This window comes from Panthera onca, chromosome A1 (genome assembly GCF_046562875.1).
Source record: "Panthera onca isolate mPanOnc1 chromosome A1, mPanOnc1 haplotype 2, whole genome shotgun sequence".
NCBI classification, from domain to species: Eukaryota; Metazoa; Chordata; class Mammalia; order Carnivora; family Felidae; genus Panthera; species Panthera onca.
Window position 1 is genome coordinate 152,418,698 of NC_138339.1, and position 72,089 is coordinate 152,490,786.

Consider the following 72,089-nt stretch of genomic DNA (forward strand, 5'->3'; position numbering starts at 1 on the left):
TCACGCATTTAGCTCATCTCCCATCTGCTTGTCCTCCAGCAACCCTCGGTTTGTTCTTTATAGTTAAAAGTCTCTTTTATGATTTATCTTGCTCTCTCCTTTTTCTTCTTTCTGCCATATTCATCTGTTTTCTTTCTTAAATTCCACATATAATTGAAATCATATAGTATTTGTCTTTCTCTAACTGACTTATTTTTCTTAGCATAATAAGTCTAGCACCATACAAGTCATTCATTGCAAATGGCAAGATTTCGTTCTTCCTAATGGCTGAGTAATATTCCTATTTGTGCGTGTATGTATATATATTATATATCTGTGTGTATATACAGCTTGAAGTCCAGAATCTTGATGCCTCCATCTTTGCTTTTCTTTTTCAAGTTTGCTTTGACTATTCAGGGTCTTTTGTGGTACCATAGGTCTGTCCTAGCTCTGTGAAAAATTCTATTGGTATTTTGTAGGGATTGCATTAAATGTGTAGATTGCTTTGGGTAGTATGAACTTAAAAAAATATATTTGTACATCCATTCAAGATATATTACAAAGCTGTAATCATGAAAAAAAATATGGTAGAGGCACAAAAACAGACACTCAGATCCATGGAACAGAATAGAGAGCCCAGAAATGCACCCACAAATGTATGGCCAACTAATCTTTGACAAATCAGGAAAGAATATCTAATGGAATAAAGACAGTCTCTTCAGCAAATGGTGCTGGGAGAACTGAACAGCAACATGCAGAAAAATGAACCTAGACCATTTTCTTATACCATACACAAAAATAAACTCAAAAATGGATGAAAGACCTAAATGTAAGACAGGAAGCCATCAAAATCCTAGAAGAGAAAGCAGGCAAAAACCTCTTTGACCTCGGCCCAGCATTCTTACTCAATACGTCTCTGGAGACAAGGAAAACAAAAGCAAAACTGAGCTATTGGGACCTCATCAAAAAAAAAAAAAAAAAAAAAAAAAAAGATTTTGCACAGTGAAGGAAATAATCAACAAAACTAAAAGGCAACCTATGGAATGGGAGAAGATATTTGCAAACGACATGTCAGATAAAGTGTTAGTATCCAAAATCTATAAAGAACTTATCAAACTCAACACCCAAGAAACAAATAATCCAGTGAAGAAATGGGCAAAAGACATGAATAGGCACTTCCAAAGAAGATATCCAGATGGCCAACATGAAAAAATGCTCAACATCACTCATCATCAGGGAAATACAAATTAAAACCACAATGAGATAACACTTACTCCAGTCAGAATGGCTAAAGTTAACAACTCAGGCAATGACAGATGTTGGCAAGGATGTGGAGAAAGAGGATTTCCTTTGCACTGCTGGTGGGAATGCAAACTGGGGGCAGCCACTCTGGAAAAACAGTATGGAGTTTCCAAAAAAAAAAACAACAAAAAAAAAACCCAACAACAATACAAAACTACCCTATGACCCAGCAATTGCACTACTAGGTATTTATCGAAGGGATACAGGTGTGCTGTTTTGAAGGGGCACATGTACCCCAATGTTTATAGCAGCGCTATCGACAATAGCCAAAGTATGGAAAGAGCCCAAATGTTCACTGATGGATGAATGGATAAAGAAGATGTGGTGTATATATACAATGGAGTATTACTCAGCAATAAAAAAGAATGAAATCATGCCATTTGCAACTACGTGGATGGAACTAGAGGGCATATGTTAAGCAAAATTAGTCAGAGAAAGACAAATATCATATGACTTCACTCATATGAGGACTTTAAGATACAAAACAGATGAACATAAAGGAAGGGAAGCAAAAATAATTTAAAAACAGGGAGAGGGTAAAACATAAAATACTTACATATGGAGAACAGAGGATTGATGGAAGGATTGTGGGAGGGGGGATGGTCTAAATGGGTAAGGGGCATTAAGGAATCTACTGAAATCATTGTTGCACTATATGCTAATGAACTTGTATGTAAATTACAAAAAACACCCTTATTTAGTATGAATATGTAAATCATAATGTAATTACCTATAATTAAAAAAATGAAAGTATATAAAAAATGTTTGTACTTCCAGTCCATGAGCATGAAATGTTTTCCATTTCTTTATTTCTTTTAACTCAAATTTATTTTATAAGTGTTTATAGATTTTAGAATACAGATCTTTTACTTCTCTGGTTAAGGTTTATTCCTAGGTATCTTACGGTTTTTGGTTGTGTGTGTGTTTCTTTGTGTTGAGAAATTCAACTGTGTCTTGTGCTCTTGACAGTAGTGACTTTATGAAGAGGAGGTCCTGTCATGCCCTGCAGTGCATTATCACCTGTTCACCAGAACCTGGCTCTTCAGGAGAGTGTCCTATCTGTGCTGCTTACACTCTGATGTTGTGTCTGAGTCACCTTTCTTTTGAGTGTGGTTTTCTGCACCGACTCTCTGCCTGTTGTGGGTCTTGCTAGCTCTTTGTTGTATTATAAAACCCTGCCAGATGAGTTCTAAGGAACCATGTCTGCCAGGGAACTTGGGAGTAGCGTGTGGTATTAGCAGAATTTGTGTTTAGCCACTAGTCTTATGTTGGATCCCCTGAAGCACTGTAGCAGCTGGGGGATTTCACGGGGGGCAGTGGGTGTGTGTGAGGCTGAGCACAGTGCGCCATGGCATGGCTGGGCATGGCTGGGCCTGGTTTGTGATGGTGGGTAGGCCCATTCGGAGATTTAACAAAATGTGACATGAGACCTGGATTTAGGCTACAAATGTCTGTGCAACCTGACTTCCCTCAGGTGGCTCTGTGTTTATGCTGGTGGGCAGGGGAGGAAAATGGCATCTGCCATCTCCCTACTTTTTAAAGAAGTCCCCCAACATGCTCTGGAAACAGTATGAACAGATCTGTCTCTCATTAGTGCCCAGCACTGAGTAAACTGCCAGTTTTTATACTGCCTCTCTGCACAGGTTGCTGTATCTTAGATTTGTGACTCAGGTATCACTTGCTTTCCTGACTTGTCTAGTGCTGAGTCAGTTGACTTTTAATGTTCCAGGCTCCATGTCCCACTGGTTAAAAAAAAAAAAACAACTCATGAAATTCAGCCCCTTTGGATGCTAAAGACAAATATTGTGAAGATTAGTCTTCCTGATTGGGCTCCCTGGTGAAGGCCTATTTCTGTGCCCTCTCTGAAGGCAGAGCTCCTGCTCTCTCTCCTACAAGCAACCTCCCTTTGGCTATCTGACTTTCCTAACCTTTCAATAATTATTTTTTTAAGATTTTATTTTTTTTAAGTTTATTTATTTTGAGGGAGAGAGAGAGCACAAGGTGGGAAGGGCAGAGAGAGAGAGAGAAGAAAAGAGATTCCCAAGTAGGCTCTGCACTATGCAGAACCCTACATGGGACTTGATCTCAGGGACCATGAGAATACTTACCAACTAACTCACCCAGGAGCCCCCCTTTCTTAATCTTTCAGATTCAATGTCTCTGTATTTAGTTGTGGAGTTTGTTCTGTCAGTCTTGGGATCCCTCTCTGGCTTATTAACTTGAATGTGGATGATATCTAGTTGAAAATATAGGATATGCTGAGGTCAGGGTCCTCCTACTCTGCCATCTTCCTGAGATCTCCCCCATCATGTTGTATACTTTAAATAAATACAGTTTTTTTAAAAAAGCAATTCTAACTAACTAACTAAATTTTTTTAGAAAGTAAGAATGCTGATCTCTGGTCCAGGAAGATGGGGTATGGGGTATTCCACATCCTAAAGCCAGCTCTGTGTCATTCTTACTGAGAACCTTTTCACCAACATATATTCTAACAAAGCGCAGCCCATGAGCTGTGCACCATGAGCACCACAGACATGATATGCTTCAAGAATGCAGACCCTTTACTGTCAGGGATTCTGGATCCACTATCCAGAGTAAAAGTTTGAATCAGTAGCTTTAATAACTCTCTATGGGCTTGTTTCATTTCCAGGATAAGGCAGGGCTCAGCTCCCCAACTGAATGAGCTCCATTTTCTGTGGCTTATTATAATGTATCTAGGGACCCATAGAGAGGGCAATTTTGATAATAATCTATTCAATTAGGTATTTTCATATTGTTTCTTTTCTTTTTCTTTTTTTAATTGAAGTATAATTGACATACAATATCCAATCAATTTTAGCTATACATCATAGTTATTAGATATTTTTATGTTATGAAACAATCCCCACGAGTCCAGGTACCATCTGTCACCATACAAAGTTATTAAATTATTATTGACTTTATTCCCTATGATGTACTTTACATCCTTAAGATTTATTAGTTTTATAGCTGAAAATTTATACTTCTTAACCCCTTCACGTATTTTACCCATTCCCAACACCTCCCATCTCTGATAACCAACAGATATTTTTCCCTGTTTCTAGGAGTCTGTTTCTGTTTTGTTTGCTTATTTCTTTTTCAGATTACACATATAACTTAAATCATATTTGTCTTTTTCTGACTTATTCCATTTAGCATAATACCCTCAAGGTCCATCCAAGTTATATATATATATATATATATATATATATATATATATATATATATGTGTGTGTGTGTGTGTGTGTGTGTGTGTGTGTGTGTATCACATCTTTACCCATTCATCTGTCAATGGGCACTTAGTTGCTTCCATATATTGGATATTATAAATAATAATGCAATGAACATATGAGTTCAAATAGGTGTTTTCACTTTCTTTGGGTAAAAACCTAGAACTGGAATTGTTGGATCATATGGTAGTTCTGTTTTTAATTTTTTGAGAAACCTCTATACTACACCAATTTATACTTTTACCAACAGTGTATGAATGTTCCCTTTTCTCCACATCCTCACCAATTCTTTTTATTTTTGTCTTATAATAATAGTCAAACTGACAGATGTGAGGTGATATCTCATTGTGGTTTTGATTTGGTTTTCCTGATACTAGTGATGTTGAGTATAGTCTCATGAGCCTGCTGGCCATTGGTATATCTGCTTAGAAGAATGTCTATTCAAGTCTGCTCATTTTTAAAAATTGGGTTTTTTGTTTTTTGACATTAAATTATGTAAGTTCTTAATATGTTTTGGATTTAGCCCCTTATCAAGTGTATGATTTGCAAATAGCTTCTCCCATCCAATAGGTTGCCTTTTCATTTTATTTAATGATTTTCTTCACTGTGCAAAAGCTTTTTATTTTAATGTAGTCCCAATGGTTTAATTTTGCTTTTGTTTCCCTTGCCTCAGGAGATATATCTAGAAAAATGTTGCATTTGCCTATTTCAAAGAAATTACTGCCTGTGCCTTCTCCTAGGATTTTTATAGTTTCAGGTATCACATTTAGATCTTTAATCCATTCTAAATTTGTTTTTGTGTATGCTGTCAAAAAGTGATCCAGTTTTGTTCTTTTTGCATGTAGCTGTTGTTTTCCTACCACCATTTGTTGAAAAGACTGTCTTTTATTCATCGTATATTCTTTCCTCCTTTGTCATAAATTAATTGACCATCTTTTATTCATCGTATATTCTTTCCTCCTTTGTCATAAATTAATTGACCATATAATTGTAGGTTTATTTCTGGGCCCTCTATTCTTTCACATTGATTTTTGTGTCTAGTTTAAGTGGAATATTAGTCATACAGAGGAAGAGATTGTGCCATTTAAGACAACATGGATAGACCTAGTGGGTATTCTGCTAAGTGAAAAAAATCAAACTGATAAAGACAAATACCATATGATTTCACTCATATGTGGCATCTTAAAAACCCCAATGAACAAAATATAAAATTAGAATCAGACCTACAAGTACAAAGAAAAAACTGATTGTTCCCAGGGGGAATAGAGTGGGGGGTGTTGGGTAAAATGGGCTAAGGGGAGTGGAAGGTACAGGCTTCCAGTTATGTAATGAAGAAGTCATGGGTATAAAAGGGACAGCATAAGGAATGTAGTAAATTATACTATAATAGTTTGTAATGGGGAGGATGGTAGCTACAGTTGTGGTGAGTATAGTGTAATGTACAAAATTGTTGAATCACTATGTTGTACACCTGAATGTAATTTAACTTTTCATGTCAACTATATCAATTAAAAATGGTTTTGAAGTGAAAAAAATCATAGTGATAGGATAGAGCTGGTAGCTAATTGACAATGCAGGTGGTAATCATTTTGTGCCATATGAATGTATCAAATCAACACATTATCTTATACGTCTTATACTTCTACAATATTATATGTCAAGTATATCTTAGTAAAAAATTAAAGGTGTTGGAATACTTAAAATTTTTAACGTATATTTAATATTGAAAGACAGAGAGAGACACAGCATAAGCATGGGAGGGGAAGAGAGAGGAGTAACACAGAATCCAAAGGAGGCTCCAGGCTCTGAGCTGTCATCACAGAGACCTACCTGGGGCTGTAACTCACAAACCACGAGATCATGACCTGAGCCGAAGTCGGAGGCTTAACCAACTGAGCCACCCAGGCTCATACTTTAAAAAAAGAAAGAAATGGACATAATTTAAAAAAGAAAGAAAATAGGAGAAGGAAATGCCCATGCATATGTAATTTAACCATAAAACCTGATTAATTGTCCTCAGTATGATGTGTCTTTCTACCGGAAAAGAAAACGGAATGTTCAAATTTTATTTTGAGGAATATGTGAAAATATTTTTATTGACTTCCTCCTTCTCCTCCTCCTCCTCCTCCTCTTCTTCTTGTTCTTCTTCTTCTCCTATTAATTATTGAGGACATAGCAGAATGACAAAAGAGCTTGTTCTAAGAACATTTTGAATAATAGAGATTTTTATACAAAATTAAGATTACTAAATTATATATAATTTTAACTTTATACTTACAACAAATCTAAAACCACCTGCTTTTCTATCAGTGATAAGTGTATAATAACATCAATTTCTACAGCTTTACCTCTAATATTGTTAGAACATAAGCACTAGAAACCTTAAAATTTGCTAATTCCTAGTGTCAAAGAAAACAACAGAGTATCAGAGCACTAAAGGCAGCTGAGGTAGTCCAGACAAGAGACAATATGCCTGGGGAAAAGTGCACCATGAAATCTGCTGAGAGGAAAGTTCCCAGGAAGTTACAGGAAGAATGTTCATAACAGGTGTGCTAATGAAAGGTTAAATACTTGCATTCCGGACACATGCAGTAAGGCCACAAATCTGTGCAATTTGTCAAACCAAACTGAAACATTCATCATTCAGGCAAATGTTTTCAACTAGGTTCTGATCCTAAAAAGGATGGTGGATAGGACCTCCTCAAATCCTCCAACACTTTGACTTTTGTAGCCTTCAAATTTCTGGTCATTTTTGGGCAACAACACTGGAGGAAACACAACACTTCATTGTGACATATTCAGGCAAGTGGCATCATAATAGGAAATTTTTCTTCTACATTTGCAAATATTTTGTGACCACCAAGGTAGGTACATTCCCAACAAATTCCTGATGAGTACCAATTAGGCCGATTATATAATTCTTAAGCACAAAGCAATCATGATCATGATAGAGATCATCAGCCAAGAAATTATAAGGGAAGAAAACTTTAGATAAAACTTAGTAAAAGCTTCAGTAAAAACATGGTTCCTGGGGTCTTGTGAATTAAACTAACAACAGACAGATTAACTGAGACAAAGCTTACAAATTTATTAATTTTTAGTTTTACATTCATGGAGTTTCACAGCAAGGAAGTGAATTTCTAATGGAGCAATAAAACATGAGAGCTTATATACCACCTTATCAAGGTAAAGTAAAGGGACAAAAGCACACTTAAAAACTTAAAAATTTGTTAGAAGAATATAACTCATGTTAAGTATTTTTAACACACACACACAGCCCAAAAGGACATAAGGAAACTACTTTTGGAGGTGATATATACCCTTATAACTTTGATTGTGATGATGGTATTATCATGACTGTGTATATACAGCCAAATTCACCAGAGTGTAACTATATTCAGTAACAACACTCGGAGGATTGGTGGCCTAGTGTCTAGCTACTCAAAGGAACTGCTGGAGTGGCATGACCAGCAGCTTGTTAGAATGGCAGAATGTTGAGCTGAGTTTGACAGAATCACAATTTGCATTTAACAGAGTCCTCTGATGATTGGTAAGATGTGAAAGTCTGGGAAACAGGGTTTGGTGCATAAGTTCTCAAATATGAATTTGGTAAAGCATAACCCCAGCATGCGGTGTGTGACAGTCCTGCTTCAAATACAGTTTTCCCATGCTCTGATTGAAACAAAAAAGAGTAATACAATATTTAGAAATGATTGCAAAGCATTTGAAACCCTTGAGCTCTGCTGATGGGGAGCAGTAACAAACTTCCTCAGTCTTGGTGTCATCGTACAGTTGAAAAAAACACTTTGGGATAGATGAGCATGTAATTCTGAAGTTAGCAAATCAATTCCTTGTTGGATAAAAACTGAAGTTTTTATCTGTTCTACACTCTGTTGGGTGAGAGACATTGTGAATAAGCTACTTCATTCCCCCAACAGCAACAACTCAGGGTCAGCAGTCAGCTAATCGCCTGTCTGGAAATTATCACTGAGGCCAGCTTGTACTCTGTGGCTCTGCTGGGTGGTGTAGGGGAGGAAGTGGGAGACCAGATGGTAGAGATGGGTCTGCCAGGCTCTTCTCTTTCCCCATTGCAACACTAGCCTTGGAACAACAGGAAGAAGCACATTTGCTTCTTTACCTAGCTTGAATAACATCAGTACTCTTCTATTTTCATACTTTTTCTCTCTTTTTTACACCTTATTTTTTTGAAGTATTAGACCTCTTAGGAAAAACATTTATGTTTGATTTAATTTTTACAACCCCAGGGACAAGCAAATTTCACTTTTTTTTACACATTCCCTACAAGAAGCTTTCTTTTTGTGTGTTTGGAAGAGGACAAAATATTGGTATTTTGGAGATCTCAGATTTCTGAAGAATAGTTAAGCCCCTACCCCTTCTGAGTCTCCAATCTGGAATTTCCTTGAAAGCAAAGTGAACACAGAACGTTAGGTTTAATCTCTGATGTTTCAGCTTGATATTTCTTTACACACAAGCACACACACATGTCTTCCTTTCCCCCTCCCCTTCAGAGCAGTTCCTGCCTTCTCTACCATGCCCAGCCCTTAGCAGCTCATGGTTGTGACCACACAAGCCAGTGGTCAGATGCAACGTCCTGCTCATAACTGTGCCCATTGTTGCCGAAAGTGGAGTGAAACTCAGGAGCTGAAAAACAGGGTCACAGTGAGAGAATGGGGAATTCTCTACTGAGAGAACTCAAGTAAGTCTGGCTCTGGGCAAGGCTGTTTCTTGGAAGAAGAGGGAAAAGGAGACTGGGTGTATGCATTTTGAATGATGAGACAGTTTGCTTTAAGAGGTGTGTACCTGAAGACAGCATTCTTTTAGAACTCACAGTGACCTCTCGCTGCCTCAGTTTACTCACTCCTTCTTTTGCCTTACTTTGGAAAGGTTGTAAGGTTACCATATTTAGAAAATAAAAACACAGGATGCCAATTCAAGTTTGAATTCAGATAAACATTTTTTTTAGTGTATATATGCCTTATGTAATATTTGGAGCATTATTGCTTGGTCATACTTATACTAAACAAATTATTTGTTCTTTATCTGAAATTCAAATTTAACTGTGCATTTTGCATTTTATTCAGGAAACTTGGTCTGTAGTCACTTGAATCTTTCTGCATCTTTCTATTCTCATCTGGGTATGGGATTTATCTTCCCACTCTTCAACTTCATGGGGTCTCTCTGTATGAGAATAAACAGTCAGGTTCTTGAAAGTCATGGATACAAAATAATGTACACCAATCCTTTTGATCTAAGTAGTGCCTTTTTGTGGTGACTTTATCCTTCCTTATCTTCTTTGAGTGCTTTTGAAGTTGTAGAATATATATGGATAATAGGCATCACTCTGCTTAATCTTAGAGGATTGTTTTTCAGCACCTCACTCTCCCATCCACTTACCCTAACTCCTCCCACACAATCTTATTATCTTGTGTTATATAGCATGAGTAGATCTTTAAAATTAAGACATAGGGACGCCTAGGTGGCTCAGTCGGTTGAGCGACCGACTTTGGCTCAGGTCATGATCTCACGGTTTGTGAGTTCAAGCCCCGCGTTGGGCTCTGTGCTGACAGCTCAGAGCCTGGAGCCTGCTTCCGATTCTGTGTCTCCTTCTCTCTCTCTGCCCCTCCCCCACTCATGCTCTGTCTCTCTCTGTCTCAGAAATAAAGAAACATTAAAAAAAATTTAAAAAAGTAAAAATAAAATTAAGATATAATTTACATGTAACATTGTACACATTTAAAGTGCACCACTTGCTACTTTGATACGTATATATGTTGTACTGTGTTACTGCCATAGTGTTAACAAACACCTCTATCACAACACATAAATTATCATTTCTTTTTTTTTTTTTGTGATTGGAACAATTAAGATCTAGTCCCTTAGCAAGTTTGAAATTTACGATATAATCTTATTGATTATAATCACTATACTATTAGTTACATCTCCAGGACATATTTATGTATTCATTGCAAGTTTGGGCCCTTAAATAATATCTCCCTAATTCCCCACCCCCGGCCCTGGTAACCACCATTCTACTCTTGGTTTCTACTAATTTAGCTTTTTAAAATTGCACATATACGGGATATTTGTCTTTCTCTGTCTGGCTTATTTCACTTAGCATAATGCCCTCAAGGTCATGCCTTATATTATATAATACATAACATATATTATCTATCTATCTATCTATCTATCTATCCATCCATCCATCATCTGTCACATCTTCTCTATATACTTGTCTATTGATAGTCACTTAGATTGTTTCCACATCCTGAGTAGTGTAAGTCATTTTGCAATAAACATTGCAGTGCAGATATCTCTTTGATACCCTGTTTTCATTTCCTTTGGCTGTATATACAGAAGCGGGATTGTTGAATTATATGGTAGTTCAATTTTTAATTCAAAAATTGCTTTCCATAGTGGCTAGGTCAACTTACATTTCTACCAACAGTGTAAAAGGGTTCCGTTTTCTCTACATCCTTGCCAACACTTGATTTCTTCTTCTTGATGGTAGCTATTCTAACAGGTGTGAGGTGATATCTCATTGTGGTTTTGATTTGCATTCCCCCACTAATTAGTGACATGGGACATATTTTCATGGACCTATTGGCCATTTGTATGTCTTATTTGGAACAATGTCTATTTAGATCCTCTGCCCACTTTTTTTTGTTTATTTATTTTGAGGGAGAAATATTGGTTTTGAGAAAGTGGTTTTGATATGTGTTTCCCTAGTGATTAGTAATGTTGAGCATTATTTAATGTAACTTGGCCACTTGGTTGTGTTCTTTGACACAACTGCGTTAATCTGCCCATGGCAAAACTCTAATCACCTTACTCCTGTGTTTCAGTGGGCACATCCATTTCCCACTACCTAACATGTAAATTATATACCACTTGTTTTGCAATTTGAGGTCTTATATATTCTGTTTTACTAAGTCCCTCCTTCTTGTTCTCTTATCACTTTGGGCATTGCCTCCATCACTTGACTTAGCAACCAAACTCTAATCAACTTTTTTCTATTTACTAGGGAATCTCTCAAGGGTAATTGTTGCCTTGTCTCTGTGTCTCTCTAGAACTTAGCACAAAGCAAGGATTTAAAGAAAGTATAATTAATTTTGTTAAATATACTTTTCTGCCCTTTCTACCATAAATATGTTTTATGGACCTTATATCCTTATCAATCTGACCACTGGTTACTCTTTTAATTTTAAGCTTGTGTGCACTGGCTATCAGAACTCTTAGTCAAAAGCACATTTTCAACCATCTTTCCTTATCAAAATATTCATTCTTCAATGCCCTGGCCAAATGCTACATCTTACTTATCTCTGCCAGAAATTATCCTTTCACGTTTTTGTGACTTGTAAATGGTTTATGTGCATTTATGACGCTAACCACATTCTACCTAGTGTCATGATTATACATATACAAGTCTTTTAGATTATGGATCCTCTGATTACAATGACAGTGCCTTTAAAACCTGAAAAATCCCTGAAACTTGTGCTTATGCTCTATGGAAAGTAGGCTTTCTATATATTTTTTTTTCTTTTGGCTGTTATGAAGAAGCATGTATAATTCTCATTCCAGAAAGATGATCTGCTTCAGAATACTGAGATTAAAAGGAGTTTTCCATTTTTAGTCGTGTCCCTTTTTGCATTGATTTTTAAATTTTATTTTTTAATGTTTATTTATTTTGAGAGAAAGAGTGGGGGAGGGAGATAAAGAGCAGTGGGGAGCAGAGAAAAAGGGAGAGAGTATTCCAAGCAGGCTCCATGCTGTCAGAACAGAGCCCAGTGTGGGGCTCAGTGTCACAAACCATGAGATCATGACCTGAACCAAAATCAAGAGTTGGACACTTAATTGACTGAGCCATGCAGGCACTCTGATAATAACACTGTTTGAAACACGGGCACTTAACTCCACACCAGCTGTCTGGTCATAATGCAACTAAATTTGAAACTAAAGGGAAAATAATTCTAAAGAAGTTCTAAACTTGGGGAAGAAAACACACATGCAGATATTTGGCTCTTAGAGAGTTTGTGACTGCATAGATAAAATAATCTGCAGTCAGTGATTACTTCCAGGAGTCAGAGGATAAATGTTCATTGAATGATGTTCCTTGTGAACTACATAATTCCTGTGAGTGATTCACTGAGACAAAATATACACTATATAGCACAAGAACCTGAAAACAAGTAGTTAAAAAACAGCTATCACTGATTAATCACCTACCATGTTCTTTCTAGCTTATATGAATTGTTTCATTTTATCTTCACTACTAAATCTAGGATCTGGCAATATTCATACCCCTACTTTGAATACGGGGATATGGAATCAAAGAAACCAAGGAATGTATCCAGTACTATAGGAAAAGCAAGAAGGGATTTCCAAGGTGAAATTTATTGGGAACTATCTATTCCCTTTTTATCTAATTGTATGACCTCCAAGCAATGATGCTAATGTGCTTTCCAAATCTCACCAATAATTTACCCAAATAATACAGGAACACAAATTCAAAGGGATACATGCACCCCTTTGTTTATAGCAACATTGTTTACAATAGCCAAGATATAGAGGCAACCCCAGTATCCATGGATTGATGAATGGATAAAGATGTGGTATGTATATACAATGGAATATTATTTAGCCACAAAAGAGAATGAAATCTTGCCATTTACAATGACATGGATGGAGCTAGAGAGTATTATGTTAAGCAAAATAAGTCAGAGAAAGACAAATACTATATGATTTCACTCATATATGGAATTTAAGAAACAAAACAAATGAGCCAATGGAAAAAAATAAGAGAGAGACAAATCAAGAAATGACCTCTTAATTATAGAGAGAAAAACTAATGGCTACCAGAGGGGAGGCAGGTGGGGGGATGGGTTACATCATTGTTGGGGATTAAGGAGTACACTTGTTTTGATGAGCACCAGGTAATATATGGAAGCATTGAATTAGTATATTGAAAATTTGAAATTAATATAATACTGTATATTAGGTAACTGAAATTAAAATAAAAACTTAAAAAAATCCAAATACTACTCATATATTCCACTTAAGTAATAGCTGTCTAAAGTTCCTTTGAACTGTTAGGGTTTTTTCCACTCTTGTTTATCCCTCTTGGAATTTATCTGTTGAAGAAATGATCTGGATTTTATTGGTTACATTTGTATGCTGTTGTTTCAAATATGTCTCTTATAAGTTGTAATTATAAACTGATGTTTATATCTAGCTTCTTGATCAAATCCAAGGTTGAAGTTGGCGGAGAGGGATACTCCATAGGCAGTTTGTAGACTTTCCTTGGGAGGTACATATTTTTTCCCTAACTTTACTAAGATATAATTGACAAAATTGTTTTGTAATGTAAAAAAAAAATATTCTGGATAAATAAAAAAAATCACCAGTGAAAGGGGTGCTCTAGACAGAAATTACCTTATTTTACTTACTGGAATAAAATATCTCCCATTACCAATTAATCAATATGTCCAACCGTGCAACCCACATTTATTTGCCTGTTTAGTTATTTCATGATCATAGTATATAAGGGTAATAATAACAACCACATCATACAGTAATTATAGAAAATAATGAGATAATCTTGTGAAATTCTTAAAGACTTAAAAAAAATGTTTATTTTTGAGAGAGAGAGAGAGAGAGAGAGACTATGAACCAGGGAGGGGCAGACAGAGAGGGAGACAGAGCATCCCAAGCAGGCTCTGTGCTGTCAGAGCAGAGCCTGACTCAGGGCTTGAACTCACAAGTTCTGAGATCATGACCTGAGCCAAAATCAAGAGTTGGACGCTCAGCCAACTGAGCCACCCAGGTGTCCCTTGCACTTTGTTTTTCTGAGATATCTATTTTAAGTCATCATGTTTATTATGTGATAGTTCATACTATTTGTTTTTATCTCTGTAGCACTTATTCTATTTACCTATTTATTTATTTATTTATTTAAAGTGCGAGAGAGCAAGCAGAGGAGGGGCAGAGAGAGAGGGGAAGAGAGAGAATCCCAAGCAGGTTCCATGTTGTCAGCACAGAATGTGGGGCCCAATCTCACGACCCTGTGATCATGACCTGAACTGAAAGCGAGTCGGATACTTAACTGACTGAGCCACTCAGGCAACTCTCTGAAATGTGTTTTCATGTTTGTTTAATTCCCCTTTTCTTTTTACTTAATCGACTTTGCCAGATTTTTGCTCATCCTGCCAATTTTATCCTTTTCTAATATTTAGTTCTCTACCACATTTCTTTCCATAACTTTCCTTATTTCTTCTTTCTTTTTTCCAACTTCTTGAGATATCTGCTTACGTTGTCATTTTCAATCATTTGTTTCCTCTTATGAATGTATTTTAACAGCTCATTTTCTTCACATTTCCCTTTATTTATATCCTGAAAATTGTCTTCTATGGCTTTCATATCATTTTAAGAGTATTTCAGGAAATTTTCTTTATTGTTTCCTTCTTTAAAATAAGGATTAGTTATTACATTACAGTGCCTGACATATGTACATTTTTAGATATTTAATTTTTGATTTTCGATTTACTTCATAAAGAAATCAGGTGAAGGGGCACCTGGGTGGCTCAGTCGGTTAAGCATCCGACTTCAACTCAGGTCACGATCTTGCAGTCTGTGAGTTCGAGCCCTGCGTCGGGCTCTGGGCTGATGGCTCAGAGCCTGGATCCTGCTTCGGATTCTGTGTCTCCCTCTCTCTCTGCCCTTCCCCTGTTCATGCTCTGTCTCTCTCTGTCTCAAAAATAAATAAACGTTAAAAAAATAAAAAAAAAAGAAATCAAGTGAAAATTGTTGATTTTTTGGTATTTAGATTTCCTTTATGAAGTTATAATGTTTGAAACTTATGCCAAATATTTGGGAAGTAAAAAAAAAAAATTAATTGTCAAAAAACACAGAAAGTATGGAAAAATCACGTTTGATCTCAACACTTTGACCAAGATACATTTTAAGGTTAATTTAATGTCTATTGTTTTAATTATTAGTTTTAATGATTCCTTAATTCAGCCAACAAATGTTTATGGCCTGACATTATCTAAATTTTGCTTGATTAAAGAAATACTTAGTGTACAGCAGAATTTAGTGTTCATTTATGTTCAGTAATAATGACATGGAATTTCAATTAGGTTCCTGCTAATGTTAAGGATTTTATGTTTTTTTTTTTAACTTTAAAATGCAAACATGTCTTAGAAGGACAAGTCAGTGAACTATTAATAATCTCAAGGAGAATTGTTTTATAAGATTCTTCATTGGCCCATTTAGAAAAATGGAATTATGAGAAAACCAGGCTCTAGGGAAAAAGAACAGAGCACATAGGACACTAAAATTAAATGTTGTCTGATTTGCAGTCTATGCTATTTGGTAATCATTACATCCAAATTTAACCGTTAGTGAATATTATCCAGAAATCTTTTTGTCAGAACTTATCTCCACAAAGGACTCTTCTTCCAAAAATCTGATTTACTTTGTATTTAACAAATACATATGTATTCTATTCTTTGCTTACTGGTCAAATATGCCCATATATGATGATGATATTGAGCTTTTAAACATGAACACTGAGGAAAAGTCTTCTGTAAATATTGATGGCAAGCAAGAGTGGGGATCTTGCTATCATAGTCTGGGATATTTTGCATACAATCTTCTATATAGAAGCAGGAGAACAGACACATGTTTGGGATGTGATAATATAGGAAAAGAAAACATTCAAAGAAATACGATTTGGACAACTGGTGTAGAAGAAAATTTGATTCACTGAATCACAAGCTTGGGTCTGTATCTCACTTTTATATAAGCAAGAAAGCCACTGATTTCTCTCACCTCAATTCCATCACTGAGTGCTTGCTTGATTCTTATAAGGATGATGATAGTTGGTGGGAAAACATCAAGAGTAATATGCACAACAAACTTCTCTGAAGGTGGGTGAGGATCATAATGTTCTGTATGTATATGTATGGCCAAACAGCAAGGCTTGAAGAATCTTGCTCTGGATCACATGGCCAAGGTTGATAGTGCTAGTATTCCACAGGGATGGATGCACCTGAGAAGCTGGTCTCCTCTGGTCATCCTAGAGAAGTCAAGCCTTTCTGTGGTTAGGATCTTTCTCTATTCTTGGCCCCTCCCACCACCTTCTGACAGGTCAGACTGTAGCCATTTCATCCTATTGTAGGCTTGGCCTCTTGTGGTTAATTTCTGAACTGCATTCTATATCTGTGACTGCCTGCCCTTTCTAAAGGACAAAGAAGTTTGTCAAAAAGAAAAGGCAGACTTTGTTTTAACGGTAAGGAAAGCAAGAAAAGGGGGTGAAGACATTTATTTGAAGGGAGATAAGAATCTCTTCTTTTCTATGTGTTTCCATCTAGTTGCCTGAGAAACAATCAAAAGAAGCACAAGAAAGTAAACCAACATGTGGAACGAAAATGGTAAGAACACAGCATATCAGAGTATTTTTCTCTGAGATTTATCTCTGTCTCACAAGAGACTGAGAATCTCTGTCTCACAAAAGTTAACATCTTATTTGAGACCTCTTAGAGCTGGACAGAATGATAGAATTCTTTGGTCTTTGCCTCTAAGACTTGGCAGAAGTTTATTTGGAGACCCTAAAAATAATGGGCTATTGGTGCACATGTTTCATTTCTTCATGGTTATACAAAGTACATGCACAAACAAAACTGAAATAAAGGATGGTTATTTCAGGTTGGCTATTTACAATGGACACACTTCCAACTTATTCTTCACACTTAGAATAATTTTTGGGAAATATAAGTCTCATCATGCTTTTTCCTCGAGACCCTTCAATTGTTCTACACTGTATTCAGAATAAAATACAAACTCTTCACCAGGGACTACAATCCTATAAGGATTGACCCCTGCATGCCTCTCTACTCTCATTCCCCACTCCCCATCCTCAGCCATTATCTTCCAGGAATTCTGCTGTCATTTAATGTTCTTTAAGCCACCAAGCTCAGCCTGAAGTCAATGCCCTACTGTGCACTAGTACTGCTCTTTTAGCACTCATGGTTTTTATTTTCTGTTCTTATGCCTGAAAGTATCTCTTCCTGGAAATTTTGACTCTCACACTGTTCTCCCAAAAATGTCCTTAAGTACATGATGTGAGAACATTGCGTCCACACCCCATGGATTTCCTGTACTGCATTAAACCTTTCTATCAACTGGTAATCTTATATTTGTTAGTTTAGCTTTTTATAGTCCATGTGCTCTTTGAATCTCTGACCACTGCTTGACTTGCCATTGTCTCTCTGTTGCCCAACATTTACAAGATACTCAAAGTAAAAAAAAAAAAAAAAAAAAAAAAAAAAAAAAAAAAAAAAAAAAGAGTGGAAAAACAACAGCTATCTCACACTGATAACTTGCCCCAGCTTATATAGAAAGAAACACCCTCCCTTCTTTGCTGACCATGGGATTTTCATATCTTTGTATTCAACCTCTTTCCTAATCATTGCGTCTCATCATCTGGGTTTTTATCTATGAGATGGTTTCTTTTTCTCTAAGTGTGAAAGAATGAGGGATTGAGGGGAAGGCCCATATTTGTTGGTGATATGAAATGATGTTTGGAGTAATTAGCCATTCCCTAAGTATTTAATTTACGCTTTCTTTTCACAGAGGAAAAGGTAGAGACAGTAGGGTGGCTATGCCGCCATTGTAATGAACTCCCCTTTATAGTGTGTAGCTGAAGAGGTGATGTTATTGAACCAAGATCTTTTTCTCAGGCTGCCACAAATACATTCTATACAACGCAAAGTCATTTAAATTTGGTTTTTGCTTTATCATGTCTGAAATGAGATCTATGCTACTGTTCTTTTCTAATTTTCCCTTTTAAAGGAATTGAAGTGTTGACATTTTCAAATACATGCAAGTTTTTATTATAAACAGACAATAACTAAATTAAGAAAAATGAAATGTTCTACGGTGTTCCCATCCAAACGATTTTTTTGAAGTTTTATTTTAATTCCAGTTAGTTAACATAGAGTGTTATATTAGTTTCAGGCATACAATATATTGATTCAATATTCTATAGATTACTCAGTGCTTATGCTAAGGGGGGACTTAATCCCCTTCATCTATTTCATTCATCCCCCACCCACCTCCCCTCTGGTAGCCATCAGTTTGCTGTCTATAGTTAATAGTCTGCTTCTTGGTTTGCCTTTCTTTCTCTCTCTCTTTACCCTTTACTCATCTATTTTGTTTCTTAAAGTCCACATATGAGTGAGATCATGTGACATTTGTCTGATCAACTTATTTCACTTAGCATAATACTCTCTAGCTCCATCCATGTCATTGCAGACGAAAAGATTTCATTCTTTTTTTATGCCTGAGTAATATTCCATGGATATTTGGGCTTCCATATCTTGGCTATTGTAGATAATGCTGCTATAAACATCAGGGTGCATATATCCATTTGAATTTGTGTTTTTGTATCCTTTGGGTAAATACCTAGTAGTGTGATTGCTGGATCATCAGTGTAGTTCTATTTTGAACTTTTAGAGGAACCTCCAAACCATTTTCCAGAGTGACTGCAAATTTTATGAATAGGATTCAGAACTTTAACCAGTCAGCTTGGTGAGGAAGATTTCAATTGTTTTGACTACCCAAGTCAATTGTAATCATATATATAACATAAGACTTAAGTGGGCTAGAATTAAATTCAGTTTCATTTTTGGCTAGTTTGATAGGATGATGTTCTTTGAATGATGTTATGTTCTGTGCATCTTCCTGAGTCAGTTTTGGTTATCTTATTTTCACTAGAATATTATCATTTAATTCATTATTTTAAACATATGTTTAAGGATAGTATGAGCTCTTTCAAGTCACTTAGTTTTTTAAAATATAGTTTTATAGAGCTATAGTACCATAAAGTTCACACTGTTAGGTAAATTGTGTGATAAGTTTAGAAAAACATACATTCATGTCATCTCAATTAAGATATGGAATATTTTTATCACTTTTCCCCTCACCAGCAACCCCTGGCAACCACTGATCTGATTTCTGTTTTGCTTTTTTTCTCAAGATGTCACAGTATCATTGTTTTTATCATTATGAGGTTTTTATTTTTGCTTTCCTTATTTTTTCACTGTTGCTCGTCTAATTGCTTAGAATTCAAAACTTAAATTTTGTGTTTTCTATTTTTTTTTCTTATTTAAAAATTGGACATGCATGAATATAAATTTTTCTCTAAATAATATTTTATCTATATGTATCCCATGTGTTGCTAAAGGAAATATTATTTTCCAACATTTTGTTACTTTGCTTTTTATGTTTTCTTGAATATGAGTTGTTTTTAATTCCAAATTTGTTTTCTATTTTTTTTTTTGTTATTTTTATTTATTTATTTATTTATTTTTATTTTTTAATATATGAAATTTACTGTCAAATTGGTTTCCATACAACACCCAGTGCTCATCCCAAAAGGTGCCCTCCTCAATACCCATCACCCACCCTGCCCTCCCTCCCACCCTGCCCTCCCTCCCACCCCCCATCAACCCTCAGTTTGTTCTCAGTTTTTAACAGTCTCTTATGCTTTGGCTCTCTCCCACTCTAACCTCCTTTTTTTTCCTTTCCCTCCCCCATGGGTTTCTGTTAAGTTTCTCAGAATCCACATAAGAGTGAAAACATATGGTATCTGTCTTTCTCTGTATGGCTTATTTCACTTAGCATCACACTCTCCAGTTCCATCCATGTTGCTACAAAAGGCCATATTTCATTTTTTCTCATTGCCACGTAGTATTCCATTGTGTATATAAACCACAATTTCTTTATCCATTCATCAGTTGATGGACATTTAGGCTCTTTCCATAATTTGGCTATTGTTGAGAGTGCCGCTATAAACATTGGGGTACAGGTGCCCCTATGCATCAGTACTCCTGTATCCCTTGGATAAATTCCTAGCAGTGCTATTGCTGGGTCATAGGGTAGGTCTATTTTTAATTTTCTGAGGAACCTCCACACTGCTTTCCAGAGCGGCTGCACCAATTTGCATTCCCACCAACAGTGCAAGAGGGTTCCTGTTTCTCCACATCCTCTCCAGCATCTATAGTCTCCTGATTTCTTCATTTTGGCCACTCTGACTGGCATGAGGTGGTATCTGAGTGTGGTTTTGATTTGTATTTCCCTGATAAGGAGCGACGTTGAACATCTTTTCATGTGCCTGTTGGCCATCCGGATGTCTTCTTTAGAGAAGTGTCTATTCATGTTTTCTGCCCATTTCTTCACTAGGTTATTTGTTTTTCGGGTGTGGAGTTTGATGAGCTCTTTATAGATTTTGGATACTAGCCCTTTGTCTGATGTGTCATTTGCAAATATCTTTTCCCATTCCGTTGGTTGCCTTTTAGTTTTGTTGGTTGTTTCCTTTGCTGTGCAGAAGCTTTTTATCTTCATAAGGTCCCAGTAATTCACTTTTGCTTTTAATTCCCTTGCCTTTGGGGATGTGCCGAGTAAGAGATTGCTACGGCTGAGGTCAGAGAGGTCTTTTCCTGCTTTCTCCTCTAAGGTTTTGATGGTTTCCTGTCTCACATTCAGGTCCTTTATCCATTTTGAGTTTATTTTTGTGAATGGTGTGAGAAAGTGGTCTAGTTTCAACCTTCTGCATGTTGCTGTCCAGTTCTCCCAGCACCATTTGTTAAAGAGACTGTCTTTTTTCCATTGGATGTTCTTTCCTGCTTTGTCAAAGATGAGTTGGCCATACGTTTGTGGGTCTAGTTCTGGGGTTTCTATTCTATTCCATTGGTCTATGTGTCTGTTTTTATGCCAATACCATGCTGTCTTGATGATGACAGCTTGGTAGTAGAGGCTAAAGTCTGGGATTGTGATGCCTCCTGCTTTGGTCTTCTTCTTCAAAATTACTTTGGCTATTCGGGGCCTTTTGTGGTTCCATATGAATTTTAGGATTGCTTGTTCTAGTTTCGAGAAGAATGCTGGTGCAATTTTGATTGGGATTGCATTGAATGTGTAGATAGCTTTGGGTAGTATTGACATTTTGACAATATTTATTCTTCCAATCCATGAGCAGGGAATGTCTTTCCATCTCTTTATATCTTCTTCAATTACCTGCATAAGCTTTCTATAGTTTTCAGCATACAGATCTTTTACATCTTTGGTTAGATTTATTCCTAGGTATTTTATGCTACTTGGTGCAATTGTGAATGGGATCAGTTTCTTCATTTGTCTTTCTGTTGCTTCATTGTTAGTGTATAAGAATGCAACTGATTTCTGCACATTGATTTTGTATCCTGCAACTTTGCTGAATTCATGTATCAGTTCTAGCAGACTTTTGGTGGAGTCTATCGGATTTTCCATGTATAATATCATGTCATCTGCAAAAAGCGAAAGCTTGACTTCATCTTTGCCAATTTTGATGCCTTTGATTTCCTTTTGTTGTCTGATTGCTGATGCTAGAACTTCCAGCACTATGTTAAACAGCAGCGGTGACAGTGGGCATCCCTGTCGTGTTCCTGATCTCAGGGAAAAAGCTCTCAGTTTTTCCCCGTTGAGGATGATGTTAGCTGTGGGCTTTTCATAAATGGCCTTTATGATCTTTAAGTATGTTCCTTCTATCCCGACTTTCTCAAGGGTTTTTATTAAGAAAGGGTGCTGGATTTTGTCAAAGGCCTTTTCTGCATCGATTGACAGGATCATATGGTTCTTCTCTTTTTTTTTGTTAATGTGATGTATCACGTTGATCGATTTGCGAATGTTGAACCAGCCCTGCATCCCAGGAATGAATCCCACTTGATCATGGTGAATAATTCTTTGTATATGCTGTTGAATTCGATTTGGTAGTATCTTATTAAGAATTTTTGCATCCATATTCATCAGGGATATTGGCCTGTAGTTCTCTTTTTTTACTGGGTCTCTGTCTGGTTTAGGAATCAAAGTAATACTGGCTTCATAGAATGAGTCTGGAAGTTTTCCTTCCCTTTCTATTTCTTGGAATAGCTTGAGAAGGATAGGTATTATCTCTGCTTTAAATGTCTGGTAGAACTCCCCTGGGAAGCCATCTGGCCCTGGACTCTTCTTTGTTGGGAGATTTTTGATAACCGATTCAATTTCTTCACTGGTTATGGGTCTGTTCAAGCTTTCTATTTCCTCCTGATTGAGTTTTGGAAGAGTGTGGGTGTTTAGAAATTTGTCCATTTCTTCCAGGTTGTCCAATTTGCTGGCATATAATTTTTCATAGTATTCCCTGATAATTGTTTGTATCTCTGAGGGATTGGTTGTAATCATTCCATTTTCATTCATGATTTTATCTATTTGGGTCATCTCCCTTTTCTTTTTGAGAAGCCTGGCTAGAGGTTTGTCAATTTTGTTTATTTTTTCAAAAAACCAACTCTTGGTTTCGTTGATCTGCTCTACAGTTTTTTTAGATTCTATATTGTTTATTTCTGCTCTGATCTTTCTTATTTCTCTTCTTCTGCTGGGTTTAGGCTGCCTTTGCTGTTCTGCTTCTATTTCCTTTAGGTGTGCTGTTAGATTTTGTATTTGGGATTTTTCTTGTTTCTTGAGATAGGCCTGGATTGCAATGTATTTTCCTCTCAGGACTGCCTTCGCTGCATCCCAAAGCGTTTGGATTGTTGTATTTTCATTTTCGTTTGTTTCCATGTATATTTTAATTTCTTCTCTAATTGCCTGGTTGACCCACTCATTCGTTAGTAGGGTGTTCTTTAACCTCCATGCTTTTGGAGGTTTTCCAGACTTTTTCCTGTGGTTGATTTCAAGCTTCATAGCATTGTGGTCTGAAAGTATGCATGGTATAATTTCAATTCTTGTAAACTTATGAAGGGCTGTTTTGTGACCCAGTATATGATCTATCTTGGAGAATGTTCCATGTGCACTCGAGAAGAAAGTATATTCTGTTGCTTTGGGATGCAGAGTTCTAAATATATCTGTCAAGTCCATCTGATCCAATGTATCATTCAGGGCCCTTGTTTCTTTATTGACTGTGTGTCTAGATGATCTATCCATTTCTGTAAGTGGGGTGTTAAAGTCCCCTGCAATGACCACATTCTTATCAATAAGGTTGCTTATGTTTATGAGTAATTGTTTTATATATCTGGGGGCTCGGGTATTTGGCGCATAGACATTTATAATAGTTAGCTCTTCCTGGTGGATAGACCCTGTGATTATTATATAATGCCCTTCTTCATCTCTTGTTACAGCCTTTAATTTAAAGTCTAGTTTGTCTGATATAAGTATGGCTACTCCAGCTTTCTTTTGGCTTCCAGGAGCATGATACATAGTTCTCCATCCCCTCACTCTCAATCTAAAGGTGTCCTCAGATCTAAAATGAGTCTCTTGTAGACAGCAAATAGATGGGTCTTGTTTTTTTATCCATTCTGATACCCTATGTCTTTTAGTTGGCGCATTTAATCCATTTACATTCAGTGTTATTATAGAAAGATATGGGTTTAGAGTCATTGTGATGTCTGTATGTTTTATGCTTGTAGTGATGTCTCTGGTACTTTGTCTCACAGGATCCCCCTTAGGATCTCTTGTAGGGCTGGTTTCGTGGTGACAAATTCCTTCAGTTTTTGTTTGTTTGGGCAGACCTTTATCTCTCCTTCTTTTCTAAATGACAGACTTGCTGGATAAAGGATTCTCGGCTGCATATTTTTTCTGTTTAGCACACTGTAGATATCGTGCCAAGCCTTTCTGGCCTGCCAAGTTTCAAAGGAGAGATCAGTCACGAGTCTTATAGGTCTCCCTTTATATGTGAGGGCACGTTTATCCCTTGCTGCTTTCAGAATTTTCTCTTTATCCTTGTATTTTGCCAGTTTCACTATGATATGTCGTGCAGAAGATCGATTCAAGTTACGTCTGAAGGGAGTTCTCTGTGCCTCTTGGATTTCAATGCCTTTTTCCTTCCCCAGTTCAGGGAAGTTCTCAGCTATAATTTGTTCAAGTACCCCTTCAGCACCCTTCCCTCTCTCTTCCTCCTCTGGGATACCAATTATGCGTATATTATTTTTTTTTAGTGTATCACTTAGTTCTCTAATTTTCCCCTCATACTCCTGGATTTTTTTATCTCTCTTTCTTTCAGCTTCCTCTTTTTCCATAACTTTATCTTCTAGTTCACCTATTCTCTCCTCTGCCTCTTCAAGCCGAGCCATTGTGGTTTCCATTTTGTTTTGCATTTCGTTTAAAGCGTTTTTCAACTCCTCGTGACTGTTCCTTAGTCCCTCGATCTTTATGGCAAGAGATTCTCTGCTGTCCTGTATACTGTTTTCAAGCCCAGCGATTAATTTTATGACTATTATTCTAAATTCACTTTCTGTTATATTATTTAAATCCTTTTTGATCAGTTCATTAGCTGTTGTTATTTCCTGGAGATTCTTCTGAGGGGAATTCTTCCGTTTGGTCATTTTGGAGAGTCCCTGGCGTGGTGAGGACCTGCAGTGCACTTCCCCTGTGCTGTGGTGTATAACTGGAGTTAGTGGGCGGGGCTGCAGTCCGACCCGACGTCTGCCCCCAGCCCACTGCTGGGGCCACAGTCAGACTGGTGTGTGCCTTCTCTTCCCCTCTCCTAGGGGCGGGATTCACTGTGGGGTGGCGTGTCCCGTCTGGGCTACTTGCACACTGCCAGGCTTGTGTTGCTGGGGATCTGGCGTATTAGCTGGGGTGGGTAGGCAAGGTGCACGGGGGCTGGAGGGGCAGGCTTAGCTCGCTTCTCCTTAGGTGATCCACTTCAGGAGGAGCCCTGTGGCAGCGGGAGGGAGTCAGATCAGCTGCCGGAGGTTTGGCTCCGCAGAAGCACAGAGTTGGGTGTTTGCGCGGAGCGAGCAAGTTCCCTGGCAGGAACTGGTTCCCTTTGGGATTTTGGCTGGGGGATGGGCGGGGGAGATGGCGCTGGCGCCTTTGTTCCCCGCCAAGCTGAGCTCTGCCGTCCGGGGGCTCAGCAGCTCTCCCTCCCTTTGTCCTCCAGCCTTCCCGCTTTCCGAGCAGAGCTGTTAACTTATGACCTCCCAGACGCTAATTCGCGCTTGCTGGAGGAACACAGTCCGTCCGGCCCCTCCGCTTTTGCCAGCCAGACTCGGGGGCTCTGCTTGGCCGGTGAGCCGCCCCTCCGCCCCGGCTCCCTCCCGCCAGTCCGTGGAGCGCGCACCGCCTCGCCGCCCTTCCTACCCTCTTCCGTGGGCCTCTAGTCTGCGCTTGACTCCGGAGACTCCCTTCTGCTAATCCTCTGGCGGTTTTCTGGGTTCTTTAGGCAGGTGTAGGTAGAATCTAAGTGATCGGCCGGACGCGCTGTGAGCCCCGCGTCCTCCTACGCCGCCATCTTCTGTTTTCTATTTTTGATAATAAGTTCTGATTTTATTGCATTGTAATGTTATTTCTGCTTGTGGATTTTATCAAAGTTCTTTACCATCTATTGTGCCTCAACATTGAAACAAGTTACTTATATTCTTTAAATTGTGGTTTCTTCATATGGAAAATAATTTTAAAATTAAAAATACTGTAACTTTATATTGTAAAGGTAACATTTTAAAAATTAACATTCATACATTAGTACAATGCCTGAGTGGAACCAGCATTTGATAAGTATTAGTTAGCATTTTGTTTATTATGCCCCATAGACTTTGAAAATTACAATGACGGGTTTTTTAAGGGTCATACTTTTTGAAATTTATCTATTAGGAAAACTTGATGTTTAATTTTTTTTTAATGTTTATTCATTTGAGAGAGAGAGAGAGAGAGCAAGCAGGAGAGGGACAGAGAGAGAAAGGGACACAGAACCTGAAGAAGGCTCTAGGCTCTGAGCTGTCAGCCCCAGAACCCGATGCGGGGCTTGAACTCACAGACTACGAGATCTTGACCTAAGCTGAAGGTAGCGCTTAACCAACTGAGCCACCCAGGTGCCCCAGGAAACTTGATTAATTATGTATTTCAGATATTCTCTGTTTTTATTTTTCTTGATTTTTTCTTGCTGTCTGAGAGAAATTAATCTACTACTACTTTGTTTCAGTTTGTGTTCATTTTTTTTTCTTTGCTTCATATTGATTCTATTTTGGTAAGTAATAGTTCATCACATTTGTAGGTATTTGTGGTTTTGTCTTTATCTATGTCATATCCTGTCCATCTTTGTTCTGAAATGAGAGCAGTTTATTGTCTTTATCTTGTAATGTGTGTGTAGACCCATGTGGTGGAAGGGTCAAGGTAGGTTGGGGAATAACAGGCAACTCCCTTGCAGGAAACAAAGAGGATAAAAGTGAGTATGTATTAACACTTAATATTGTCTGAACTAATTTCCACATATTAGGCTGCATTCGTTTTGCTTGGGCTACCATGATGAAGTTCCACAAACTGGGAAATTCAACAGAAATAAATTTTGTCACAATTCTTGATGCCTCAAATCCAAGATCAAAGTGCTAGGGAGTGAGTCTCTTCTCAGGCCTCTCACTTTGGCTTATATCCCTATCTTTTCCCTGTGTCTTCATATCATCTTTGCTCTATGACTATCTGTGTCCAAATTGCCTCTTCTTATAAGGACAAAACTCAAGTTAGATGAATTATGGCCAGACCTTCAACCACAGAGCTGGCTGCACAGGTTAGATTCATCATTCAACAACTTCTTTATAACACGACTTTGCATTTTATAAAATTGAAATATGGTTTTACAGTTATCTTCTGATTTGTTCTTTTTTCCTAAAGAATTCATAGGTTTTATATCCCCTCAATACTAATATATTTGACAATACCCATTTTCATTTATTGGAAAGTCATAGGATTCTTGTAATCCTATTTTCCTCACCATTTTGTGGGCTTGCCTTCAGATGGAAGTTTGGGCTACCTTAAACTCACCTCACTGATGAAGTAGTTTCACAATGTTTTCCTCATGGATGTTTTAGAATTTATCATTATTCTTGAAGTGCAGAATCTATTGCATATCTCAATATTCCATGTGATTTGTGTTTGTTCTCCATAAAATCAATTTTCAGGCTGAAGTCTTTATTTCAGGTATCTTATTGTATCTTTGAATGGTTTTGTTTCATTTATGTGGTTCTCATCTCCAAGATTAACTATTCTGTATGTATGACATCATCTCTTTATGTTTTATTTTCCTTTCTCTAACCATACTACATTCTCATTTTCTACAAGTTAATGTTTATTTCAAGCATATGCTGCTGGCTTGTTTTAGAAATAATTGATTTTACATATTGATGCTTTTAGTGCTGTTTTAATCTCTCTAAATATTTTATCGTTTCTTTCAATTGTTTTCCTGCTTTATGCTAGCCACTTACTTTATCCATTTATTATTTTTAATAATAATTAACATATTACATCTATCTGCCTTTAATATATTTTCTGCTTTCTTCTTCTTCTTCTTCTTATTATTATTTTATCTAATTCATGTTTGCAACTTTGTGCTTAGTGTTTTGAATGGAAGTAGATGAGATAACATGGTGTGTGTGTACCTTTGTGTATTTCTTTAGGGAAGATACAAAGGAGAAATAAGCTAAGATTCAGGCTTTGCTTTTGGTATGTTGTCTCGGACTGCCTCCTCACCAAAAATTCTTCCTCTGCAGTGGGCACATCTCTGTTCTGTGTATATTGCCCTCTTTGAGGTGGGCAGGTCATTACAAAATTCTTTGTCTACATTTTCCCTCAAGTTTATGAGACTGAGAAACAGAGAAATAGTAGACCATGTGTTGGTACTCAATCTCCTTTTAGCCACTCACTCCCTGTTCTGGTGTGGAATCGTGTCACTGTAGAGATAATCTCTATTTCTCTCATCACCAGTCTGCACTTATTAATTTAGGTCATTGTAAATTTGTGTTCTGAATTTTTTGGACCTGCTTATTTACCTTCCCTTTTTTTTTTTTTTTTACCTTATTTACCTCCCTCATCAAGAACAACAGAGAAATAAATTGCCTTTCAATATTCTCCCTCAAATTGTTCCAACTATCACTATATTGCACATATGTTCCACATACATATGATATTATACCTAGTATGATGGTCTAGTAATTCTTTAAGTTTCATAAAATATGGAGTTTTATTCTCTGCTTCTTATTTTTTTGCTAGACTTTGGGTTTTTCTTTCCTGCTTCATTGAGTTAAAATTGACAAAATTTTAAAATACTTAAAGCAAATGTGATTTATGTATACCTTGTGAAAAGAACCCCCCTCATCAACTTAATTAACATAACCATCAACTCTCACAGTGCTATCAGCTCTATTTCATGGTTTTTCAGAAACAAAGTAAGCAGGATTTAATTTCAATTAACACTTGAATTCTAAATCTACCAATGACTTTATGTTAAGAGCAGTGAAACATTTCCTTCAAGTGTGTTTTCAGCTTCAGATAACTGGAGTGTATCATGTTATTATCTCTTTCCTTTGTAGGCAGGAAATGGCTACATTTGAGAGAGAAAATCCAGTTCAAGATAAGAAAAGTAAGTCATTGCTTCATGATATTTTTCATACAAGGGAAGTTGTAAGTTTAAACACCTAAAGTGGTTCTGATACTATGTTAGACAGGATTGAAGGAAGCGCTGCTTGGTGTCACTATTATTATTATTATTATTATTATTTTGCCTAATAAAACTGATCTTATTACTTTTTGTATGACAGTAATGCTTTATTTATGATTTATTTTGTTTTATTTATATTGTTTTCCTTAGATTTTTACTTTTTTTACACTTTTGTAGTCATTTTTTTATTAAAGATATAATTTATTTACCTTGTTAAAAATCTAATAATCCAAAGACTGTTGACCAAATGACATGTAACATACAGGAAAAAAAAAACAAAAAACAGATTCTTAGCTATATGCCCTATTAGAAATATTTAAGTTTTTCTCGGGTAGCCTGAATTTTTTTTTTTTCTTGTGAATTGTACATTTTTTTTTATTTATTAGGTTTTTTTGAAAATTCTAGTATATTTAACATACAGTGGTATATTAGTTTCAGGTGTACAATATAGTGATTCAACAATTCTATACATTACCCAGTGCTCATCATGACAAGTTACTTTTTTAAAACAAAATATGAAACTTATTGCCAAATTGGCTTCCATACAAAACCCAGTGCTCATCCCAACAGGTGCCTTCTTCAATGTCCATCACCCACTTACCCCTCCCTCCCACCGCCCCGCCAACCTTCAGTTTATTCTCAGTTTTTAAGAGTCTCTTATTGTTTGCCTCCTTCCCTGTCTGTAAATTTTTTTTTCCACTACCCTTCCCCAATGGTCTTCTGTTAAGTTTCTCAGGATCCACATAAGAGTGAAAACATATGGTATCTGTCTTTCTCTGTATGGCTTATTTCACTTAGCATCACAATCTCCAGTTCCATCCACGTTGCTACAAAGGGCCATATTTCATTCTTTCTCATTGCCACGTAGTACTCCATTGTTATATAAACCACAATTTCTTTATCCATTCATCAGTTGATGGACATTTAGGCTCTTTCCATAATTTGGCTATTGTTGAGAGTGCTGCTATAAACATTGGGTACAAGTGCCCCTATGCATCAGTACTCCTGTATCCCTTGGGTAAATTCCTAGCAGTGCTACTGCTGGGTCATAGGGTAGGTCTATTTTTAATTTTCTGAGGAACCTCCACACTGTTTTCCAGAGTGGCTTCACCAATTTGCATTCCCACCAACAGTGCAAGAGGGTTCCCGTTTCTCCACATCCTCTCCAGCATCTATAGTCTCCTGATTTGTTCATTTTGGCCACTCTGACTGGAGTGAGGTGATATCTGAGTGTGGTTTTGATTTGTATTTCCCTGATGAGGAGCGACGTTGAGCATCTTTTCGTGTGCCTGTTGGCCATCTGGATGTCTTCTTTAGAGAAGTGTCTATTCATGTTTTCTGCCCATTTCTTCACTGGGTTATTTGTTTTTTGGGTGTGGAGTTTGGTGAGCTCTTTATAGATTTTGGATACTAGCCCTTTGTCCGATATGTCATTTGCAAATATCTTTTCCCATTCCGTTGGTTGCCTTTTAGTTTTGTTGGTTGTTTCCTTTGCTGTGCAGAAGCTTTTTATCTTCATAAGGTCCCAGTAGTTCATTTTTGCTTTTAATTCCCTTGTCTTTGGGGATGTGTCTAGTAAGAGATTGTTACGGCTGAGGTCAGAGAGGTCTTTTCCTGCTTTCTCCTCTAAGGTTTTGATGGTTTCCTGTCTCACATTCAGGTCCTTCATCCATTTTGAGTTTGTTTTTGTGAATGGTGTGAGAAAGTGGTCTAGTTTCAACCTTCTGCATGTTGCTGTCCAGTTCTCCCAGCACCATTTGTTAAAGAGACTGTCTTTTTTCAACTGGATGCTCTCTCCTGCTTTGTCAAAGATTAGTTGGCCATACGTTTGTGGGTCTAGTTCTGGGGTTTCTATTCTATTCCATTGGTCTATGTGTCTGTTTTTATGCCAATACCATGCTGTCTTGATGATGACAGCTTGGTAGTAGAGGCTAAAATCTGGGATTGTGATGCCTCCTGCTTTGGTCTTCTTCTTCAAAATTACTTTGGCTATTCGGGGCCTTTTGTGGTTCCATATGATTTTTAGGATTGCTTGTTCAAGTTTCGAGAAGAATGCTGGTGCAATTTTGATTGGGATTGCTTTGAATGTGTAGATAGCTTTGGGTAGCATTGACATTTTGACAATATTTATTCTTCCAATCCATGAGCAGGGAATGTCTTTCCATTTCTTTATATCTTCTTCAATTACCTTCATAAACTTTCTATAGTTTTCAGCACACAGATCTTTTACATCTTTGGTTAGATTTATTCCTAGGTATTTTATGCTTCTTGGTGCAATTGTGAATGGGATCAGTTTCTTTATTTGTCTTTCTGTTGCTTCATTGTTATGTATAAGGATGAAACTGATTTCTGTACATTGATTTTGTATCCTGCAACTTTGCTAAATTCATGTATCAGTTCTAGCAGACTTATGGTGGAGTCTGTTGGATTTTCCATGTATAATATCTCATCTGCAAAAAGTGAAAGCTTGACTTCATCCTTGCCAATTTTGATGCCTTTGATTTCCTTTTGTTGTCTGATTGCTGATGCTAGAACTTCCAACACTATGTTAAACAACGGCGGTGAGAGTGGGCATCTCTGTCGTGTTCCTGATCTCAGGGAAAAAACTCTCAGTTTCTCCCCATTGAGGATGGTATTAGCTGTGGGCTTTTCATAAATGGCTTTTATGATGTTTAAGTATGTTCCTTCTATCCCGACTTTCTGAAAGGCTTTTATTAGGAAAGGGTGCTGAATTTTGTCAAAGGCCTTTTCTGCATCGATTGACAGGATCATATGGTTCTTATCTTTTCTTTTATTAATGTGATGTATCACGTTGATTGATTTGTGAATGTTGAACCAGCCCTGCATCCCAGGAATGAATCCCACTTGATCATGGTGAATAATTCTTTTTATATGCTGTTCAATTCGATTTGCTAGCATCTTATTGAGAATTTTTGTATCCATATTCATCAGGGATATTGGCCTGTAGTTCCCTTTTTTGGCTGGGTCGCTAGTTTGGGAATCAAAGTAATTCTAGCTTCATAGAATAAGTCTGGAAGGTTTCCTTCCCTTTCTATGTTTTGGAACAGCTTGAGAAAGATAGGCAATATATCTACTTTAAATGTCTGGTACAATTCCCCAGGGAAGCCGTCTGGTCCTGGAGTCTTATTGGGAGATTTTTGATAACTGATTCAATTTGTTCGCTGGTTATGGCTCTAGTCAAGTTTTTTATTTCTTCCTGTTTGAGTTTTGGAAGTGTGTGGGTGCTTAGGAATTTGTTCATTTCTTCCAGGTTGTCCAGTTTGCTGCCATGTAATTTTTCATAGTATTCCCTGATAATTGCTTTTATTTCTGAGGGATTGGTTGTAATAATTCCATTTTCATTCATGATTTTATCTATTTGTGTCATCTCCCTTTTCTTTTTGAGAAACCTGGCTAGAGGTTTATCTTTTATTTATTTATTTTTTTTTCAAAAAAACACCTTTTGGTTTCATTGATCTGTTCTACAGGTTTTTTTTAGATTCTATATTGTTTACTTCTGCTCTGATCTTCATTATTTCTCTTCTTCTGGTGTATCTTTGCTGTTCTGCTTGTATTTCCTTTAGGTGTGCTGTTAGATTTTGTATTTGGGATTTTTCTTGTTTCTGGAGATAGGCCTGGATTGCAGTGTATTCTCCTCTCAGGACTGCCTTCGCTGCATCCGAAAGCATTTAAATTGCTATATTTTGATTTTCATTTGTTTCCATATATTGTTTAATTTCTTCTCTTATTGCCTGGTTGACCCATTTATTCTTTAGTAGGGTGTTCTTTAACCTCCATGCTTTTGGAGGTTTTCCAGACTTTTTCCTGTGGTTGATTTCAAGTTTCATAGCATTGTTGCCTGAAAGTGTGCATGGTACGATCTCAATTCTTATATACTTATGAAGGGCTGTTTTGTGACCCAGTATGAATATATCTTGCAGAATGTTTCATGTGCACTGGAGAAGAAAGTGTATTCTGTTGTTTTGGAGTGCAGAGTTCTACATATATCTGTCATGTCCATATGATCCAATGTATCATTTATGGGCCTTGTTTCTTTATTGATCCCGTGTCAAGATGATGTATCCATTACTGTAAGTGGAGTATTAAAGTCCCCTGTAATTGCCACATTCTTATCAATAAGGTTGGTTTGTTTGTGATTATTTGTTTATATATTTGCAGGCTCCTGTATTCAGCGCATAGACATTTATAATTGTTCGCTATTCCTGATGGATAGACCCTGTAATTATTACATAGTGCCCTTCTTCATCTCTTGTTACAGCCTTTAATTTAAAGTCTAGTTTGTCTGATATAAGTATGGCTACTGCAGCTTTCTTTGGACTTCCAGTGGCATGGTAGATAGTTCTCCATCACCTCACTTTCAATCTGAAGGTGTCCTCAGGTCTAAAATGAGTCTCTTGTAGACAGCAATTAAATGAGTCTTGTTTTTTTACCCATTCTGATACCCTATGTCTTTTGGTTGGAGCATTTAGTGCATTTACATTTGGTGTTATTATTGAAAGATATGGATAGAGTCATTGTGATGTCTGTAGGTTTCATGCTTGTAGTGATGTCTCTGGTACTTTGTGGTCCTTGCAACATTTCACTCACAGAATCCCCCTTAGGATCTCTTGTAGGGCTGGTTTAGTGGTGATGAATTCCTTCAGTTATTGTTTGTTTGGGAAGACCTTTATCTGTCCTTCTATTCTAAATGACAGACTTGCTGGATAAAGGATTCTTGGCTGCATATTTTTTCTGTTCATCACATTGAAGATTTCCTGCCATTCCTTTCTGGCCTGCCAAGTTTCATTAGATAGGTCTGCCACTACTCTTATGGGTCTCCCTTTATAAGTTAGATCATGTTTATCCCTAGGTGCTTTCAGAATTCTCTCTTTATCCTTGTATTTTGCCATTTTCACTATGATATGTCGTGCAGAAGATCAATTCAAGTCTGAAGGGAGTTCTCTGTTCCTCTTGGATTTCACTGCCTTTTTACTCCCCAGATCAGGGAAGTTCACAGCTATGATTTTTTTAAAATATGCCTTCAGCCCTTTTGTCTCTCTCTTCTCCTGGAATTCCTATGACATGAATATTGTTCCCTTTTATTGCATCACTTAATTCTCTAATGCTCCCCTCATACTCCTGGATTTTTTAATCTCTTTTTCTCAGCTTCTTCTTTTTCCATAGTTTTATCTTCTAACTCACCTATTCTGTCCTCTGCATCTTCAATCCCGCTGTGGCCGCCTCCATTTTATTTTGCACCTAATTTATAGCATTTTTTAATTCATCATGACTATTTTTTAGTCCTTGATCTCTGTAGCAATAGATTCTCTGCTGTCTTCTATGCTTTTTTCAAGCCCAGCAATTAATTTTATGACTATTATTCCAAATTCTTATTCCATTATATTGCTTAAATCGTTTTTTATGTATTCGTTAGCTGCCAATACTTCCAGGAGTTTCTTTTGAGGAGGATTCTTCCATTTCATCATTTTGGCTATTTTTCTTTCCCTTATGCATTTTAAAAGCTTGTGTCCTCTACACCTGCAAGCACTTTCATATTAAAAGAGGGCCATAGACTGTCCATGGCCTGGCCCTTCAAGAGGTGTTTTTTGGGGATTGTTACTTGCTCTCTGTTGTTGTGACTTTGGTTATTTTATTACCCTATTCTTAGTAATATTTTGTACCCCCCCCCCCCCCCCGGTGTGCTTTGATTTGTTCCTTGGAATAGCCCTAGTGTTAATCCAGGTAATGCTGCATCACTTGTAGGTAGTAACTGTCTGTAGGGTCTGTGCCACTCTGGTGGATATGCAGTTACTCAGTACAAGGGGGCATGGTTTGATGTTTTCTGGACCCACCTCCACTATGGGCCCAGGGAGTGACCCCTGAGGCCCTGCCTTGATGGTGGTGGTGGTGGGGTGGGGGGAATAGTGATTTCCCAGTCTCTTTTCCATGGAGCCAGACCCAGTAGACACTGAATCATTCTCACTGTGCCAGTGGGTGCAGACGGGGGAGGCCTTCTCACTCCACCAATTCCCCTGACCCTGTGCTTGGCTAGGATTCAACATCCCACTCTGTGCTCTGGCACTGGGGAAGTGCCTCTCTGTGTGGCGATATGTGGTCTCAGCTGGCTTTGTCTGTGCAGCCGCATGTCAGGGAGGACTGCTTCCCTGTGGACTGAGCCACAGCCCTCACCGCCACCAGCCCCCAGGGTGGCAGACACAGGTAGGCTTTGTCTTTTCCCACAACACTGCAGAGAAATGGCGGCCTTATCCTCCTGCAGACTGAGCCCTCTGCCCAACCACTGCACCTAGAGGTGGCAGATGCAGGCAGGTTCTGTGCTATCATGCAGCCCTCAGGGTGCGAACCACTTTCTTCAGCTGTGGACTGAGTTTCTGACCTACAACCTCATCCAGACCTGGCTCCCCACTTCCCCAGGTGCGTGAACACGGAGCTGGCCCCAGTCCGAAGAAAATCCCCGCAGTTAGAGATCAGATCCCTCAGTCTCAGTCCAAGGTCTTTCTCCTGTCTAGATATGGTTCGACAATTCCCTATCCACTCTTTCTCTTCCCTTTGTTTCTCTGCAGAAGGGGTTCCCTCCCCTCTACGCCCATGCAGCCTTTTTTATCTCCTCCAGTTCACAATCACCCACCTATCTTTTCTCTAGTTTTCCCATTTTCTTCCTAGTAGATTCAGTCTCTTTTCCTCCCAGGCTCTGGTGTTCAAAGTCCTTTGGCTTCTACACTTCTTTGTTTGAGGGACACGGGACAGATGGATCCCCCTGTCTCTGCCATTTGGGGCAAGCATATCCCCTCACAAGTATATTTCTTAATAACCATCACCTGCTTCATTCATCCTTTCATCCACCACCCCTCTGGTAACCATCAGTTTATTCTTTATAGTTAACAATGTTTCTTGGTTTGCCTCTCTCTCTCCTCTCTCTCCTTTTTTGTTCCTTAGTTCACTAGTTTTGTTAAATTCCATGTATGAGTGAAGTCATATGACATTTGCCTTTCTCTGACTGACTTATTTTCTTAGCATAATACTCTCTAGTTTCATTCATGTCATTGCAAATGGCAAAATTTCATTCTTGTTTTACTACTGAATAATATTCTATTGCATATATATACATATATATGAATAATATTCTATAGAATAAAATAAAATAGAATAATATTCTATTGCACATATATACATATTATATGTATATATGTTGCTTGGGTGCTTCCATAACTTAGCTATAGTAAATAATGCTGCTATAAACATAGGAATACATGTATCCCTTTGAAATTGTTTTTGTATTTTTGGGTAAATGACCAGTAGTGTGATTACTGGGTTATAAGGTAGTTCTATTTTTAACTTTTTGAGGAACATCCATACTATTTTCCAGAGTCACTGTGCCAGTTTGAATTCCCACAAATAGTGTAAAAGTGTTCCTTTTTCCCCACATTGTCATCAACACCTGTTGTTTCCCGTGCTTTTAATTTTAACCATTCTGACTGGTGTGAAGTGATACCTCATTTAGTTTTGGTTTGTATTCTCCTATGATGAGTGATGTTGAGCATCTTCTCATGTGTCTATTGGTTATCTGTATGTGCTTTCTGCACAAATATCTATTCAGTTCCCTTGTCCATTTTTGTAATTGATTGTTTTTGGTGTTGATTTGTGTAAGTTCTTTACACATTTTGGATATTAAATCTTTATATATAAGGTACATCATTTGCAAATGTCTTGTCCTATTGAATTGGTTTCCTTTTTGTTTTGCTGATGGCTACCTTTGCAAAAACTTTTGTTTTTTTTTCCAAAAAGTTTTGGTGTAGTTACTCCTAACTCTTTGATTCAACATAGTACTGGAAGTACTAGCCACAATAATCAAACAAGAGAAAGAAATAAAAGACATCCAAATTGACGAGGAATACGTAAAACTTTCATTTGCAGATAATGTGACACTATATATAGAAAACCCTGAAGACTCCATCAAAAACTAGTAGAACTGATAAATGAATTCTGTAAATTTGCAAAATTCAAAATTAGTATACAGAAATATGCTGCATTTCTATGCACTAATAATGAAGTAGAAGAAAGAGAAATTAAAGAAAAAGAACAATACCATTTACATTTGCACTAAAGAGAATAATATATCTTAGAATAAACTGAACCAAGGAGGTTAAAAACCTGGACTCTGAAAACCATAAAACATTGAGGGAATAAATTGAAGATAACAAATAAATGGAAAGGATATTCCATGTTTATGGATTGTGAGAACCAGTATTGTTAAAAGGTACACATTACCCAAAACAATCTACAGATTTAAGGAAATCCTCATCAAAATGCCAAAGTTTCCACAAAACTAGAACAAATAACAAAATTTGTATGGAACCAGGAAAGACCCTGAATAGCCAAAGCAATTTTGAAAAAGAACAAAACCAGAAATATTACAATGTCAGATTCTAAGTTATACTACAAAGCTGTAGTAATCAAAACAGTATAGTACTGGCATAAAAATAGACACATAGATCAATGGAACAGAATAAAGACCCCAGTAATAAAACCACACTTACACAGTCAATTAATCTATGATAAAGCAGCAAGAATATGTAATTGGAAAAAGTCTTTTTAACAAATGACGTTGGGAAAACTGGACAGCAACATGTGAGAGAATGAAATTGGACCACTTCTTTACACCACACACACACACACACACACACACACACACAGCTCAAATGAATGAAAGACCGAAATGTGAGACCTGGAACCATAAAACACAGAAACAAGAAAACACAGGCAGTCACTCCTTTGACATTGGTCATATACACATTTTTTTTTAAAAGATATGTTTTATCTGACAAGGGAAACAAAAGCAAAATTAAACTATTTTATATGATTTATTTATACTTTATAAATAAATATATATGTATATATATTTATTTATAAATATAGTTATATACTTTATAAACTTCTATGGGAAGTAATTAACCTAAATCCTGCTGATTTTAATTTATGTATAGGTGTTTTAAATAGGACCATTTTGAATACGAGCTTGTGTTATGTGTTTCTTTTTTATTTTCCTTTTCTTTTTTGTTTTGGGCTAGTCTTCACTTTTTTGATATAGTATCCAGGTGCAGTAATCATGTTAACTTCTCAGAATAAACAGTTATGAACAACAATATGTTTGTGGGACAGACATAGCTGAAACAAACTCACTTCTTATAGCTATTCTTCAACTGTCTTCTCATTTTACAACCAAGTGTGTTAAAAAAATTGTGTAGCCTCATCATTTGAAACTTTGCATTTCTTAATCACCTCTCAGCTCATGGTGACATGCTTGTGGTACTACTGTTTCATTGAGCACATTTTATGGGCTATGAAATAAATGTATTTCATTAAACCTCATCACAGCCATAAATAGAATAACATATTTTGAAAACATCATAGTGCATTACACATAAAATTGTCTTATATGACAGTTATATTGATTGTATGTCTATGTAAATGATTGTACTAAAGTATGGTATAAAATATATGTCTAACTGTGTGTTTTGTTTAAAAAAATATGAATGCCTCTGACAAAATGTAACTACAGAGTCTAAAGGACAATTGTCAATGTTAGTTTCAATTATCTTATCTCGAGCACTTACAAACATTGCTCAACATCTCCCTCTTAACATCATTCCTTCCTCCATTTCTCTGACCTCTACACTCTCTTAGGTCACAGTAACCTTTATGCTACCTGACACCGCCCTTTCTTGGGGACACCTAAAATTCTGGTGTCCTTCAGTAATCCAGCCTTGGATTTTTTTCTACTTTCATGAAGATTTGTGTCTGATTAATCTTTCTTCTTGTAGTCTTTGGTAGAATTTTCTGGTGAAGCTATCTAGGGCGATGACATTTATTTAAAAACTTCTTTGCGTACAGATAAAAATGCTTCTGTGATTACAGACTATTCTTATTTTTTGTTACATCTTGTCAGCCTTACAAGTTCCATTTCTCATTAAATTGGTCTCTTTCAATTAAAATTTTAAAGTCTTAAATCTTACAATTGTTATTATATCTCTGTATGTATTTAATGTCTACAGGGTCTATAGTGGTGCTTCTTGCTCATTTCTAATGTTTCTGTGTGTGGATGCATGTGTGTGTGCTTTCCATCTGTTTTTTAATTAATCAGTTTTGCTAGTGCTCATTCATTTCATTAATAGTTTTATGAAATCAAATTTTGTATTAGTCCTCTACCACAGGAGAATCTCTTTCTGGGTCCAATTTAAAGTGGTATATGGCTTACTCAAAATCAAAGAGACTCACAAAATACTGTGCTGTTTTGACAGCAAACAGATGCAAAATGATTTGGATGGGTTTACCCTGAAATAATTCAGAAAATTCACTGAGATGCTGGCTCTTTCATTTTCCTTAGACATGCATTTAAAGTAACCTAGGGTACCTGACCCTTCCTGTTCACCTACACTTAGCTTTATGTTCTCCATGTAGTAGACCAATATTATGTCCTGTGGATATATGAAATGATCAATATTTCTGCAAAGCATATTTTCACCAAAAGACAGAAATTGATAGAGCCCGGAAGTACACTAATGTAGCTGTGCTGATGTCCCTCCACGTAAAATAAAATGCATGTTAGATGTCTGTCATTTTATTACTTTACTCAAGTAAACAGACCTCAGTTGAAGTAGTAAATGTGATTGAACTTGCCATTTCATTGAATTTGTGAAAATGTCCAAAAAGGGAAATTAAATGGGGAAGTTGGGGATTTATGAGTGTACTTTTGATGAGCACCTCTTGCATGGAATTGTTGATTCACTGTATTGTACACCTGCAACTAATATTACACTGTATGTTAACTACCTGGAAATTAAATGAAAACTTTAAAAAAATCACCACCTTTATATCTTTTCCTGATTTCCTTAGGGAAGATACACTGCTGTTGATTAGTTTGTTTACATTCCATTTGGAACAGGTCACCGGAGAACAGGAGAAACAATGTGATGCTGCTGCCCATTGTTAACATAACTATTTTACCTATGTTTTCATGGTGTGGCAAAATTCACAGGATGTGTTTATGAATCCTTTCCACTCATTCTGAAACAAGTACAGGGAAGAAAATATTTTCTCCTTTACTCTGACTAGTGGGCTAAGGTACGAAGGAGATCCTTTCAAAGCAATTTCATTCGGCCTTTTGACCAAATTTATTTGGTCTTGAATTACAAATGATTGTCTCATGATCTCTGTTTATGTGCTTCAGAAGCAATAAGTTTATAGCTCAATCTTTATACTCCTCATTCTTTCCATAATGGCCTGTTGAAGTGTTTATGCTGGCCTTTTCCACTTGGGGAACTGCAAGTTAACTTTAACAAACTCTTTGCTGTGCGTGCTGTGGACCACTTGTGTCTCATATTTCAATACCATTGTTATCCTCTCTACTTCCAAACAAAACCAGGTGATAAAACTAAAACCAGGTTTTCATATTTTGGAGAGTTTGTTACCTTCAATCATTCATGGAACCAACTTTTGCGGTTCGGTCATAAATATTGGGTTGAACTGCAGAAAAGACATTGCAGTTCACTAACATCTCACAAATAATAGGACTACCAGACTTCCTAAAAAGGAAACAAATAGCGAGTTAATTTTGTGTTTCAGAAAGCAATATAATGCTCATGGTATAAGGGACTTGGGAAAAAGATTTTTTTTGTGCTATTTTATGAAATGTGGGGGATGGATGAGCAGGTTACATTAATATATTTTCTTTAAGGGGCTCCCGGGTGGCTCAGTCAGTTAAACATCCGACTTCGGCACAGGTCATGATCTCACAGCTTGTGAGTTGGAGCCCCATGTCGGGCTCTGTGTTGACAGCTCAGAAACTGGAGCCTGCTTTGGATTCTGTGTCTCCCCCTCTCTCTGCCCCTCCCCTGCTCGTGTTCTGTCTGTCTGTCTCTCTCTCTAAAAAATAAATAAACATTAAATATATATGTATATATTTACTTAATGTTCATATAGTCCCAAATCTTGAGATATTTTTGTTTTTTTCAATACTAAGGAATACATGTGTGGTAGGCAGAATTAAGGCCCCAAAGATATCCAATTTAAATCTGAATTATTTTTTCTTTAATATGAAAAAAATGGATTTTTGAGGATATAATTAAGAATCTTAAAATGGGGAGAGTATCCTGGATTTTTTTCTTTTTAGTTTTTTATTTTAATTCCAGTTAGTTAACATACAATGTAATATTAGTTTCAGGTGTAAAATTTAGTGATTCATCACTTACGTATAACACCCAGTTCTCATTTCAAGTGCCCTCCTTAATAACCATCACCCATAGAACCCATCCTGCTACCCACTTCCCCTCCAGCGACTCTCAATTTGTCCTCTATAGTTAAGAGTCTGTTTGCTGATTTGAATCTTTTTTCCAAAACCCCTACATTCATCATTTTTTTTTTCCACGTATGAGTGAAATCATATATATACCACATGTTCTTTATCCATTCATCAGTTGATGGACACTTGACTGCTTCCATGTTTTGGCTATTGTAGGTAATATTGCTATAAACATTGGGATGCATGTATTCATTTGAACTGGTGTTTTTGCAATCTTTGGGTAAATACCCAGTAGTGGGATTGCTGGATCATAGGGTAGTTCTACTTTTAACTTTTTCAGAAACCACCATACAGTTTTCCAGAGTGGCTGTGCCAGTTTGCATTCCCACCAACACTGTAAGAGGGTTCCCCTTTCTCCACAACCTCCCCAACACCTGTTGTTTCTTGTGTTGTTAATTTTAGCTATTCTGACAATGGCAAGGTGATATCTAATTGGAGTTTTGATTTGCATTTCCCTAATGATAAGTCATGATGAGCATCTTTTCATGTGTCTTTTGGCCATCTGGATGTCTTCTTTGGAGAAATGTCTGTTCATGCCTTCTGCTCATTTTTAATTGGATTATTTGTTTTTTGGGTGCTGAATTTTATAAGTTCATTATATATTTTGGATACTAATCCTTTATTGGTTAAGTCATTTGCAAATATTTTCTCCTATTCCCTAGGATTTTTATGGCTTTGGGTCTCACATTTAGGTCTTTCATCCCCATTTTGAATTTATTTTTGTGTACGGTATAAGAAAGCAGTACAGTTTCTTTCTTTTTTTTTTTTTTTAATGTTACTGTCCAGTTTCCCAACACCATTTGTTGAAGATACTGTCTTTTTCTCATTGGATATTATTTCCTGATTTTGTGAAAATAATTGACCACATAATTGTGGACTTATTTCTGGGTTTTCTATTTTGTTCCATTGATCTATGTGTCTATTTTTGTGCCAGTACCATATTGTTTGCATTACTATAGCTCTGTGATATAACTTGAAGTCCAGATTGTGTTGCCTCCAGCTTTGCTTTTCTTTTTCAAAATTGCTGTGGATATTCAGGTTCTTTTATGGCTTCATACAAATTTTAAAATTGTTCATTACAGTTCTGTGAAAAATGTTAGTATTTTGATAAGGATTACCTTGATAGATTGCTTTGGGTAGTATAGACATTTGAACAATATTTGTTCTTCCAGTCCACTAGCATAAAATGTCTTTCCATTTCTTTGTGTTCTTTTCAATTTCTTTCACTAGTGTTTTATAGTTTAAGAGTACAGGTCTTTTACCTCTTTGGTTAGGTCTATTCCTAAGTATCTTATTATTTTCAGTGCAATTCTAAATGGGATTGATTCCTTAATTTCTTTTTCTGCAGCTTCATTATTGATTATAGAAATGCAACAGATTTCTGTACAGGGGTTTTGCATCCTGTGACATTACTGAATTTGTTCATCAGTCCTAGCAGTTTTTTGGATGAGCCTTTCAAGTTTTCTATATAGGGCATCATGTCATCTGAAGATAGTGAAAGTTTTTACTTCTTCCTTACTGATCACATGCCATGTATGTATGTATGTATGTCTGATTGTGGTGGCTAGGGCCTCCATTACTATATTGAATAAAAGAGGTGAGAGTGGATATCCTTGTCTTATTCTTGGCCTTAAGGGAAAAGCTCTCGGTTTTCATTCATTACAAATGATGATAGCTGTTGGTTTTTTATATAAGGCTTTTATTGTGTTGAAGTGTGTTCTTTCTAAAGCTACTTTGTTAATTTTTTTTTTTCATGAATGGATGTTGTAGTTTGTCAAATGCTTTCTCTGGATGTATTGAAATTATCATATGGCTGTTATCCTTTCTCTTACCTTTTTCATGTTTTGTTGAAATTGTTTGATACTATGTTGTCAAGGATTTTTGCATCTGTGTTCATCATCAGAGATATTGGCCTGTAGTTTTCTTTTTTTAGTGGAGTCTATCTGGTTTTGCAAGTAGTGTAATTCTAGGTTCATAGAAATTTAGAAGTTTTCATTCCTTTTCTATTTTAGTTTGAGAAGAATAGATACTAACTCTCTTTAAATGTTTGGTAGAAATTGCCTATGAAATCACCTGGCCCTGGACTTTTGTTTGTTGGGAGGTTTTTGATTACTGTTTGAATTACTTTGCTGGTAATTCATCTTTTCAGGTTTACTCTTTCTTTCTGTTTCAATTTTGGTAATTTATATGTTTCTAGGAATTTTTTCCATTTCTACTAGGTTGTCCAGTTTGCTGGCTGATAGTTTTTTATAATATTCTCTTATAATTGTTATTCTGTGATTTTTCTTATTTTTGCTCTCTCATTTGTGATTTTATTTATTTGAGTCCTTTATCTTTTCTTCTGAGTAGTCTGACCACAGGCTTATCAATTTTACTATTTTTTTCTAAGAACAGCTTCTAGTTTCATTGACCTGTTCTGCTTTTTTCATTGTTTCTATATCATTTATTTCTGCTCTAATCTTTATTATTTCCTCCTCTTCTGGCTTTAGGTTTCACTTGTTGTTCTTTTTCTAGCTCCTTTGGGTGTAAGATTAGGCTGTTGATTTGAAAATTTTCTTGCTTCTTGAGGTAGATCTGCATTGCTCTAAATTCTCTCTAATGACCACTTTTGCTGTATCCAAAAGGTTTTTGACAGTTGTGCTTTCATTTTCACCCTTTTCCATGTACTTTTTAAAAATTTCTTCTTTGATTTCTTGGTTAATCCACTCATTATTTAGTAGCATATCATTTAACTTCCATATATATGTGTTCTGTCCAGATTTTTTCTTTTGGTTGACTTCTAGTTTCATAGTGTTGTGGTCAGAAAAGTTGCATCGTATGATTTCAATCTTTTTCAATTTGTTGAGGTTTGTTTTTTGGCCTAATATGTGATATATTCTGGAGAATGTCATCTGCACTTGAAAAAAATGTGTATTCTGTTGTTTTAGGATGGAATGTTCTGAATATAACTGTCAAGTCCATCTGTCCAGCGTGCTGTTCAAAACCATTGTTTCTTTGTTGATTTTCATTTAGACAACATGTTCATTGATGCAGTGGGGTGTGAAAGTCCCCTGTTGCTATTGTATTATTATCAATTTATTGTTTTATGTTTCTTATTAACTGTTTTATGGATTTGGGAGCACCTATGCTATGTGCATAAATATTTACAATTGTTAGTTCTTCATGCTAGATTGTCCCTGTTATTATTATATAGTGTCCTTTTTTTCTCTTATTACTTATTTTAAAGCTTATTTTGTATGATATAAGTATCATACTCTAACTTTCTTTTGACATCCATTTGCATAATAGATGTTTCTCCCACTCCCTTTCAATTAGCAAGTATCTTTATTTCATTTTTTTTTAATTTTTAAAGAGTTTTATTTATTTTTGAGAGACAAAGAGAGACAGAGCACCAGTAGGGGAGGGGTAGAAAGAGAAGGAGACACAGAATCTGAAGCAGGCTCCAGGCTCTGAGCTGTCAGCACAGAGCCCTATGTGGGGCTCAAACCCATGAACCGTGAGATCATGACCTGAGCTAAAGTCCGCTGCTTAACTGACTGAGCCACCCAGGTGCCCCGAATATCTTTAGTTCTCAAATGAGTCTCTTGTAGGCAGTATATAGATGAGTATTGTCTTTTTTTAAAATCCTTTTGGTCTTTTGATTGGACCATTTAGTTCATTTACATTCAATGTGGTTATTGGTAGATACATATTTATTGCCATTTTATTACTTGTTTTGTGGTTGTTTCTGAATATTTTCTTTGTTACATTCTTGTTCTCCTATAGTTTGCTGATTTTCTTTAGTGTTACATTTAAATTTCTTTTTCCTTATTCTTTGTATTTTTTACTAGTTTTTGATTTGTGGTTAATATTAGGTTTGTATATAACAACTTCTGCATGTAGCAGTCTTATTAAGTTGATGGTTATTTAACTTTGGATCCATTCTTCACTCCTCTCCTCTCCACATTTTGGGTATGTGGTGTCATATTTTCATCTGAGACTATCCTGGTTTATCCAGGTGAGGCCAGTGTAAACACAAAGGTCTTTAAATGGTGTAAGAGAGGAACAGCAGAAACAGTGTCAGAATAATGCAGTAGGAGTAAAATTCAAACAGCCAATGCTGGTTTTATATCACAGGCATTGAAAAAACGGGGCCTATTATCCAAGGACTGAGGCCACCTTCTAGAAGTTAGAAAAGACAAAGAATGTAACTCCCCTAGAGTCTGCACAAATGAGTTCAGCCATATCAATTCCTTGATGTGAGACTCATTTTGTAATTCTGATCTCTAGTATTTTAAGATAATTAACATGTATTGTTTTAACCATCAGGTTTGTGGTAATTGGTTATAGCAGCAAAAGGAGACTAATACAACATGAAACACTGGAGCTAATTTTGCTAATTTTGCCATTGCTGAGATCAATTTCTAGGCATCCATTTTAATTAATGATTAGAAGTGCTTTTAAATCTCTGAGTTGCAGTATTAAGTCCAGACCCTCTGGTAAGTGCACTGATACGAAGACATTCATTTAGTCATATAAAATACATATGCTTTCCTCAAAATCTAGGAATTCATTCAATAACAAAACCATGATGCTGAATTAACACTTTTGTTTTCTTGATTTGGTGTTTTCTTAGCATAATACCTTGCTATTACAATCTACCCCATTTCAAAGACATGTTGGGTCTGATTTTCATTTTGAGGATAAATACATTGAAGTGCTTTTGGTAAGGCATAATCTTTGACTTTCTCACAAGATGATGTCTTCAAGGTTTTCAGTATGAAGAACCTCATTATCCAGTAACAGAAGGAGTGCCTCATCTGACAAAAGCCTTGGAGGTTGGGATTCAGGGTAATTGTAGTCATCAGAAATTCTCCCAGATATTATCATTCTGACTTTAAGAGTCATATTCTTTTCTAATCAATACCCTAACTTTAAATAAGAAATCTACTCTGAATCTTAATTCAACTGGCCTTTAGGGCAGTCATGGCATGTTCCATGTTTTTAACCTGAGACTAAATATGCTTGTTCCTGGAAATTTTAACATCTTCAGCACCAATAATGACAACTACTTCATCCAGTAGTCTGATTTTCTCATCCCCTTTATATGGATAGTTGGTTCTTCAAATTTTTGTTAATGGTATAATTGAATTGTATTAAGGCCGTGTAATTCCCTCAGTTCATGATAATAAAACAGTATTAAGGTTGATATTTTGTCTAATTAAATAATTGTATATGAATACATTTATAAAGTTTTATATATATATATATATACACACACATATATATGTATATGTACGTATATACATACATATATGTTATTCCATACATGAAATCAGTGCATTAGACATGACTTTTTATTTATGAAAAATAGTGAGCTATGAGAAATTATTAACATATTGTTGTTTTGCAGAAACTGTTAAATTTATTTAATACATACAAAGATTTTATGGGTCACCATCAAGTCAATTAAGTTGTAAATTTAAGAATTACTCAATATTCCTCTTATAAATTGGGATTTTTTCCATATTTAGTACTCTGTGACTTTCCTCATTCTATATTGCTAATTTAAAAAATACTAGTTGTGGGGAGCAGGAAAATGGCAGTGGGGGAATCTAGTAGGAGGAATCTAGTCTTCCCTCATTCCACAAACATGACTAGATAAGCAAATTATCCTAAATATCCCACAAATGGAGGGCAAGAGTGACAGAACAAACTCAACAATGAAAGGGAGAGAAGAAACCACAATGAAGAAGGGAGGAAGTGCAGAAATGTAGTTTAGGGGAGAAAAAGATCACGGGTGCTGTAGAAGGGAGGTAGCCATGGTTGCAGAGAAGGATGGGAGAGAGATTAGCAAACAGAGGAATGCACAAGGAGAACATTTCCCCAAAACCATTGTCTTAGAAAATGAGAGCACCTGAATTTTGTGAGTTCTTGCAACCAGTAGGGCCTAAAAGTTGGAATTTTAAATGGCAGCAGGCTGGGCTGACAACCTGGGAGTAGGCAGCATGGAAACAATGATCTGAAGGAGTTGGGGCACACGGGTGGGAGATTATTTGGTCTTCTCAGAATGCATCCCTGAGAGGCAGCTTTCATGGAGACACTTCTCTGGGAACAAAGGATCTGGCCAGTGCCATTTCCATCACCTGCACACCTCAGCATAAGCACAGATCACCTGCAAAAAACAGCATAGTGTAGACACTGGATAATTTGCTTACACCAAGACCAACGTAACTGTGATCTGGTGACCTGCTCTTTTCAGTCACATTTGCCTCACTCCCAGCATGGGACTTCCCCAGAAGACCAGCTAAAACCCCTTCCCACACCATGTTTCCCAATAAAACAAGAGAGTTCTGCAGGGCCTCACTTCCAGTGGTACTGGTGTCGTTTCATTACACAAGCAGATCAAAGCACACCTAGTTAAAACTCACCACATTCTGACTAGGGACAAAATACTGATGATTGCAGGCAAGGAGAGCCTCTACAGATGACTGTCATGAAGGATGGAGCAGCCAGAAGACAAGAGCAGAGCACACACAGCACACACAACACACTCCCTGAGGTGCTAGCCACTACCTAACTTCTTTTTCACAAGGCCATTACTTTCAGGAATAGGAGACATAAGTGGCTTTTCTAACACACAAAAGAAGTCAGAGTCTTAGACAAAATGTGAAGACAGAGGAATTTATCCCAAATGAAAGAACAACATAAAGCCTTGGCCAGAGATCTAAGTGAAACGTATATAAGTAACATGCCTGATATAGAATTCAAGGCAATGATCATATAGATACTCACTGGGCTTGAGAAAAGAATAGAAGACAACAGTGAGACCCTTACCACAGGGACAAAACAAAAAACAATAATCAGATATGAAGGATGAAATAAACAAGATTAAAAACGCAGTTGATGCAAGGAGCAGCAGGGTAGAAGAGTCAGAGGAATGAATTAATGGTCTGTGAGACAAAGTAATGGAATGCGATGAAGCTGAACAAAGACAGAAGGAAGAATTATGCAAAAGGAGAATACATTTAGGGAACCCAGTGACTCCATCAAATATAATAACATTCATATCATAGTAGTTCTAAAAGAAGAAAAGAGAGAAAGGGGCATAAAAAATTTACTTGAAGAAATAATGGCTGAAACCTTCCCTCATCTGGGGAAGGAAACAGACATCCAGAGCCAGGAGACACAGAGAACTCCCTTCAAAATCAATAAATGCCAACCAACACCAAGACATTGTAAATACATTTGCAAAATAGAGCAATAAAGAGAAAATCATAAAAGCAGCAAGACAAAAGAAGTTCTTAACTTACATGGAGGGCCATAACACTAGGTGGAGATTTCTTAACAGAAACTTGGTAGGCCAGAGGGAGTGGCATGCTATTTAAAACATGATAAATGGAAAAATCTGCATCCAAGAATACTTTCTCCACCAGGACTGTCTTTCAGAATAGAAGGAGTGATAATGAGTTTACCAGACACAAAAGCATGAGAGGAGTTTGTGACCTTTGAACCAGCCTTGCAAGAAATATTAAAGAGGACTCTTTTTTTTTGTTTTTAAACTGAAATTTTGTTTTTTTTCAATACATGCAGTTTATTGTCAAATTGGTTTCCATACAACACCCAGTGCTCATCCCAAAAGGTGCCCTCCTCAATACCCATCACCCACCCTCCCCTCCCTCCCACCCCCCATCAACCCTCAGTTTGTTCTCAGTTTTTAAGAGTCTCTTATGCTTTGGCTCTCTCCCACTCTAACCTCCTTTTTTTCCCTTTCCCTCCCCCATGGGTTTCTGTTAAGTTTCTCAGAATCCACATAAGAGTGAAAACATATGGTATCTGTCTTTCTCTGTATGGCTTATTTCACTTAGCATCACACTCTCCAGTTCCATCCACGTTGCTACAAAGGGCCATATTTCATTCTTTCTCATTGCCACATAGTACTCCATTGTGTATATAAATCACAATTTCTTTATCCATTCATCAGTTGATGGACATTTAGGCTCTTTCCATAATTTGGCTATTGTTGAGAGTGCTGCTATAAACATTGGGGTACAAGTGCCCCTATGCATCAGTACTCCTGTATCCCTTGGGTAAATTCCTAGCAGTGCTACTGCTGGGTCATAGGGTAGGTCTATTTTTAATTTTTAGAGGAACCTCCACACTGTTTTCCAGAGTGGCTTCACCAGTTTGCATTCCCACCAACAGTGCAAGAGGGTTCCCGTTTCTCCACATCCTCTCCAGCATCTATAGTCTCCTGATTTGTTCATTTTGGCCACTCTGACTGGCGTGAGGTGATATCTGAGTGTGGTTTTGATTTATATTTCCCTGATGAGGAGCGACGTTGAGCATCTTTTCATTTGCCTGTTGGCCATCCGGATGTCTTCTTTAGAGAAGTGTCTATTCATGTTTTCTGCCCATTTCTTCACTGGGTTATTTGTTTTTCGGGTGTGGAGTTTGGTGAGCTCTTTATAGATTTTGGATACAAGCCCTTTGTCCGATATGTCATTTGCAAACATCTTTTCCCATTCTGTTGGTTGTCTTTTAGTTTTGTTGGTTGTTTCCTTTGCTGTGCATAAGCTTTTTATCTTCATAAGGTCCCAGTAGTTCATTTTTGTTTTTAATTCCTTTGCCTTTGGGGATGTGTCAAGTAAGAAATTGCTATGGCTGAGGTCAGAGAGGTCTTTTCCTGCTTTCTCCTCTAGGGTTTGGAAGGTTTCCTGTCTCACATTCAGGATCTTTATCCATATTGAGTTTATTTTTGTGAATGGTGTGAGAAAGTGGTCTAGTTTCAACCTTCTGCATGTTGCTGTCCAGTTCTCCCAGCCCCATTTGTTAAAGAGACTGTCTTTTTTCCATTGGATGTTCTCACCTGCTTTGTCAAAGATTAGTTGGCCATACGTTTGTGGGTCTAGTTCTGGGGTTTCTATTCTATTCCATTGGTCTATGTGTCTGTTTTTGTGCCAATACCATATTGTCTTGATGATGACAGCTTTGTAGTCGAGGCTAAAGTCTGGGATTGTGATGCCTCCTGCTTTGGTCTTCTACTTCAAAATTACTTTGGCTATTCAGGGCCTTTTGTGGTTCCATATGAATTTTAGGATTTCTTGTTCTAGTTTCGAGAAGAATGCTGGTGCAATTTTCATTGGGATTGCATTGAATGTGTAGATAGCTTTGGGTAGTATTGATATTTTCACAATATTTATTCTTCCAATCCATGAGCATGGAATGTTTTTCCATTTCTTTATATCTTCTTCAATTTCTTTCATAAGCTTTCTATAGTTTTCAGCATACAGATCTTATACATCTTTGGTTAGATTTGCTCCTAGGTATTTTATGCTTCTTGGTGCAATTGTGAACGGGATCAGTTTCTTTATTTGTCTTTCTGTTGCTTCATTATTAGTGTATAAGAATGCCACGGATTTCTGTACAAAAATTTTGTATCCTGCGACTTTGCTGAATTCATGTATCAGTTCTAGCAGACTTTTGGTGGAGTCTATCAGATTTTCCATGTATAATATCATGTCATCTGCAAAAAGTGAAAGCTTGACTTCATCCTTGCCAATTTTGATGCCTTTGATTTCCTTTTGTTGTCTGATTGCTGATGCTAGAACTTCCAACACTATGTTAAACAACACCGGTGAGAGTGAGCATTCCTGTCGTGTTCCTGATCTCAAGGAAAAAGCTCTCAGTTTTTCCCCATTGAGGATGATGTTAGCTGTGGGCTTTTCATAAATGGCTTTTATGATCTCTAAGTATGTTCCTTCTATCCCGAGTTTCTCGAGGGTTTTTATTAAGAAAGGGTGCTGAATTTTGTCAAATGCCTTTTCTGCATCGATTGACAGGATCATATGGTTCTTATCTTTTCTTTTATTAATGTGATGTATCACGTTGATTGATTTGTGAATGTTGAACCAGCCCTGCATCCCAGGAATGAATCCCACTTGATCATTGTGAATAATTCTTTGTATATGCTGTTGAATTCGATTTGCTAGTATCTTATGGAGATTTTTTGCATCCATCTTCATCAAGGATATTGGTCAGTAGTTCTCTTTTGTTACTGGGTCTCTGTCTGGTTTAGGAATCAAAGTAATACTAGCTTCATAGAATGAGTCTGGAAGTTTTCCTTCCCTTTCTATTTTTTGGAATAGCTTGAGAAGGATAGGTATTATCTCTGCTTTAAATGTCTGGTAGAACTCCCCTGGGAAGCCATCTGGCCCTGGACTCTTCTTTGTTGGGAGATTTTTGATAACCGATTCAATTTCTTCGCTGGTTATGGGTCTGTTCAAGCTTTCTATTTCCTCCTGATTGAGTTTTGGAAGAGTGTGGGTGTTTAGGAATTTGTCCATTTCTTCCAGGTTGTCCAGTTTGTTGGCATATAATTTTTCATAGTATTCCCTGATAATTGCTTGTATCTCTGAGGGATTGGTTGTAATAATTCTATTTTCATTCACAATTTTATCTATTTGGGTCATCTCCCTTTTCTTTTTGAGAAGCCTGGCTAGAGGGTTATCAATTTTGTTTATGTTTAAAAAAAAAATAACTCCTGGTTTCATTGATCTGCTCTACAGTTTTTTTTAGATTCGATATTGTTTATTTCTGCTCTGATCTTTCTTATTTCTCTTCTTCTGCTGGGTTTAGGCTGTCTTTGCTCTTCTGCTTCTATTTCCTTTAAGTGTGCTGTTAGATTTTTATTTGGGATTTTTCTTGTTTCTGGAGATAGGCCTGGATTGCAATGTATTTTCCTCTCAGGACTGCCTTCACTGCATCCCAAAGCATTTGGATTGTTGTATTTTCATTTTCGTTTGTTTGCATACATTTTTTAATTTCTTGTCTAATTGCCTGGCTGACCCACTCATTCGTTAGTAGGGTGTTCTTTAACCTCCATGCTTTTGGAGGTTTTCAAGACTTTTTCCTGTGGTTGATTTCAAGTTTCATAGCATTGTGGTCTGAAAGTATGCATGGTATGATTTCAATTCTTGTATACTTATGAAGGGCTGTTTTGTGACCCAGTATATGATCTGTCTTGGAGAATATTCCATGTGCACTCAAGAAGAAAGTATATTCTGTTGCTTTGGGATGCAGATTTCTAAATATATCTGTCAAGTCCATCTGATCCAATGTATCATTCAGGGCCCTTGTTTCTTTATTGACCATGTGTCTTGATGATCTATCCATTTCTGTAAATGGGGTGTTCAAGTCCCCTGCAATTACTACATTCTTATCAGTAAGGTTGGTTATGTTCACGAGTAATGTTTTATATATTTGGGGGCTCCTGTATTCGGTGCATAGACATTTATAATTGTTAGCTCTTCCTGATGGATAGACCCTGTGATTATTCCATAATGTCCTTCTTCATCTCTTGTTACAGCCTTTAATTTAAAGTCTAGTTTGTCTGATATAAGTATGGGTACTCCAGCTTTCTTTTGACTTCCAGTAGCATGACGAATAGTTCTCCATCCCCTCACTCTCGATCTGAAGGTGTCCTCAGGTCTAAAATGAGTCTCTTGTAGACAGCAAATAGATGGGTTTTGTTTTTTTATCCATTCTGATACCCTATGTCTTTTGGTTGGCACATTTATCCATTTACATTCAGTGTTATTATAGAAAGATATGGGTTTAGGGTCATTGTGATGTCCATAGTTTTCATGCTTGTAGCGATGTCTCTGCTACTTTGTCTCACAGGATCCCCCTTAGGATCTCTTGTAGGGCTGGTTTTGTGGTGACGAATTCCTTCAGTTTTGTTTGTGTGGGAAGACCTTTATCTCTCCTTCTATTCTAAATGACAGACTTGCTGGATAAAGGATTCTCGGCTGCATATTTTTTCTGTTCATTACATTGAAGATCTCCTGCCATTCCTTTCTGGCCTGCCAAGTTTCAGTAGAGAGATCAGTCACGAGTCTTATAGGTCTCCCTTTATATGTTAGAGCACGTTTATCTCTAGCTGCTTTCAGAATTTGCTCTTTATCCTTGTATTTTGCCAGTTTCACTATGATATGTTGTGCAGAAGATCGATTCAAGTTACGTCTGAAGGGAGTCCTCTGTGCCTCTTGGATTTCAATGCCTTTTTCCTTCCCCAGATCAGGGAAGTTCTCAGCTATGATTTCTTCAAGTACACCTTCAGCACCTTTCCCTCTCTCTTCCTCCTCTGGAATACCAATTATGCGCAGATTATTTCTCTTTAGTGCATCACTTAGTTATCTAATTTTACCCTCATACTCCTGGATTTTATCTCTCTTTTTCTCAGCTTCTTCTTTTTCCATAATTTTATCTTCTAGTTCACCTATTCTCTCCTCTGCCTCTTCAATCCGAGCCTTGGTTGTCTCCATTTTATTTTGCAGCTCATAAATAGCATTTTTTAGCTCCTCCTGGCTGTTCCTTATTCCCTGGATCTCTGTAGCAATAGATTCTCTGCTGTCCTTTATACTGTTTTCAAGCCCAGTGATTAATTTTATGGCTATTATTCTAAATTCACTTTCTGTTATATTGTTTAAATCATTTTTGATCAGTTCGTTACCTGTTGTTTTTTCCTGGACGTTTTTTGAGGGGAATTCTTCCGTTTGGTCATTTTGGATTGTCCCTGGAGTGGTGTGGAACTGAGGGGCACTTCCTCTGTGCTGTCTTGAATAACTTGCATTGGTGGGCGGGGCCACAGTCAGGCCTGATGTCTGCCCCCAGCCCACTGCTGGGGCCACAGTCAGACTGGTGTGTGCCTTCTCTTCCCCTCTCCTAGGGGCGGGATTCACTGTGGGGTTGTGTGGCCCATCTGGGCTACTTGCACACTGCCAGGCTTGTGGTGCTGGGGATCTGGCTTATTACCTGGGGTGGATCAGCTAGGTGCACAAGCGGGAGGGGCAGGCTCAGCTCGCTTTTCCTTCGGAGATCCGCTTCGGGAGGGGCCCTCTTCTGTGGGCCTCTCATCTGCACTTGGCTCTGTGAACTCCATTCTGCTAGTCTTCTGGCGGTTTTCTGGGTTATTTAGGCAGGTGTAAGTGGAATCTAAGTGATCAGCAGGATGCGTGGTGGGCCCAGCGCCCTCCTACGCTGCCATCTTCCCAGCTGCCTCTGAAATTTTGTCCCGCTGAGTCTAAAGAGGACTCTTTAAGTGGAAAGGAGAGATCTCAAGTGACAGTGTAAACACATGAAACAGAAAAGTAGTAAAAATGAATATTTCTATAAAATTTGGTCAAGGAACTCACACTAAAAAAAAAGGTTATAAAATATGATAACATAAAACAGGGGAAGGAAGGGGAAAAATGGGGTGAAACTTGAATGACTATCAACTTAATATAGATTTCAATTTGAAGAAGAGTTTGTATACAAATGTAATAGTAACCATATAGTAAGTACCAGTAGTAAACATGCAAACAATAAAGAGAAAAAATCCAAATATACCATTAAAGAAAATCAGGAAAGCATAGAAAGACAAGCAAGGATCAGAGAAAATCTCCAGAAACAAGCACAAAATAAGTAATAAAATGGCAATAAATACATATCTATCAATAATTATTTTGAATGTAAATGGACTAAATACTTCACTCCAAACACATGAAGTGTCAGAATGGATTAAAAAAATAAAGACCCATCCCTTTCCATGCTACCCAGGGAGGCATTCATATGATATTGCATTCTAGTCATAACTTAAAGGGAAAAATCCAGAGACTTGATGTCCTGCAAATGAATGAGGAGGATGTCCTCAAATTCCTTGTGGCAGGAACCCATATAGGTGGCACCAACCTTGACTTCCAAATGGAACAGTACATCTACAAAAGAAAAATTAATGGCATCTATGTCAAAGATCTGAAGAGAACCTGAGAGAATCTTCTGCTGGCAGCTTGTGCCTGTGTTGCCATTGAAAACCTGGCTGATGTCAGTGTTATCCCATCCAGGAGTACTGGCCAGCGAGCTGGGCTGCAGTGTGTTGATGCTACTGGAGCCACACTTATTGCTGGCCATTTCATTTTTAGAAACTTCACTAACTAGATCCAGGAGGTCTTCTGGGAACCAAGACCTCTGATGGCTACTGATCCCAGGGCTGACAACCAGATCTCACAGAGGCATCTTATGTTAACCTGCCTACCATCGCTCTGTGTAACACAGACTCTCCTCTGCACTATGTGGACATTGCCATCTTGTGCAACAATAGGGAGCTCACTAAATGGGTCTGATCTGGTGGATGCTTGCCCAGGAAGTTGTCTGAATGAATGATATCATAGCCTGTGAACACTTATGGGATATCATACCTGATCTCTACTTCTACAGAGATCCTGAAAAGAAAGAGCACACCTCTGCTGAAAAGACTGTGATCAAGGAGCAATTTCCAGGTGAATGTACTTTTTCACCTCCTGAGTTCACTCATCCTGAAGTCGCAGACTGCCCTGAAGGCATGCAGGTGCCCTCTGCGCCTATTCAGCAGTTCCCTACTGAAGATTGGAGTACTCAGCTTGCCACTGAAAACTAGTCTGCAGATCCCACTGTTCAGGCTGCTGAATGGGTAGGAACAGCCATTGAGTGATTTTAAGTTGCTCTTCCAAAAGACTGAAAGTGAAGGGCTGGAGAAACATTTATCATGCAAATGTATGTCAAAAGAAAGCCAGAGTAGCAATACTTATATTGGACAATTTATACTTTAAAACAAACACTATAACTTTTTGGAGAACCTCCGTACTGTTTTCTACAGTTGCTGCACCAGTTTGCATCCCCACCAACAGTGCAAGAAGGTTCCCCTTTTTCCACATCCTCACCAACACCTGTTGTTTTGTGTGTTGTTAATTTTAGCCATTCTGACAGGTATGAGGTGGTATCAACGTGGTTTTAATTTGTATTAACCTGATAATGAGTGATGTTAAGCATATTTTCATGTGTCTGTTGGTCATCTGGATGTCTTCTTTGGAAAAATGTCTATTCAAGTCTTCTGCCCATTTTGTAATTGGATTATGTTTTTTGGGTATTGAGTTTTATAAGTTCTTAATATTTTTTAGGTATAAAACCTTATCAAATATGTCATTTGTAAATATCTTCTATCATTTTGTAGGTTACCTTTTTAGTTTTGTAACCTCTCTGGCATTGTCTGTAGCAAGTTCTTTCTAGATATGTCTCCTGAGGCAAGGAAATGAAAAACCAAAATAAACTCTTAAAAATTGACATGAACAAGTGAATATATAAGTATCTAAAAAATGGTACTTGTGAATCTAAACAACAAAAATACAAACTACTTCATCATTGACAGATATAATTAGCTTGAATATATTTGTATTTAATTTGAAATAGTTAATCTTGTTATTTGAGTATCTATCTCTATGATTGCTTATCTTTAAAAATTATATGGGGTGTCTGGGTGGCTCAGTCGGTTAAGCATCCGACTGTGGCTCAGGTAATTATCTCGCAGTTTGCAAGTTCAAGCCCTACATCAGACTCTGTGCTGACAGCTCAGAGTCTGGAGTCTGCTTCAGATTCTTTGTCTCCTGCTCTCTCTTTGCTCCTCCCCTGCTTGCACTCTGTCTCTCCCTTTCTCAAAAGTTAGTAAACTTTACAAAATTAAAAAAATACATATGATTTCCCTGTGATACTTTAATCAAATTTATATCCTAAATTTCATATGTAATTTTTTTTTTCTTTGAACTTCCCATACTTTATTTTTATGGCATGTTTGTGGAGAAAATTTTATTACCCAATTCCAAAATCCACATTTATTCAGCAAATATGGTGCATGTCACTTACACAAAAACATAGTATTAATGCTTCCTGAACATATATTCTTTCTTGATCTTGTCATTCAGGTCTGAGAACCTCCATAACAATGTGAGATAATGTCACATGCTTAGATGATGGGCTTCTTTGCAGTTAGATCACTGTATTGAAAACCTTTTCCCCCTAACTTGTGATAGTCCAAAAATGTCAATTTTTGTTTTTATCCTTTAGGCAAAGAAGTTTTATCTGCCTCTAATCAGGTAATAAAAATATTAACTTGTGTGATAAATGTCAAAATACAGATGACTTCATTTAAGGGTAGCTATAGGTCCTTCTGATAATTTCTGAATGAGCTTGTAAAGCACTTTATGTTTTAAATAATTTTCCTTATATTTTTAATGCAAAAATTGTAAAATTAAAAAATATATATATTTTAACTGATTTAAATGATTGGCAAGTTTGTTGTTGTCCTTATTGTTGTCCTAATTCTACTGAAGCTTATCATTTTAATTTTCAAAACTACTGTAACAAAAATAAAATTAAGTTAATTTACACTTATAATTTGACCACTAAAAACATTAATTCTTTTCAGCTTTTCATATTGCCTTCTAATGTTTAAACCCAGGAATTAGCATTTATATTTACAAACATGGTGGACCACATGGTGGTTAATAGACACATAAAGAATGTTTATTCCTTTTAATACTATATCACAAGCATTTTATTGATTTAATTATAATGCAGTATTTTAATGTTTTCCATTTTTTTTCATGGTCTATGCAACAAAAATGTATTTAAGGTCAAAATTTTAATCGTATTTTGTCTTATGACACTTTATTTTTTATGTAGTTTGACTACTTATTGACATATAATTATTGCATATATTATGTCTGAATATTTGTGACTTAATGTATATCATTACTTTTTTAAAAAAATATTCAGAAGGATAATAGTATCCTTCTTTTCCCTTTTAATATTTGAAGTGAAATGAAAGCATAATGAGTAGTAGTTTGGATACCTAATGTAAGATCACCATCAGACAAGAAGAAACAAAGGGCAGATGTTGAGCGCAAATTTGATAGATGATCCTGGATCCTTTATTTATTATTATTTTTATTTTTCTGTGCTTGGCAGGAACATGAGAATGGCAGTGGTTCTGAGGACGTGTGCTACACTGTCATTAGTCACAGTTCCTATCGGAGGCCCTCCCTGAGCTCCAACGATGATGGTTATGAGAATATCGACTCCACCACAAAGACAGTGAAGCCATTTAGAAATGGGCCTGAAACAGAATATGCTCTTCTCAGGATGACTTGTGCTACTAGGCCTTCTTCCTGTACCGCTGACCATGATTATGAACTTGTGCTTCCCCACTAGAAATCTCATGCTTCCACTAAAAAAGATGATACAAACTAGTAGCCTCCAAAGGAGTGTTTCTGCATCTCTGAAACATGACATCTTTGTGGTTTTGGTTAAGCCATATAAATTGACATAAGGTTATAGAGTATTCTACATTTCTTTGTAAGGTTTGAAGACATGGAAATGGTGGAATCTTCCTAGGGCATTGAACATCCCTCAATATATGACCTAACATCCAATTCCAACACTGCTCTACAAATTTCAAATGACAAAATTTCCACTCATAATCTATTTCATTTTTGAGGTATAATCTACTCAATAAACTTTTACAATATAAGACCAGACCATTTGTTAACCTGATTTTTACTTAAATTTTGACTTTTTTCACATATTGGAAGTTTTTGCTTCCAACTGTGACTGAGGTCACAGTTCAAAAATCCATAGGTTTTGATATTGACCTTTCTGAGAGGAGAAGCTGGGAGTCATTATAAAAGAATAAATGTTTCAAATTTAGTTGCTTATTGTATTTTCCTCCAATGGTAAATCAAGATTCAAAGTTTAGTAAAAAACAAATATAAGGTTTGTGCATATAGCTTTGCTCACAACATACTAATTAATTTAATCTATGACTAGCTACTTCTGCTGAAGGAAGGTGAAGAGTTTTGTCTTAAAATTCAGTATATTGGATTTCTGGGAAGATGGCAGGCCTAGGAAGATCCTGAGATCACTTCGCCCCACAGAGACATTGAGATAACAGACACATCAATGCAACCAACTCTGAAAAGGTCCTGAAGACTGGGAGAACAGATCTTCCATAGTTAATCATAAAGAGGAGGCCATATTGAAAAAGGTAGAAAAGGAAGATACATAGTTGGGAAACAAATACTTGTTGCCTTTGGAAACAAGTGGGTTTATATAGTCAGTGGGCCTTAACTCCAGGTACTTTAAAAATCAGTGTGTTTAGCTCTAGGACAGCTGGAGGGCAATAGGAAACTGAGTGCCCACCCTTAAGGAGACAACATAAGAGCGAACCCTGCTGAGATGCAGCATAGAAGCAGCAGTTTGAAAAGTGCCTAGAGTGTACAAGAGATTTATTTACTAATCTCAGAACATGTATTGGAGGGGCAGGTATCATTAAAAGGCTTCACCAAGAATAAAAATACTGGTGGTCACCATTTTCTAAATAACCAGACAATATTTGCAGGAATGTCTTCCACATTGCTAATTCCATGCACTTCACCCACACATTTCCCTGCAGATCTACACCCTCTGCCCCACCCCACTCTATAGGCCTCCCTCCAAAGTGCCTCAAGCCCCAACACACCCTGGAAGCAACCCCAACAGGGACTAGTACCACTTGGAAGTGACTCCTGCCCTGGGGAGAAGAGAAGATAATCAGACCAGTGTACCAGCAGTCCCAGCAACTGAATCCTATAGCTGGCAGCACAGAGAGAGTGCTTGACTGATCAGTGCAATTTCAACCCAAGTGGATGAACCAGGGGCAGGCATCTAGTCTAACTGATCTCGCCCACCAATGAAAGCTTTTCAGGGTACAATACAGGGAGAGCACCTTTCAAGTTGGTGTGACTGAAGTCTCAATAGATGGATTTAGAGTAGTCATCTGGTCTGATGGCCAGATCATCCCAACAACAAAAGTCTCTCAGGAGGCAGCATAGTGAAAGTGCCCTGCATTCACTGTGACAGCAGTCCCAGCAAATAGGCTGAGGGAGGCATCAGCTCTGACTACTGACACTGCCAACTACAAGCCCATGGCAACTGGAGACAAGCCCATTAACAGAACTAGAACCAAACCCAGCTTAGTGTGCATATAACAGGCAAAATGGGTCACTGCAGACAACTGGACTGAAAACATACATGGCTCAGCTGCAAGAGTTGGGAACATACAACTGACGTGGAAGATGCACCTGAAGTGCTTGGTTCTGGTGACTAAGAGATATTGTGCTACGAGGCACCATAGGACTCTTCTTCATAAAGCACTACTTTCAAGATCAGGAACATAGATGACTTTCTTAATACATAGAAACAAATACAGACAGTCAGACACAATGAGGAGACAGAGGGATATGTCTCAAATAAAAGAATAGCACAATGCCACAGCAAAAGAGCAAAATAAAACAAATAGGCAATATGCCTGTTAGAAAATTCAAAGTAATGGTCATAAAGATACTCACTGGACTTGAGGAAAGAAGAGAAAATCTCAGTGAGACCTTCAACAAAGAGAGAGAAAATATAAAAAAGAACCAGAGATGAAGATCTCAATAACTGAAATAAAACATACAGTAAAGGGAATCAATAGCATATTAGAGGGAGCAGAAGAGCAGATCAATGATCTGGAAGACAGGGTAATGGAAAGTAATGAAGCTAAACAGCAAAGAGAAAAAAAATATAAAAAATATAAGAATAGGTTAAGGGAATTAGGTGACATTATCAAACCTAATACCATTTGCATTATAAAGATATCAGAAAGAGAAGACAGAGAGATGGGGGCAAAACATTTGTTTAAAGAAATAATAGCTGAAAATTTCCCTAATCTGGGGAAGAAAACAGATAGCCACATCCAGGAGGCACAGAGAACCCCCGAAAAATCAACCCCAGGAGATGTACATCAAGACACATAACAAATAAAATGGTAAAAAGTAGTGATAAAAGAACTTTAAAAGCAGTAGAGAAGAGTAAAGTTATATACAAGGGAAATCCCATAAAGCTATCAGCTGATCTTTTAAAAAATTTTCTTTTAGTTTAATTAATTAATTAATTAATTTATTCTGAGATAGAGAGAGACAGAAAGTAAGCAAGGGAGGAGCAGAGAGAGAAGGAGAGAGAGAATGTAAAACAGGCTCCACACTGTCAGCACAGAGTCCAATGCAGGGGCTTGACCTCACAAATCATGACATCATGACCTGAGTCAAAACCAAGACTTGGACAGTTAACCGACTCAGCCACCAGGTGACCTATATCAACTGATCTTTTAACAAAAACTTTACAAGCCAAAAGAAGGAAGCATGATATATTCAAAGCCCTCAAAAGATTTAAAAAAATCCTGAAGCCAAGATAATCCAGCAAAATCACTATTCAGAATAGAAGGGGTTATAAAATTTCCCAGATAAACAAGAGTTAAAGGAGTTTATTATCATTTAACCAGCCTTACAAAAAATATGATAGGGAATTATTTGAGTGGAAAGAAAAGACCATAATCAGGAGAAAGAACATTGTAAAAGGAAAACCTTTAAAAGGTAATGCAAACATATAAAAAGGTAGTAGATTAATCATTATAAAATCAGCATGGTGGTTAAAACATAAAAGCAGTAAAATAAATTATAAATTCAAAAATCAGCCAAGGGATGCACAAAATAAAGAATGTAAACTATGACATAATATACATAAAATGTGCAGAGTGGAGTAAAAATCTAGTGCTTTTAAAATGTGTTCAAACTTTAGTGATAATGTAGACTACTATATTAATAAGATGTTATATGTGAAGCTAATGGTAAACACAATTAAAAAACCTATAACAGATAGACAAAAATTTTAAAGGATTTTAAAGCATTCCACTAAAGAAATAGTGAAAATAGTAAGACAAAATGAAAGGAACACACAAGAATTACAAAAACAACCACAAAGTGAGAAATAAAATTACAATAAGTACATATCAATCAATAATTACTTTAAATCTAAAGAAACTAAATGCTCCAATCAAAAGACATAGGGTGTTTGGCAGAGACATGAACAAACATTTCTCCTGAGAAGACATCCAGATTTCCAACAGACACATAAAAAGATGCTCAACATCATTCATCTCTGGGAAATTGAAATTGAAACCATGATAAGATATTTCCTCACACCTGTCGAAATGGCTAAAAGAAACATACACACACACACACACACACACACACGCACACACACACATGCACAAGAAACACATATTGGCAAGGATGTGGAGAAAAAGGAACTCTTGTGCATTGTTGGTGGGAATGCAAATTGGTGCAGCCACTGAAAAACAGTATAGACATTCTTCAGATAATTAAAAATAGAAATACCATATAATCCAGTAACTCCACTACTGGATATTTACCTAAAGAATACAAAGACTCTAATTTGAATAGATAGATATAGATATAGATATAGATATAGATATAGATATAGATATAGAAATAGTAATACTATAGATATAGTAATATATATAGAAACACTATATATATAGTGTATTATATATGTATAATATATAGGGTAATACTATATATATAGTAACATATATAGTGATACTAGATATATGGTGTATTATGTATATATATGTTATATATAATATATATATAAAACTAATACAAGAAAAGAATGAAATCTTGCAATTTGCAACAACATTGATAGATCTAGAAAGTGTAATGCTTAGTGAATAGGTCAATCAGAGAAAGACAAATACCATATGATTTCATTCATATGTGAAATTTAAGAAACAAAATAAAGAAAAAAAGAGACAAACCAAAAAACAGTCTCCTACGTAGAGAGAACAAACTGATGGCTACTAGAGGGGAAGTGGATGGGGGATGGGTGAAATAAGTGAAGGGGATTAAGAGTATACTTATCATGATGAGCACTGAATAATGTATAGAATTACTGAATCTCTATATTATACACCTGAAACTAATATAACACTGTATGGCAGAGAGAGAGGCTGAATGGTTAAAAAAGCAAGACTCATCTATATGCTGCCTACAAGGAGACTCACTTCAGACCTAAAGATACCTGCAGATTGAAAGTGAGGGGATAGAGAAATATTTACTAATGTAAATGGAAGCAAAAGGAAACCTGGGGTAGCAATACTTATATTGGACAAAATATACTTTAAAACAGAATGGAATAAGAGACTAAGAATAACTCTATATAATGATAAAGGAAGTAACCTAAGGATATAAAAATTATAAATATATATGCACCAAACATGGAAAACACGTAAATATGTAAAACAGAAATAAAGGGCAAAATGACAGAAATACAATAATAGCAAAGGACTTTTTAAAAACACACTTACATCAATGGATAGATTATCCAGACAGAAAAACAATGAAACTGGCTTTGAATGACACATTGGACCAGATGGATCTAACATATATTCAAAACACTGCATTTAGAACAGTGGGTTACACATTACTTTCAAGTACACATAGAACATTCTTCAGAATAGATCACATTTTAGGCCACAAAACAAGTCTTAATACATTAAAAAAGATAGAAATCATATCATACACCTTTTCTGACTAGAATGGTATGGAACTAGAAATCAATCCCAGATATATATCTGGGAAAATTACAAAATACCTTTAGGCTAAATTACATGCTACTAAACAATAAATGAGTCAACCAAGAAATCAAAAGGGAATGAAAAAAAAAATGCCATGGAGACAAATGAAATTGAAAATACAATGGTTCAAAATCTTTAGGATGTAACAACAGCTGTTCTAAAAGGGATATTTTTTAGCAATATAGACCTACCTCAAGAAGCAAGAAAAACATGAAGTAAACAACTTAATCTGATACATAAGGGACCTAGAAAAAGAAGAACAAAATCCAAAGCCAGCAGAAACAAAAATTAAATAATAAAAATTAAATCTGAAATGTATAAAATAGAGAAAAAAAATAGAACACAAGAATGAAACCAGGAGCTGGTTCTTTGAAAAGATCAACAACAAAAAACCAAAATTGATAAACTTTTAATCACATTCATCAACAAAAAAAGAGAAGTGAGTCAAATAAATAAAATCAGAAATAAAAGAGCAGAAATAAAAACCAACACAAACTGAAACTAATATCACACTGTATGTCAACTAACTGAAATTTGAATAAACATTATAAAAACAAAAAAAACAACAGAAATACAAAGGATTATAAGAGAATATTATGAAAAAGTGTTTGCCAACAAGTTGGACAACCTAAAGAAATAGATAAATTCCAATAAATATGTCACCTTTCAAAACTGATTCAGGAATAAATAGAATATTTGAACAGACTGGTTACTAGAAATAAAGTTGAGTCAGTAATAATAATAATAAAAACTCCCCAAAAACAGGGATCCCTGGGTGGCTCAGTCGGTTAAGTGTCTGACTTCGGCTTAGGTCATGATCTTGTGGTTCATGAGTTCAAGCCCAGTGTCGGGTTCTGTGCTAACAGAAACACAGAGCCTGGAGCCTGTTTCAGATTCTGTGTCTCCTTCTCTCTCTGCCCTCCCCCCCTCACATTCTGTCTCTGTCTCTGTCTCTCTCACTCAAAAACAAATAAACATTAAAAAAAAAAAAACTCCCAACAAAGAGAAGTTCAAGAATAGTTGACTTCACAAGTTAATTCTACCAAACATTTAAAGAAGAATGAATAAATATGCTTCTCAAACTATTTAAAAAAATAGGAGAGATTCCAAATTCATTCTATGAAGCTAGCATCACCCTGATATCAAAACCAGATGAAGACACTGCAAACAAAGAAAACATCAGGCCAAATTTCAGGCCAAAATCCCTGATGAACATAGATGCAAAACTGCCCAAAATATTACCAAAAAGAATCCAACAATGCATTAAAAAATCATTCACCATGATCAAGTGGGATTTTTTTAGGGATGAAACTGGTTCAATATTTGGTGGTTCAATATTTGCAAATCAATCAATGTGACACGTAACATTAACAAGAGAAAAGATAAAACCAATATGATCATTTCAATAGACACAAAAAAGCATTTGACAAAATTGAGCCTCCATTCATGATTTAAAAAACTCTCAAAAGGGTAGGTTTAGAGGGAACATAATTCAATGTGATAAAGGCCATATGTGAAAAACCCATAGCTAACATTATATTCAGTGGTGGAAAACTGAGATCTAAGATACTTTAGGATCAGAGACAAGAAAAGAATGTCCACTCTCCCTATTTTTATTCAACATATTATTGGAAGTCCTAGCCCCAGTTATCAGACAAGACAAAAAAATAAAACCCATCTAAATTGATAAGGAATAAGTAAAACTGTCACTTTTTTGTAGATGACATGCTGTTATACATAGAAAATCCTAAAGACTCCACCAAAAAATATTAGAACTGATAAATGAATTCAGCAAATCCACAAGATAAAAATTAACATAAAGAAATAGGTTGCATTTCTATATACTAATAGTGAAATAGCAGAGAAATTAAGAAAACACTCTCATTTACAATTGCACCAAAAAGAATAAAACACCTAGGAATAAACTTACCCAGCAGGTGAAAGACTTGAACTCTCAAAACTATAAAACACTGCTGAAAGAAATTGAAGACAACACAAGCAAATGGAAAGATACACCATGCTTATGGATTGGAAGAACCAATATTGTTAGAATGTGTATACTACCCAAAGCAGTCTACAGATGTAAGGGAATCTCTATCCAAATACCAATAGCATTTTTCACAGAGCTAGGACAAATATCTAAAATTTGTATGGGACCACAAAAGAACCTGAATAGCCAAAGCATTCTTGAGAAAGAATAGAGCTGGAGGTACTGCAATCCCAGATTTCAAAATATACTTCAAAGCAGTAGTAATAAAAACAGTAGAGTACTGGCACAAAAATAGATACATGGATCCATGGTGCAGAATATAGAGTCCAGACATAAACCCACATATATATGGTCAATTAATCTAGGGCAAAGGAGGCAACAATTTGTAATGCAGATAATATAGTCTCTTCAATAAGTGGTGTGGGAAAACTTAAAAGCTACATTCTTATACCATACATAAAAAATAAACCTCAGATGGATTAAAGACCTACATACATATATTCAGAGACCTGAAAACCATAAGAATCCTAGAAGAAATTGTTGGCAGTAATTTCTTTGACATAAGTTGTAGAACTATTTATCTAGATATGCCTCTTTAGACAAGGGAAATAAAAGCCGAGTTAAACTTTGGGACTCTATCAAAATAAATATCTTATGTACACAATTAAAATAGGCAGATGACCTGAAAAGATATTTTTCCAAAGAAGACATAAATATGGTCAACAGATACATAAAAAGATGCCTGACATCCCTAATCATCCAGGGAATGAAAACCAAAATCACAATGAGATACTACCTCACACTTGTAAAAATGACTAAATCAAAAAGACAATAAGTAGTGCTGGCAAGAATATGGAGAAAGAAGAACTTTCATGGACTGTTGATTTAAGTACAAACTGCTGCAGCCACCTTGGAAAAACACTATGGAGTTTCCTGAAAATATTCAAAATAAGATTATGATATGATCCAGTGATTCCATGACTGGGTATTTATCCAAAGGATAAAAAAAGACTAATTCACAGAGATATATACATCTGTATATTTACTGTAGCATATATATGATATATGATCAAGATATGGAAGCAACCTAACTGTCCACGCATAGATACTGGAGAGTAGATAATGGATAGAAAAGTCATGTTAAATATAAACAATGGGAGATTACTCAGCCATAATAATGAATGAGATCTTGCCATTTTCAACAACAGAAAAGAGGATATAATGCTAAGTGAAATAAGTTAGAGAGGGAAAGACAAGTACCATGTAGTCTCACTCATTCAGAATTTAAGAAATAAATCAAATGAGCAAACCAAGAAAAAAGAAGCAAAGGAAAATGGACTCTTAAATGCAGAGAACAAACTGGTGGTTACTAGAGAAGAGGTGGGTGGGGTGGATGGGTGAAAAAGATAAAGGGAGTTATGAGTACACTTACCTTGATGAATACTGAGAAATACATAGAATTGTTGAATCATTATACTGTGCACCTGAAACTAATAAAACACTGTATATTAATTTACTTCAGTAATAAAAATAAAATTCATGCAAATTGGTAAATAATCCCTCTATTTTTACCTTTATTACTATGGCTACTTTTGTATGTAAGTAATGAATCATGGGAATTTACTCCCGATGCCAAGATTACACTGTATACACTGAATGTTAGGTAATGTGACAATAAATTATTAAAAATAAATAAATAAATAAATAAATAAATATAAACAAATAAAATGTCAACTTTTTAAAACTGACAAAACATTTAGGATTCGTTTTTCTATACAATTATGACATATTGACCTTTTGGTCATTGACAAACATCAGTTGATAGACATCACTTTTGGTCATTGACAAACATCAATTGATAGACATAACTAACTTAGATGTTTTATACAAATTTTTACTCTTTGAGACTGTATCCAAATAAATATGTTATGCACAGAAAAGGAAACCATCAATAAAACAAAAAGGTGTGGTATTACAGAAGGGTCAGGTAATCGATTAATGAATAGTCTTGTTTAGTAGAAAGAACATTAAAATTGAAATGCTTAAATATGACCTGTTCTTTAACCATAAGTCATGGATAAACCAATTGATCTTTCGGAGATTCATTTTCTCATCAAAGCAGAATTTAAAAAAAAATTCCTATTTTATGCAGCTGCAAAAGCAAAGAACTATTGTTGTAAAAGTGTTTCTTAATCCATAAGCTGTTTTCTCATCGTTAATTTTTTATGCATCTAAATATTTTGGAACTTTATAATTTATATTTTAAGTAAAATTTCCTGAACTATAATTGTATACAACAAAATGTAACCACCTTAAGGACAGAGTTATAAGAATTTTTCCAAAGGTATTCACCCAGTAATCACTTTCCTATCAGGAGATAGAGCATTTGTACTCTATCGTGCTCTTTTTTCAGTCAATATTTCCAGTCCTGGTAACCTATGATCTGCATAGTATAAGTATACATTATGTTTGTTTGTGCTGGAGATTCATAGAAATTGTCCTTTTCAGTATTTTTTTAATGCGTAAGGCATCTTGCATTCATCATGCTTTTGAGATTCATCCATTTTTTTTAATCTTACATTAGTAGTCAATATATTTTTTCAGTAGTATATTACTCGATGATTATACCATGATTTATTAATATAATCATTTGCTGATGGATATTTGACAGTATGAATAAAGCTATTATAAATATACTTGGATAATCAGGTGTATTTGTTTGCTAGTTCCACAGACTAGATGACCTAAACAACAGAAATTAATTTTCTCACAATTCTAAAGACTGGAAAGTCTGAGATTAAAGTGTGAGATCAAAGTGTCAGAGGGTTGGATTTTTCTTGGGCTGATAAGGGGAAGTCTGTTTCATGCCTCTCCTCTGGGTTCTGATGATTTTACAGACTTATTGTTATTTTTAGACTTATTGTTAAGTCATTTATGTGCTGAGCAGTAGGGTGAGAATAAATCCAACTAAAATTCAGAGATCATTTAGCCCAGTGAAATTTCTAGGGGTCCAGTAGTGTGGGGCATGTTGAGATATCCCTTGTAAGGTAAAGGATAAATAACTGCATGTGACCCTCTTTTAAGCAAAAAAATGATTCACAACACTTGGGGGCCTTTTGGGATTTTTCAGACAACATATTATTTATTTGCGTGTGATGCTCTGACCCATATAAAGAGTAACCTGACAACTGATGAATGGATAAAGAAGAGTGGCTACACACACACACACACACACACACACACACACACACACAGTGGAATATTACTCTGCTATCAAAAAGAATGAAACCTTACCATTTGCACCAATGTGGATGGAAATGAGTGTATAAGTGAAATAAGTCATTCAGAGAAAGACACATATATGATTTCACTCATACGTGGAATTTAAGAAACAGAAAAAATGAGCAAAAGGAAAAAAAAGAGAGAGAGGGAAACCAAGAAACAGACTCTTAACTATAGAGGACAAACTGATGGTTCCCAGAGGGGAGGTGGGTGGGGGAATGGGCTAAATGGATGATGGGGATTAAGGAGTGCGCTTGTGATGTGCACAGGGTGATGTATGTAAGTGTTGAATCACTATATTGTACACCTGAAACTAATATTACATTGTATGCTACCTAACTGGAATTTAAATAAAAACTTAAAAAAGTAAAGAGTAACTAAAAACCTGCTGATTTTGAGTGGGACCCAGAATAAAAGAAATATGTGAAATAGGTCCAGGCTACTGCACAAGCTTCTTTGCCACTTGGACAATATGATTCAGCAGACCCAGTGGTGAATCATAGTGCAAACCTGTAGAATTTTGGAACAAATCCCATTCTTTGTGGAGAGCTATTCTTTTTTTTCAGAAACAGCCCTCTTTGACTGTTATGAGCCTTGGTAGAGACTGAATACTTAACCATGGGTCACCAAGTTCCCTTGCAAACTGAGCTGTGCACTATTAACTGGGTGTAATCTGACCCACCAAGCCATTAATTTGCTCATACATAACAGCACTCAATCATCAAATGGAAGTGGTATATATGAGTTTGAGCCAAGCATGCCCTGAAGGCCAAAGTAGATTACATGAAGTAGCTCACATGCCCATGGTCCCCACTCGTGCCATAGGCTCTTCTCTCTCTCAACCTGTACCTATTGCAGCATGGGGACTTCATTATAACCAGGTGACAGAGAAGGAAAGAACTTAGACTAGTTTACAGATAGTTATGCATAATATGTGGGTATTACCCCAAAGTGGACAGCTCCAGGACTATAGCCCCTGTCTGGAATATCCCTGAAGGGCAACGGTGAAGAGAAATCCTTCCTGTGGGCAGAACTTTGAGTAGTGCACTTTGCTTGGAAAGACAAATTTTCAGATGTGCTATTGTATTACAATTTATGGACTGTGGCCAATGGTTTGCCTGCATTGTTAGGGACTTTGAAAGGACATGATTGGAAAATTGGTGACAAAGAGGTCAGGGAAAAGGTATATGGATAGACCTATGTGAAAAGCCTAAAAATGTGAAGATATTTATGTTCCAAATGAGTGCTCAGCAAAGTGTGACCTCAGCAGAGGAGGATTTTAATTACCAAGTGGATAGGATAACCTGTTCTGTGGACACCATTCAGCCTATTTTCCCGACCACCCTGCCATTGTCCTAGGGGCTCATGCAAAGTGGCCGTGATGGAAAGGATGGAGGTTATGCATGTACTCAGCAACACAGACTTCCAGTTATGAAGGTCTACCGCTTTATGGTCACTGCTGAGTGCAGTCTGCCAGCAACAGACCAACGGTGAGAGTCTAATATGGTATAATTTCAAAGGTAATCATCCAGCTATCTGGTGGCAGGTTGATTACATTGGACCATTTCCATCATGGAAGGGAAAGTGTTTTGTCATTACTGGAATTCACACTTTGGATATCAATTTTTCTTGCATGCGATTCTTCTGCCCAATATACATCTGTGGACTTATAGTATGCCTTATCCACCATCATGATATTCTACACAGCATTGCCTCTAATCAAGAAACTTACTGCATAGAGAAAGAAGTGTAGCGGTGGGCCCATGATAATGGAATTCACTAGCCATGTTCCCTACTTTCCTGAAGTAGTTGGATTGATAAAAAATTGAGAATGTCTTTTGAAGATTCGATTACAGTGCCAGTTAGGTGGCAGTACCTTTCAGTTTTGAGGAAAGGTTCTCCAGGAGATTGTACATGCTTTAAATCAGTGTCTAGTATATGGTATTGTTTCTTGCATAACCAGGATTCACAGTCCCAGATCCCACAGTTCCATACACAAAAGTGTAAATGGAGGTGACACCACTCACTATTACCTCCAGTGACCCACTGGCAACATTTTTGCTTCCTATCTTCAAAAACTTATGCTCTGCTGGGTTAGAGATTCCAAAATAAGGAATGCTTTGACCAGGAGAAACAACAATATTTTCAATGAACTGGTAGGTAAGATTACCATTTAACCACTTTAGTCTCATATGTCTGGATCAACAGGCAGAGAAGGGAATTACTGGTGCTGGCTGGGGTAGTTATCCTGACTACCAATGGGAAATTGGTCTGCTACTCCAGAGTGGAGGTAAGGAAAAATATGTCTAGAATCCAGGAGATTCCTTAGGTGTCTCCTTAATACTAACATGCCATATGATTAAAGTCAATGGAAAACTACAACAACCCAATTTAGGTAGAACTACAAATGGCCCACAAATTTCAGGAATGAAAGTAAAGAACCTCAACCAGCTGAGGTACTTGCTGAAGGCAAAGGGAATATGTAATGTGTAGTAAAATAAGGTAATTCTAAATATCAGCTGCAGCCATGTGAACTGAGAGTGAATTTCAGGAAAAAAAATAAGCAAAAGTATAATTTTGTTTAATTGTTCTTTTACTAATTTCCTAATATTCATTATTCATAAATTATTTTTTTCTTCTTTTATAATTCTAATATTTAAAGTTAAAAATTTTAAAGTGAGGTTTAACCTGTTTTCCATGCATTTTAAGATACAGAATGTCTATTATTGTTCAGTTTTCAATATTTTCTATTTTTCATTACAATCTCTTTTTGACTGAGTTCTCTAATAGCACATTTTCAATTTCTAACAAAAACTTTTCTTTTATCTTTTTTACTATTTTAATTTTTTATTATTAATTTCTAATTAATCATTGTTGGATAAAGATGTCTAGTTCTTTGAAATTTGTTGGGATTTGTTTTATGGTGTAATAGTGGACAATTTTAAAAATTATTCCATATTGAACTAAAAAATAAAGTGCTTTAGTTTTGTTCTCTATACTTCCATTAAGTAAATATGGTTAGCTATGTTGTTCAAATCTTCTATACATTTATTGTTTTTTCT

General features: G+C 36.5%; 1 protein-coding gene and 1 pseudogene across 2 annotated transcripts; both read left to right on the plus strand.

Annotated features, from left to right (window-relative positions):
* Positions 1–9,064: 9,064 nt before the first annotated feature.
* Positions 9,065–58,967, plus strand: GCSAML (germinal center associated signaling and motility like). 2 transcript variants are annotated; one of them, XM_078452571.2, is made up of 5 exons: positions 9,065–9,246; positions 16,919–16,978; positions 28,910–28,959; positions 57,311–57,339; positions 58,214–58,967. In XM_078452571.2, the coding sequence occupies exons 1-5, from the start codon at positions 9,218–9,220 to the stop codon at positions 58,454–58,456; spliced, it is 411 nt and encodes a 136-aa protein (XP_078308697.2). In that variant the 5' UTR covers positions 9,065–9,217; the 3' UTR covers positions 58,457–58,967. The 2 variants fall into 2 exon arrangements, with proteins under 2 accessions (XP_078308697.2, XP_078308698.2); XM_078452572.2 differs by lacking the exon at positions 16,919–16,978.
* LOC144615855 (small ribosomal subunit protein uS2B pseudogene) lies at positions 54,679–55,904 on the plus strand (annotated as a pseudogene).
* Positions 58,968–72,089: the final 13,122 nt, after the last annotated feature.

Coding starts and splice junctions, on each gene's coding strand:
- GCSAML (XM_078452571.2), top strand. CDS start 9,218: ATGGGGAATTCTCTACTGAGAGAACTCAA. Junction 16,979..28,909: donor CAACATGTGGAACGAAAATG/GTAAGAACACAG, acceptor TTTCCTTTGTAG/GCAGGAAATGGCTACATTTG. Junction 57,340..58,213: donor TTTTATCTGCCTCTAATCAG/GTAATAAAAATA, acceptor TGTGCTTGGCAG/GAACATGAGAATGGCAGTGG.